Source organism: Argopecten irradians, chromosome 4 (assembly GCF_041381155.1).
Source record: "Argopecten irradians isolate NY chromosome 4, Ai_NY, whole genome shotgun sequence".
In the NCBI taxonomy this organism is placed as follows: domain Eukaryota; kingdom Metazoa; phylum Mollusca; class Bivalvia; order Pectinida; family Pectinidae; genus Argopecten; species Argopecten irradians.
In genome coordinates this window covers 50,250,647-50,313,523 of record NC_091137.1, presented here as the reverse complement: position 1 = coordinate 50,313,523, position 62,877 = coordinate 50,250,647, and the positions used below count along the sequence as shown (strand labels likewise).

General features: G+C 36.8%; 2 protein-coding genes across 2 annotated transcripts; one reads left to right on the top strand and one right to left on the bottom strand.

Annotated features, from left to right (window-relative positions):
• Window positions 1–2,803: 2,803 nt before the first annotated feature.
• LOC138321958 (small ribosomal subunit protein uS13) lies at window positions 2,804–9,898 on the bottom strand. The gene is made up of 5 exons (XM_069266006.1): window positions 9,794–9,898; window positions 8,887–8,985; window positions 6,231–6,317; window positions 3,238–3,431; window positions 2,804–2,929 (listed from the first exon to the last, which is right to left on the bottom strand). The coding sequence occupies exons 1-5, from the start codon at window positions 9,794–9,796 to the stop codon at window positions 2,854–2,856; spliced, it is 459 nt and encodes a 152-aa protein (XP_069122107.1). The 5' UTR covers window positions 9,797–9,898; the 3' UTR covers window positions 2,804–2,853.
• Window positions 9,829–47,129, top strand: LOC138321957 (vacuolar protein sorting-associated protein 52 homolog). The gene is made up of 19 exons (XM_069266005.1): window positions 9,829–9,939; window positions 12,583–12,661; window positions 13,090–13,142; window positions 15,080–15,155; window positions 15,550–15,617; window positions 16,246–16,359; window positions 16,805–16,866; window positions 17,184–17,334; window positions 17,928–18,028; window positions 18,607–18,739; window positions 26,318–26,375; window positions 26,955–27,088; window positions 35,110–35,265; window positions 35,885–36,003; window positions 36,827–36,950; window positions 39,697–39,900; window positions 40,657–40,834; window positions 43,227–43,345; window positions 44,451–47,129. The coding sequence occupies exons 1-19, from the start codon at window positions 9,829–9,831 to the stop codon at window positions 44,595–44,597; spliced, it is 2,187 nt and encodes a 728-aa protein (XP_069122106.1). The 3' UTR covers window positions 44,598–47,129.
• The last annotated feature ends 15,748 nt before the right edge of the window (window positions 47,130–62,877 follow it).

The following is a 62,877-nucleotide window of genomic DNA, read 5'->3' as shown; positions in this document are numbered from 1 at the left end:
TAAAGGTATAGTAGGCCGGGTACAAATATTCTTTCTACACCTCATTGTATATAATATACACTATATGTCCTTTGTTTTCTTGCCTCGTTATAGTAGTGTCTTGAATAGCGTTTGTGACAAACGTTGAGCGGTGACTCGTGGGTTTCCGACGATGATAAAGCTGTGACTCGTGGGTTTCCGACGATGATAAAGCTGTGACTCGTGGGTTTCCGACGATGATAAAGCTGTGACTCGTGGGTTTCCGACGATGATAAAGCTGTGACTCATGGGTTTCCGACGATGGTAGAGCTGTGACTCGTGGGTTTCCGACGATGATAAAGCTGTGACTCGTGGGTTTCCGACGATGGTAGAGCTGTGACTCGTGGGTTTCCGACGATGGTAGAGCTGTGACTCATGGGTTTCCGACGATGATAGAGCTGTGACTCGTGGGTTTCCGACGATGGTAGAGCGGCGACTTGTGGGTTTCCGACGATGGTAGAGCACAGCGACTCTTGGGTTTCCGACGATGCTTCAATAGCAGTCACTTAAACTTAATGTCACAGACTCACAGTTCTTCCAATATCTGTTTATGATGATTCTGAATTTGTTCACTGACTCGCGACCAGCATTCACAATTTCCGAAGGTAAGGAGTTCCAGTTGTTGACCTCTCTTATGTAATGAATGTTTCCAAATGTAATAAGTAAGTCTCGTGCGAGGTTTCAGTAATCTTTTAGTGTCCTCTTGTTCTGTAAAGATCATGTTCCATGTCCTTTCTCATCCGTCTATACTCATATACTGATACTGTAAGTTTTATTATTGTGTGTTTTGGGAGACTGCGGTATATTCGAATTGTCTTCTTGTATAGTGGAACTGTTGTCCTTTTTATAGTGTCATGTCACTGAAGCATGCCGCCGAAGAAAAGCAACGTACCCCATCCGGTCACATTATACTGACAACGGGCGAACCATAGGTGTTTAACACGCTGGTAAGTCAATGACCCACTATAGACTAATATAGAGAGATACATGTATTAGTATATAGGGATGGGGCCGCGGTGGCCGAGTGGTTAAGATGTCCCGACATATTACCACAAGCCCTCCACCTCTGGGAAGCGGGTTCGAATCCCATGTGGGGCAGTTGCCATGTACTGACCGTTGGTCGGTGGTTTTTCTCCGGGTACTCCAGCTTTCCTCCACCAACAAACCTGGCACGTCCTTACATGACCCTTCATGCCTTCTGTTGATTTTGATCAAACTGCACACAAATACAAAGGACTGAAAAAGTTTGAGTTTCAAGGTCAATGTTACCGTTACTATTTTTAGAAAATTCTTTTCAGTGCTCTAGCGGCTTCATTCCTCTAGTGATTTCGATCAAACTTCACACAAATTTAAAGGACCATAATATTTTCGACAAGATACAGTTTCAGGATTGCCAGGTCAAGGTCACTGTTACTATTTTTAGGTCACCTTACCATACGTCGTAGTGACCTACTGCAATAGCCTATTGTCCGTCGTGCGTTAACTTTACTTTGTGAACATGATGACTTGAGTAAATGTTAACCGAGTAATGTACAACTTAGTATGTAGCCTTATATCAACAAGATTTCATGCAAGTTCAAAAATAGGAATTATTCGACAGTAACGTAAAAGTTATTGCCCTTTGTTCTAATATTATCATTGTGCATGATACAAGATAACTTTGGTAAATGTGAACTGATTTTGATGAAACTCTGTATGTAGCCTTATATCAACAAGATCTAGAATGAGTTTGAAAAAGGGAATTTTTCGATGGTAACTTTATTATAGAGTTCATATCCTTTGTAATAATGCTATTATTGGACCTTGTGTCCTAAAGATATTGTGGTGCTTTATCAGAATTGTGAATTTTATAACCCTTGGCCTCTTTGTTTGCCCCTGGGGAGGAGGCTAAGTTTGCTATAGTTTATATTGAATACTTCTTGGGTATATTTTGTTTATTTTCTTCTGGAAATTGTTCGAACTTTTGATTCACATTATAACCACAAGAGGACATTTTGCTATTATGTCATTTTGACCCTGTCTCATCCCCAAAGGCTGAGGGGTGGAGCCCAGTGGGGTTCAAATGGCTTAAATTTTCAGGTGACCGTTAAGGCCCATGGGCCTCTTGTTATGTTCCAATATTTTGTTGGACACGCCGCCTTGTCTTAGTTATATCAACCATGTCTGGATGTAAGTAATGTAGGCATTAAGAGCCTAACAAACTTTGATGTAGGTCAATCATCAAAATCACTGGCACTTATGGCAGTGCCTTGCTTCTAGAAATTAGGTTAAAGTCAGGCTTAAGGTACAAGTCCCTGTTTAAACTGATGTTTTGGATGCCTATATAAACACATGTAAATTATATCATGAAAATATGGCATATAAGAAGGCTTTTCAATCATCAAAATGGAACACTGAACATGAAACAAAGACTAGTTTAGACAAAATATGCAGGTTTGTGGAAATGCTCTTAAAATCACAAATTTTACATATACCTCGCTCCCCCCCCAAAAAAAACAACCCAACACTCTCACTATGTTCAGATGACATCATAACATTGAAAAGGTACATTGGTATTAATTGAAAGCCTCCACATATACAATATTCAACTGTGCATGATAAATTTACACCCGCCATTTGCATGACAATGCCAAACTGATGTGTATGCTTTTGTTAGTGTCGAATCTGGTCAAACAAGCACTCCTTGTAACTGCTTGCTCCTAAAACTTACATCCATAGTGTATATTTTAGAAATCTATAATGAAATCTATAATGAACGTTGGTGTAAAAAATAAGGATGACGCAGTTATGTCCCCTGACAAGATTCTTTATTTAGTGTTTTAGTGATCACATAATTTACTTCTTCTTGGCCACACCAACAGTTCTTCCTCTCCTGCCAGTTGTCTTTGTGTGCTGTCCACGCACCCTCAAACTGTAACACAAACCAAACACAAACTCTAAATATCTACAACACAACAAAATTCATTTATGAAAGAAATCTTGTGACATTCTGGCCTATTGGAAACATTGTTGAAAAGGTATTTATTTCTTACACAAATGTATTTGCTCTGCATAAAACTGAACAGTGACATTTAATTAACATCAAAACATACATTTTCATTAACTACCTGTACCATTTTTTTTATTACGTATTTTGTGAAACATGAATATGCAGGAAATTCCCTGAAAACAAGTCAATAGTTACCTTAATCGTGAAAACATGTATATTTTGAGACTTACCCCCAGTAGTGTCGGAGACCTCTGTGTGCCCGGATTTTCTTTAGTCTTTCAAGGTCCTCACGGAGCTTGTTGTCGAGGGCGTTGGACATGACCTGGCTGTATTTACCGTCTTTGACATCTTTTTGTCTGTTGAGAAACCAGTTAGGAATCTTGTACTGTCGTGGGTTGGACATGATTGTGATCACCCTCTCAATCTGTAACAAACAAAAACCGACTTCAAACCAGTAACATTTTTATGGTCAGATTTCAATTATACTCAGAATTTTACAACCACCTTCAAACATATATAATATATTTATGGTCAGATTTCAATCATACTCAGATCTAGAATTTTACAGTTTATTCAATACATTTAACACATAGCAGAATTTCATTTAGAATATCTGTTCTAAATTAAATCAGTACTGTAACAACCATAATGATTTTTGTCTTGCCTATTTGCATATCGGTTACATATTTCACTAGGACCAGGTAAGACAAATACTTCATTCTTCCTTAGTTTTGTCCTGATGGATATAAAGAGTATCTTTAACAAGTTCCACCACAATGGGAATTGATAAAAACAAATCCTCAAAAATCCACTAAAATTCAATAGTTTTAGCTCTAATAATATCAATGACAACTCTGACAAGGCGAAATATTTTGTTGAAGCTTTGTCTATGTGATCTGAAATTCTGAGTGTTTATTCCAAAAATACCAGAACTGGTATATATGAAAAAATATTTTTCTTTCAATTTGATATCCTGTCATTTTGAAATAACTTCAAAGAAAACCGACTACAAGTCAATTTTCCTTACCTGAAAAATTAAGACATGTTTAATGTAATTTCATAAAACTAGTCTAGTAAAGTTTCTAAAAATAGGTTAAAATTTACAGATGAAAATAGTAATTAAGTTGCCGCAGTGACATCATGAGGGTGTATTGCAGCCAGCCTCAAATGTCATGAGTGTATTATTGCATGGGTAGTTATGTAATACTAGTCTCAGACGACACAAGTGTATTGCAGTGATGTCACGAGGGTGTATTGCATGGGTAGCCATGTAATACTACAGTCTCAGACGACACAAGTGTATTGCAGTGACGTCACGAGGGTGTATTGCATGGGTAGCCATGTAATACTACAGTCTCAGACGACACAAGTGTATTGCAGTGACGTCACGAGGGTGTATTGCATGGGTAGCCATGTAATACTAGTCTCAGACGACACAAGTGTATTGCAGTGATGTCACGAGGGTGTATTGCATGGGTAGCCATGTAATACTACAGTCTCAGACGACACAAATGTATTGCAGTGATGTCACGAGGGTGTATTGCATGGGTAGCCACTGTTCTTGTGTCCTGACTGATGCAAAGTGCTGTGTTCCCGGTCTTTTTTTCAAATGGGTGTTTTTGTACCCCCATAGCTTGCAAAATGGGGGTACAGTGCCATATTTAAGGGGTACACTATATTTGCATCTTTTCCCCATGTGTATTCTTTGATATAAAGACAAAGTAACGTAGATTTCGCCAAAGGAAAAAAAAAACAATTAAAAACAGTGTTAGATATATATCTCATTATTGATTTATTATGAACAATATTACCGCTTCTTAAATTTGTCTGCAAGTTATTCAATCAGATAGAAAAGAACAGACAACGTACGGTACATGTCTGCCGTGTTGTATCAATTTTTTTCACTTAAAGGCCCATTACCTTTCCGGAGCAAAATATAAAAGTTTCTTAAAAAACATTAATAACATCAGAAAAATGCGTACCGATGACCTAAAATAAGGTTACAACACCAAACATATGCAAGATTTCCTGCGTAATATATGAAAACAGTGGAGAGTCAATTCGCTGTTTTGCCGTCTGGCGCAGTGATAGTCAACTACCGCCCGGTATTTAGGACGACGGCGGGAAACATAATACAACCCGCGTTATGAAAATAAACATTTTATTTATTTTAATCAAACCGTTCAGAAGGTGATGATAAATGTAGTATTAACGGAAAGTTAATAATTTTTGTGACACTACAAAATTATCGATCTTGTTTAACATTCCAATTTTAAAAATTTAAAGCTGTTTTGGAAAGGTAGTGGGCCTTTAAAAATCATGTTCACAATATGCATAAAGTCAATCTTACATTGAAATTAATTTATAAATTCATTTTGAAAAGCAATTTTCAAAATATTTTGTATAGATCTACAGATTTTTCACCCTACCAGTCTGTGAATGTGCCGATCCTAAAAGGTATGACTTAGATAAAACATGTCGTTGGTAAAATGTATCGATGTCTTATAGCCGATTTCTGTCACAAACAATTTTCTTGTTCAAAGAACCACATGGATTTGAAGTTCGTTTTCATACTCTATGATAATGCTGGACAAACACAACTCTAGTTGTTATCACAAGATTAAAATTTGCATCGTAAATTGCTTCCCGTAACACATGTTCTTTGAGCTATATAACGATCAGTCCCGAGACTACTGATGGTCATGGGTATGGTCTCGGATTTTATCATAGGACAACACAGATAAGTAGTTAACACATCTGCCGCTTGGTGCGCTGCGGTTAATGTTTACTGAAAGGATTGCTTCCGGTATTGTAAAATGTTTTGACACACTTACAATTTCTTCAATTAAAATCGGAGATAATAGAAACAATTATCACCAAATAATGGAAAATATTTAAGCGTGCATGCAAGTACAGGTTGTCAAATTTACGCGTGCAAGAAAACAGATTGTAAGTGATTCACGCACGTTTCTGCATGATCGGGAACACTGAAAATGTATTTAAACCTGACCAAGTTTCAGTTAAATCAATTGTAATTACAGTAACTTTGTCAAAAGTGGACTTTGAAGCTGCTGTTCCCTTATAGTCTTGCCTTCGATTCCTTGACTATAATAAAAGAACCAACAGACACAACTATTCACTACATAAGACTTAGTGTTCATGAAAAGTAATATTTCCAATGCAGAACACTTTAATTTGATCTTTATTATAAACTGCCAATTACCTCATCCTCGCTCAGCTCTCCAGCACGTTTTGTGATGTCAACATCAGCCTTCTTGCAGACAACGTTGGCATACCGCCGTCCCATTCCCTGAAAGAATAAAATTGTATTGATAATTCTCAATGATGCAATCAGATGAATTTAAACAGGAAAACCTTAAACCTTACCAGGCTTGTGACACTAGAAGTATGAACAGTGAATGTAATTCCTATTGGTGTACTGTTAATACTCTTACTAATAGAGCTGAAACGAATAGCAGATTTTGGTATTCGAATATTCGTTTGATGCATTCGAATAGTATTCGAACCTTAATGTCAAAGATCTTTGAAACTCCTAGAACTCTCCGTATTCATTCAAATTGGCCGCTCGCTACTGTACCAAAATGGATTGCTGATTATATAGTTAAAGCACAGCAAAATTGTTTGACATAATCACAGGAAAGACCGACGTGTGACACGGGTGGAAGTTAGCAGTCAGTCAGAAGATCGTTTTTACACTTTCTACGACCATGTTTTTGCACATGCATAATATTTAGATAATATAATTAACTGATTGTTTGATATTTTATTGTTTTTGACAATTTAACTATTATTTTCTTGATAACCGTCCCGCAGAAAATCGTAGCAAAAATGAGTCCGCCTTTGTGTTGCAATTGTAAACAACCACGCTTCAGTCGGCTCATTTTCTGTGAATTGAATAATTTCATGATTGAACATGAGTCTGGTACGTCATTATTTTAATTTCTATCATATTTCCTATATAAATAATTTCTTTTATTAAACGCTTTTACCGATATTTATCTGATATATAACTTTGCTAAACTGACAAGTAAAACTTATGATTTTCACATGTGAATAACAATGTAATAATGCGTCATAAGGGATATCGGAAGGCAGGTCAATATTTATCGAATATTCAAATACTATTTTACTATTCGAATATTCGTTAATAGGTATTCATTCGCGAATATTGGAATATTCGTTTCAGCTTTTGTTTGTTTGTTTGTTTGAGTTTTACGGCCCATCGACAACTAAGGTCATTTAGGGCCAAACTACAAGTCATGCATTAATATCAGGATAAAAGTTCAGGGTAAGAAAAAGCAAGTAAGGACTAAAACACAGATTGTAAACGTTAATTTGATAAAAAAAGGTTTGTATAAGATAAAATAAATTTGGCTAAAACACATGAGAAAACTCATGCACAATGTTGAAACGATGAAATGTTGAGTTGATACGATGTATGATGAGAAAACGTTCATATTTTGCTTAAAATACCGATCTCTTTGAGATAATTAAAAATACGATTATGTCTCACGGCATGAAATAAAGTGTACATGTCGGAGACATCGTAGTATTTATCTCGAATGTGTTTAAAATCAATACAATGCAATAAAATATGCTCCACTGTGAGAGGAGAATCACATGCATGGCATGTAGGAGGATCCTCCCCTCTCAATAGATAGGAATGTGTAAAATATGTGTGTCCAGTTCGGAGCCGAGAGAGAACAACTTCCTCTCTGCGGTCTCTCCGACTGGACAGTTTAGGATTAAGTGTAGGTTGAATTTTAAACAGTTTATTGTTTGTTTCTGTAGACCACCTTTGTTGCCAATGGTGTTTGATGGCTGACTGAATTGAAGGTTTGATGTCGGTGTATGGTAGTTTCAAATCTGTTTGTGCTAGGCGAAGAGCAGTCTTAGCTGCTTTATCAGCCTGTTCATTCCCCTTTATACCCACATGACTGGGAATCCAGAGATAAGTAATTTGAGTTTTAGAAGATAATCGAAATGTTCGGATTAAAAGATTTAATTACTAATAGTCATACAATCCTGCTAGTATGGTCAGGCCAATATATAATTAAGATAGCAGGTGTGTTTGAAACAGTGTGTTAGCGTGGTGGGATGTGACCTCAGACCCCAAGGTCACGAGATTCATTTGAGATTTTTCAGTGGCACTCATTTTATAGGGTCAGTCAGGTTTAAAAATATTTTGTATGGTCTCAGAAAAGGTCACTTGAGAGAACTAGAATAAGTATAAAGAAAATATTTGCATCCAATTGTAGTCTAGATACATTTTTTTTGCAAGATACACATCATCTTGCCTATAGGTGGACCCACATACCAAGTTCCAAGGCGTTACAGTATAGAGAGCCAAACCAGTGGGGGACTATTCAGCATAACTTTGCTCATTCAAGTCCTAATGATACTTATGTAGCCGGATTGGACTGGGTCGATCATCGGTGACCAGGTAGCTCAGTGAGTAGAGCACTCTGCTAGTGTTCGGAGGGTCCCGAGTTCGAACCCTGGTCTGGCCGTTACATTTTCTCCTCTCCTGTTACAGAATTGGCGCCCAATTAAATAACCCACGGTGGTGGTGTTTGGAAGGGTCGCGTATGTCTTCGAGGGCGAAGATTTCAAGAAAGGAGGGAGGAGTGTAGCAGGATTGGACTGGGTCGACCATCGGTGACCAGGTAGCTCAGTCGGTAGAGCACTTTGCTAGTGTTAGGAGGGTCCCGGGTTTAAATCCCGGTCTGCCCTCTACATTTTCTCCTCTCCTGTTACACTTAGATTGTCATTTGTCAACAGCAATTATTCTTTTCAAGTTTGACCTGCTGGATCTTATTTCATAAAGTATGGGCATGAGTTTTCAGTACTTAACAAACCTTGATGGCAGTCATGGCAAACATAATCTTCCTCTTTCCATCGATGTTGGTGTTCATAACACGAAGAATGTGCTGAAACTTCTCGGGGATGATGAGAGCCTGCAATAAAAATTATTCTTAAAATGTCACATTTATATACATAGCATAACTTTTTTCTTTTTAATATTAAGCTATCTTGTCCCAATACCACACTTTAAATATTGACAGATGGATGCATATTGTTTCCAAACATTTGCACAACAAATCCACACTCCAATTTGGCTATAATAGGCTATTTTACGTGTATGCAGTTTACAGTGTTTGCAAGTTGGGTGGTTTCCCCTGTGGGGGAGACGTTTAAATGGCCGAACAACTCGTCTTCGCTAAACAGCCCACAGGACAGTGTTCGGTTTGCATGTACTACTACTAAGTAGAGGTCATCTTCGGTACTCCAGTACTATCACTCTGATTATATCCACTCTTGACTATGTCACATAAAGCAAAAGCCAAAACATGAAATGTCTGTGGATATAGCGAGTGATCATATAGCGAGTGTTCATCAAATCATGTGCTACATTTAGGATGGCAGTGAGCTATAATCTCAGAAAAATATTGTAAAATAACTCATCCAGAGGAAATATATAATGCGACCAAGAAGTTAAGTGTTTGTGGTAATATAATTAAATATCTTAACAACTCTGCCCCTATCTTATATTTGGAAATGTCCTATTAAATCTGTATCGTCATTAGAGGCACCAATTTGACGCTAAATAACACTAAAACTGTGAAGCCCTGTCCTTAAATTGCATGCGGTTAATGTTTCTCTTGATCATTTTCATATATTTGTTCACTCTTAAAGCTTCTATTTGTATAATTGACCGCGATGGAGAGGGATTGTTGTAAGGGAACCATTATAATAAACACCAACCATGATGGCGGAATACCGGAAAAGGAAGTCAACACATGAAAAAATCTGGATCTCAAATCCGTTTGGATCGCACTGGGATCATAGATTATCAAAATGACCCAGATGTAGTCGGTGACATGGCGTCAACTGCTGAAGAGGAAAATATTGTGAGATGCCAATTATTTCATTTGTTTATGATTTCAGCATACTTTTAACCTATCGAGATATTTATTTTAGTTCACACTTATACGCTTCTTACATGCATAACACAAAACAGACATGCAAGGCAATTATCATGAACAAGCAAATACGTATCCGACCGATAAAAATATTCGAAGTTGTAAAAAAAAACAGCTGAAAAACACCGAAGTTTAAATATATGCTCTAATCAGTTGTAAGACGATCTGAATATCATGAATCAAGTCTACAGTAGTATTCTATATCTATTTATATATGATACTTTGTAGAACCCGTTTCCGGTTTTAACACAACGTTTAAGGGCTATTGGACTTGACTATGTCAGTTGTATACGGGTACCAGGTATATGCAGAATATCTGAAAGACAACTTTTAACTTAAGAATTCAAATTATTAACACACCATATGTCTAAAATCAAGTAAAGAACACAATGGTGTTGTCAAAAAATAAATATATATTCCAATTTAATATTTAACTTAATTAAAATCAAATTCCAGAAGTGTACGAAATTCTAAGACACCACTATATGTTATGGTCTAAAATATCAATAATTATCCTATCATATCTTCAATCTATGCGTATTTACTTTTAGAATTTAATGATAACACCATATACTAAAATAACAGACCTAAACTTGAGCCGAATATCTGTCAAAAATGGCTTCACGAGGCAGACATGTTGTTTCCATAAGAATAGTTCGTATGAGGCCATTTAGGGTAAATTGCGTGAAGAAATTATAACAAATAACAATATTCCTACTTTCTGAACTACGATGATAGTATTGATATATTTATTGGGTTGATATATTGTAATACACGAAAATAGCGCTCCCTACATTTTTAACACACAGTCCTGTGGTACACCCTTGGAAATGTCAACAACGCACCTGTCACAATTCTGTCATTTTGACGACGAGCTTAACATTTTCTGCTGAATGTTGGGAAATCTGGCTTGCTATTGCAGAATTGTTTTCTTACTCTATGCATGACAAGCTTATACTTATAAGTCAATTGTCATGTTACATTATGTCTCGCCATTTAAATCCATTAGACCGAAAGATACAATTTGTAAACATTTTAAACCGAAAGTACGTAAACCGGAAATGGTTGCCCAATATGTCATCGCAAAAATAAGATTATGTTTTATCGGTAAACTCATATCGGGTTGACATTTGATGCTTAAATAATGTTAAGTATAAATAAATAAAACATGGCAAATAAACATATTGCTGTGATTAGTCGTTTTAATGGATATTTCCCTTCGAAGACTATGCCGTGGCTTAGTATTTTCAATGACATACACGGCAAAATGGCGAGAAGAAAGTGAAAGTAAAAAGCATGCCGACGACAGAAACGTAATTGTGGATGCCGGCATGTGTTGATTGCAAGGTATTTACGTTATTTGTCATCGGGAAAACGTCATCCTTTGATTTGGCAAAGGATTCGTTCGAGATTAGCATAGTTTCAGTTGTATTAGGTTTTTATTCCAGCCACGTGTTCCGTCCCACATTGCTTGTGTATACGGCAAATGTGTCCAAAAATCAAACTAATGTGTAGCTTGCACAGGCGAAAAAGTAAACAAAACTCGGTAAATACATGTAACCACAATAACACTGAACATGTATGGAAGGGTGTTTGTTTACAAATATGCATTATTATGATGAATTTCAAACAGTTCTTAACACCGACAAAAGTTAGAATTTTGTTGTTACAAAGTTATTTTTTTCATAAATGTCGAGTTTCAACGTTTATGTATGTATTTTAAACAAAATGAGGATAATGTTAGAACATTCCGTGCAGTTAATAGCTTGTTTGACAAAATACGTTTCACAATTCACAACCTCCAAAATGGCGATAGTGTTGTCCAATAGCCCTTAAAGTAAAAGCAGTTTCTAAAACCCTAATTCTAAAACATAAACCCTAAAACCCAAACCCTATCACTATATCCCTAACTCTGAATTAGTATGGCAGGTTTTAATTGAACATGTACATAGTGATACTGTCACATTCCTGTAAGTATATAATCCTCATATATAAAAGATTTAAGTCACAGTCAAATATTATTTGCGTTACATAGAAATATGGCAACCTTAATTTCAAAGGAAAAAAGTACAACAATTCTACAGATTATGAATTTGATGTCTTGTGAGTGGTAAGATAGATATTATTAATCATTTGATGTTGGTTTAACAACAAACTGATACACAATAATGTGATGTAAATGCATCGACAGTGTATTAACATGAAATAATTGGAACCCTCTATATAAAAATCATAGAAAATTTTGCCTGAGTGGTTCACTGTGGCAGCTGCTCCACTAGCACACATGCATATAGACCAGCTTATCGAGCCAGAAAGCATAGTAGACAGCTGAGTACAGATTTTCATTCGTTCATGAAGGCTTAAGACTTTTCTTCCGGAACATGATTCAAAGTTCAAGGGGTTAAAGGTCTAGATTAAATATAAAATTATATTGTTTATACACACATGTTATGGTTAGTAGTTCTAGAGCTTGACTGTAGTGAAGAGAAGCATGCGCACTCCTAATAAATAAAATAGAAACAGTTTTCAGTAAATAACTTTGCTTACTGACTTGTCTTACGATGTATACAGGAAGTTGCTGACACAATTCAGCTGAATCTGGGTGAATTGGACTTAACCTCAGAAGATTTTTGGTTGGAAGAAGCTGATGGTGAGTCATTTGTAATTTTGTATCATTGTTAATTATTACAATTAGTAAGTCTTTCACTTGTCTTCCTTTGGTTTGATTACGTTTAACAGCTTTAACCATTTGAGGACCTGTTAGATGATATGGTGGAGGAAAGCTGGAGTACCCAGAGAAAAACCACTGACCAGCAGTCAGTAACTGGCAGGTGCTCCACATGGGATTCAAATTTGCAACCTGGAGGTGGAGGGATTGTGGTAATATGTTGCGGCATATATCTTGCCACTCAGCCACTGTAGCCTATACTTCCTCGGGGGTGGGGGGGGATTTAAGAAACTTAGAAAAACCAAATAGTCCCCCATTACACTTATTTGAGCTTATTATATAAATATGGTTTCATGTAAACAACAAAACCACAAATCTACTACAGTTACTGTTATTTTACCTATTTACAGTGCATATCCAACAAAATTTAGAAGATGACATTGTCAAAGAAGCCCTCAATACAGTAAGTATTTACTATGTGTTAATTGTGCCCTGCTTATATTCCCCATCATGACTAACATCAACAGCATTCTAATGTGATCAAACCGACCTGGGCACCGGTCACATAAACAACAGGTTGGCCACAAGTAAATTTATTGCTATTATAGCGATATATAGCTATAATAGCTATTTATAGCTATACAAAACTAGCGAAAAACAACATTTCTGGAGATAAAAATGCTTGTGCTCAAAACCGACTCCTGAAACTTGCGGGGAATGTGTATAAGGATTATTTGAACACTATGCAACCACTTTTCGTTCGAAACAATAGAACAATAATTAACTTAATAAGCTTAATTGTACCTCATCAAAACTGCTTTCAATATGTTTAAATGATCGTTATAAATAACCACTGCAAGTTTCAGTTGTCGGTTTTGAGCGGAAGCATTTTTATCTTCAAAAATATTGTTTACCGTCAGTTTTATATAGCTAAAAATAGCTATTATAGATATATGTCGCTATAATAGCAATACATTTACATGTGCCCAACCTGAACAATGCAGGATTATATTGTGTTTGAAGGGAGTTGATGTAAACAATACAGTATTATATTGTGTTTGAAGGGAGTTGATGTGAAACCTCGGGTCATTGACGCAGCAAAATTTATTTTGATGCACGATCTTTGCATGCCGTGCGTCAATCTGACGGTTCACATTTTTACTACCACTGCCCATCAGACTTGTGTATGTGTGTATTATGTGATGCCCAGCCCCCAATAAAGTGTATATTAGCAAGGGTCAGTGACACTAATTGGTAGAATACCCCAAGCCAATGAAAAGATTCACTTAACTGTGACATAGTCCGACCGTAATTTGCTAATTGGAGCACAGGTAAAGAAGTCACACCTGTACTGAGTACCTACCCGCTTCCCATCCGCTAAAACTGCACATTCTTATCAGCAATCACATTTTAATCAAAGCTATATTAGATTCCAATTGCAATAAATTAATGATATATAAGTTGTAAGCAGGTATACAACAGAGATGAGATCGTAGATAGGCCTAGTTTGATGCATGCTGCAGTAGCCACTTTGTTGTTAACCTGAATAACCCTACATGTACATGTACATTACCCACAAACCATCAGTGTTGGAATGTGAGAAGCGTAAATCATTCCTGTTACAGTTTCTAATTTGTTTTTGACGGCAAATAAGAAAAGTGGTTTGACGTGGAAACGCAACACAAAATAAATAAAAACAATGTCTTTATTTTTAAAAGATCGCTAGAATTAATAACATTTTGATTTCAAACAAAAAATAGCAGTCGTAGCTATGATTTATAAAACACACTGGGTTTTTTTTGTAAAAAGATCATCATTTTTTTTTTTTAAAAATGTTGTTTTCTAATGTTGTTGATTAAATAATATATTTATGATTAGAAGCTCAAAAATGTCCTTTTAAATTTTCCAGAATTTAAATAATCAAATATAATTAAAATAATTAAAATCTTTACATGAATACTGAAGTTAATCAATATTTTATATACATAATATGTAATAATTATTATCATTTTTTTTACTTATTCTATAGAAACATAATAAGTCATATTAACTTTTTTAACCATTATCAATGTTATTGGTTATAAAATTTAATATTTAAATATAACTGAATTTTAACACGATTAATAATTGACCCTTAAGTTTAATATTTTGACCCTCAGGAATTTGATTTGACCCTCAGGATTTTACAGACAAGGGTCACTGACTCTTGAGATTTTGATCCTACTGGATGCCCTGAAAATAAAGTATAGATATTATATTGTGTTTGAAGGGAGTTGATGTAAACAATACAGTATATATTATATTGTGTTTGAAGGGAGTTGATGTAAACGATACAGTATATATTATATTGTGTTTGAAGGGAGTTGATGTAAACAATACAGTATTATTTTGTGTTTGAAGGGAGTTGATTTGCGGCAGTACTCGAAACAAGTGGAGAAGGAACTACTGGATGTGGAGAATGCTTCCATACAGGACTGTATCCTTTTATCATCATCCAACTCGGGTGCCACAGCTATTTAGTAATATGGGTTACACATCTCACTTAGTTTGCTTCAATTAACCTGGCTTACGTTGTCAGAGACGCACGGTTGTGTTTACTGTACAGGACAATACTTGATTTATGTAAATAGATTTCATTATTTTGTTCTAACGTAGATTTCTTAACTTACAAATACTTATTATATTTGATGTACATTAGCTTGAAATAATCCCATGGGTAAGATAATATACCTGTTGGTTGTGTTAGTTACTATAATGTCATTTGGTTTGGGATTTAACCAGTTCTATAGACTTTCATTTGGTCCTCATTTAGTCACTACTTTGTTAGATGGATTTGGCCTTGTGGCGATGGTTAACCTTAACAAACACAGACATCAAAGAGAGTCAGAATATCGCCAGTCTCCACAAACAGATTGCTGCCTGTGATACTATTCTAGAGGTGAGTCACTTCAACGTTGATTTTCATCATATCATAAAAAGAGTATTCTGTGGAATTTCATTGGCTAAAAACATCCCTAAATCTGCACAGGGTCACAGACTCCTGCATTACAACCTCATGACGTCTCAGCGTTAACAAAATTTCTATTTTCTACATACAATTTCAACATTTTATTTTCAGAAACTAGGCTGGGGTATCTTTAAAAGATACAAACAATGGGATTTGTGTTGAAAATAAAACATAGTTTTCATGTATGGGGAATTGACTTGCAGTTAAGGGTGTTTGCGAATTTATTTTTATTTCAAAATGGCAGATAATTATAGTAGTAAAATTGTCGTAAAACATCAAGGTATGAGAGAAAAATACTGTTTCATATATGGATATGAAGGATATGGATATTCTACCCTTAGGATCACAAAATGTAAAACCCTTGGCAATTGGGTTAGAATCTCCCTATCCTTCATATCCACATATGAAAGAGTCTTATAATAATACATCTGTGTAGATTACATCTTTGTATGTTTCCTCAAGAGTAGATAACTCTGTACATAACATACTAGGTGGTTTGTAACATGGTGTGGTTAAATGTATTTATAATCTTTAATTTGTACTTTTGTGGTAATGACAGAGAATGGAGCAGATGTTGAACGGCTTCCAAGGTGACCTCAGCAGCATCAGCAGTGAAATTCAGACTTTACAAGAACAGTCTGTCACAATGAACGTCAAGTTAAAAAACAGACAGGTATAGTCCACTTACAGGGCAAAAACAAAGGATTCTTAATGAATTGATAAGTAAAGTAAAGAGACAGGAACACAGAAAAAGAAATGAAAACATAATTTGCACATCTAAAATAAACTTAAATATAAGTTGTTAATTAGATACTGCTTTAAACATGATATATAGGTAAATTGTATTTGATTTGCTGTGTTGTAGATACTGTTTTTGTATCGCCCTCGACGATAGTTCGCGAACGTGATGCTATGGTGTTACTTTTCCGGCGGCAGCGTTGTCATCAACATTTCACTTAAAAGTTTTGCGTTTAGATCTGTTTCTCAAAAAGTTATTTGATTTGCTGCGTTGTAGATATTGTTTATTATTGTGATATATAGATATTTGATTTGTTGAGTTGTAGATACTGTTTATTTATCATGATATATAGGCCAGTATTTGATTTGCTGTGTTACAGGCTGTGAGGGGTGAACTCAGTCAGTTTGTGGATGAAATGGTCATACCAGAAACGATGATTAAGTAAGACATAATACAGCAGGGCATGTTCAAAGGCAGAAATAGGAAATATTAAAATCACCCTCTGTTTACTACCAGTAAGAGAGCTCAAACATTCTGGACATGCTGCTCTGCTTTCATTTCTTTTAATGAGACAGCTCTCCATTTTCATAAAATCCATAACTTCAATACATGACACTAGTGTATCAGATTCTTAAACAGATATATTATATATTATTTTTTCGTCACATATTTAATGAAATACATGTGAGTGATACAGGCTCTCTGGGCCTCTTGTAGCAAACTCATGATACTTATATCATAAAATCCTTTATTTATAGCCACATCTTGGACACACCTGTAACAGAGAGAGAATTCCTGGAACACCTACACGAACTCAACCACAAAATTAACTTCGTCAAGGAACAGTCATTCCGAGATGCCAAATCGTGTATTGATGTCCGTGATATTCTAGAAAAATTGAAACTTAAGGTGAAGTATTATTTTGTGTATGATTGTATGGTAAAGGTGAAGTATTATTTTGTGTATGATTGTATGGTAAAGGTGAAGTATTATTTTGTGTATGATTGTATCATAAAGGTGAAGTTTTTTGTATTATTTTGTGTATGATTGTATCATAAAGGTGGAGTATTATTTTGTGTATGATTGTATGGTAAAGGTGTTATTATTTTGTGTATGATTGTATGGTAAAGGTGGAGTATTATTTTGTGTATGATTGTATATAAAGGTGAAGTATTATTTTGTGTATGATTGTATCATAAAGGTGGAGTATTATTTTGTGTATGATTGTATCATGATGTATATGTGGTAGGGGGTCGTGTATGTTTGCCTTTATAAATAATTTTTGATAATTTTGATTATATAATCTATTGATTCAGAATTTGGAATGTTGTTGAAACAATATTTGGAAGAGAATTGAGTCATTTTATACTGTAGATTTTCCAGACCATATCAGTGAAGTGAACTACAGGTACCCTATCATTATGTCTGATTTCTCTAGTCTATTTCCACACAGGCCCATGATTACCCTATCAATCCCGCATTAAAGTCTACTTTCATTACAGGCTATTGCCAAAATCAGAGAGTTTCTGATGCAAAAGATATACTCATTCCGCAAGCCTATGAGTAATTACACCATTCCACAAAATGCAATGCTGAAGTTTAGGTACAGTACATGTAATTAAAATTTTGTGAAGAAAGCAGAGTCTGTTTGCTTTTAGTCTTTGTTGAGTGTAACTTGTCTTCATTACATTACTTGTTGTATTATGAAATTAACATCAAAACAAAGCTGATTTGTGTCTCGTTAGTCAATAATTCACTCCATGTAGATATCTCACTTCTCTCCATGTCCCACGTCAGTTCATTTCTACATAATACTACGAACCAACTTACATTTATGTGCTATTTAATTTTGTTGGCAAGTAGAAAACAAAAAAATACAGTAATAAAGTGTAAAGCATATAGTAGAAATATATGATTGTAAATTCACTATGGAATTCCATCTTTGCATATTACATTGTTACATCCCTTGTGAGTAGGTATCAATGGTGACCTCATTATTTTGTGAGTGAAACTCACGCCGTTTTCTCTTAAATGAATGATGTTACGCTCGCAAACAGATGATGTCACAATCAATACCTACCCGCAAGGGTGGATAACTCTGTGATATGCAAAAACAGAATAAGTGTGAGATGGTTGAGTGAATTTGTGGTGGCTGACGATAGTTTACTTTTAATGTTACAGGTTTTTTAATGAATTCCTGATGGCCAACGAGAGACATGTCGCCAAGGAAGTTAGGGACGAGTACATTGATACCATGGGGAAAATGTACTACTCTTACTTCAAAGGTTACCTCAGTAGGCTGATGAAATTACAGGTAAGAGAACTAGGAATTAGGGATACAGGTAAGGGAGCTAGGTATTAGGGATACAGGTAAGAGAACTAGGTATAAGGGATACAGGTAAGGGAGCTAGGTATTAGGGATACAGGTAAGGGAGCTAGGTATTAGGGATACAGGTAAGGGAGCTAGGTATTAGGGATACAGGTAAGAGAACTAGGTATTAGGGATACAGGTAAAGGAGCTAGGTATTAGGGATACAGGTAAGAGAACTAGGTATAAGGGATATGGGTAAGGGAGCTAGGTATTAGGGATAAAGGTTAGGGAGCTAGGTATTAGGGATACAGGTAAGGGAGCTAGGTATTAGGGATATAGGTAAGGGAGCTAGGTATTAGGGATACAGGTAAGGGAGCTAGGTATTAGGGATACAGGTAAGGGAGCTAGGTATTAGGGATACAGGTAAGGGAGCTAGGTATTAGGGATACAGGTAAGGGAGCTAGGTATTAGGGATACAGGTAAGGGAGCTAGGTATTAGGGATACAGGTAAGGGAGCTAGGTAGAAGGGATACAGGTAAGGGAGCTAGGTATTAGGGATACAGGTAAGGGAGCTAGGTATTAGGGATACAGGTAAGGGAGCTAGGTATTAGGGATACAGGTAAGGGAGCTAGGTATTAGGGATACAGGTAAGGAGCTAGGTATTAGGGATACAGGTAAGGGAGCTAGGTATTAGGGATACAGGTAAGGGAGCTAGGTATTAGGGATACAGGTAAGGGAGCTAGGTATTAGGGATATAGGTAAGGGAGCTAGGTATTAGGGATACAGGTAAGGGAGCTAGGTATTAGGGATACAGGTAAGGGAGCTAGGTATTAGGGATATAGGTAAGGGAGCTAGGTATTAGGGATACAGGTAAGGGAGCTAGGTATTAGGGTTACAGGTAAGGGAGCTAGGTATTAGGGATACAGGTAAAGGAGCTAGGTATTAGGGATACAGGTAAGGGAGCTAGGTATTAGGGATACAGGTAAGGGAGCTAGGTATTAGGGATACAGGTAAGGGAGCTAGGTATTAGGGATATAGGTAAGGGAGCTAGGTATTAGGGATACAGGTAAGGGAGCTAGGTATTAGGGATACAGGTAAGGGAGCTAGGTATTAGGGATACAGGTAAGGGAGCTAGGTATTAGGGATACAGGTAAGGGAGCTAGGTATTAGGGATACAGGTAAGGGAGCTAGGTATTAGGGATACAGGTAAGGGAGCTAGGTATTAGGGATACAGGTAAGGGAGCTAGGTATTAGGGATACAGGTAAGGGAGCTAGGTATTAGGGATACAGGTAAGGGAGCTAGGTATTAGGGATACAGGTAAGGGAGCTAGGTATTAGGGATACAGGTAAGGGAGCTAGGTATTAGGGATATAGGTAAGGGAGCTAGGTATTAGGGATACAGGTAGGGAGCTAGGTATTAGGGATACAGGTAAGGGAGCTAGGTATTAGGGATACAGGTAAGGGAGCTAGGTATTAGGGATACAGGTAAGGGAGCTAGGTATTAGGGATATAGGTAAGGGAGCTAGGTATTAGGGATACAGGTAAGGGAGCTAGGTATTAGGGATACAGGTAAGGGAGCTAGGTATTAGGGATACAGGTAAGGGAGCTAGGTATTAGGGATACAGGTAAGGGAGCTAGGTATTAGGGATATAGGTAAGGGAGCTAGGTATTAGGGATACAGGTAAGGGAGCTAGGTATTAGGGATATAGGTAAGGGAGCTAGGTATTAGGGATACAGGTAAGGGAGCTAGGTATTAGGGATATAGGTAAGGGAGCTAGGTATTAGGGATATAGGTAAGGGAGCTAGGTATTAGGGATAAGGTAAGGGAGCTAGGTATTAGGGATACAGGTAAGGGAGCTAGGTATTAGGGATACAGGTAAGGGAGCTAGGTATTAGGGATACAGGTAAGGGAGCTAGGTATTAGGGATAAGGTAAGGGAGCTAGGTATTAGGGATACAGGTAAGGGAGCTAGGTATTAGGGATACAGGTAAGGGAGCTAGGTATTAGGGATACAGGTAAGGGAGCTAGGTATTAGGGATACAGGTAAGGGAGCTAGGTATTAGGGATATAGGTAAGGGAGCTAGGTATTAGGGATATAGGTAAGGGAGCTAGGTATTAGGGATACAGGTAAGGGAGCTAGGTATTAGGGATATAGGTAAGGGAGCTAGGTATTAGGGATATAGGTAAGGGAGCTAGGTATTAGGGATATAGGTAAGGGAGCTAGGTATTAGGGATAAGGTAAGGGAGCTAGGTATTAGGGATACAGGTAAGGAGCTAGTATTAGGGATAAGGTAAGGAGCTAGGTATTAGGGATATAGGTAAGGGAGCTAGGTATTAGGGATACAGGTAAGGGAGCTAGGTATTAGGGATATAGGTAAGGGAGCTAGGTATTAGGGATACAGGTAAGGGAGCTAGGTATTAGGGATATAGGTAAGGGAGCTAGGTATTAGGGATACAGGTAAGGGAGCTAGGTATTAGGGATATAGGTAAGGGAGCTAGGTATTAGGGATATAGGTAAGGGAGCTAGGTATTAGGGATAAGGAGGGTAAGGGAGCTAAGGTATATTAGGGATATAGGTAAGGGAGCTAGGTATTAGGGATACAGGTAAGGGAGCTAGGTATTAGGGATACAGGTAAGGGAGCTAGGTATTAGGGATACAGGTAAGGGAGCTAGGTATTAGGGATATAGGTAAGGGAGCTAGGTATTAGGGATATAGGTAAGGGAGCTAGGTATTAGGGATATAGGTAAGGGAGCTAGGTATAAGGGATACAGGTAAGGGAGCTAGGTATTAGGGATATAGGTAAGGGAGCTAGGTATTAGGGATATAGGTAAGGGAGCTAGGTATTAGGGATACAGGTAAGGGAGCTAGGTATTAGGGATATAGGTAAGGGAGCTAGGTATTAGGGATATAGGTAAGGGAGCTAGGTATTAGGGATACAGGTAAGGGAGCTAGGTATTAGGGATACAGGTAAGGGAGCTAGGTATTAGGGATACAGGTAAGGGAGCTAGGTATTAGGGATACAGGTAAGGGAGCTAGGTATTAGGGATACAGGTAAGGGAGCTAGGTATTAGGGATATAGGTAAGGGAGCTAGGTATTAGGGATACAGGTAAGGGAGCTAGGTATTAGGGATACAGGTAAGGGAGCTAGGTATTAGGGATATAGGTAAGGGAGCTAGGTATTAGGGATACAGGTAAGGGAGCTAGGTATTAGGGATACAGGTAAGGGAGCTAGGTATTAGGGATACAGGTAAGGGAGCTAGGTATTAGGGATACAGGTAAGGGAGCTAGGTATTAGGGATACAGGTAAGGGAGCTAGGTATTAGGGATACAGGTAAGGGAGCTAGGTATTAGGGATACAGGTAAGGGAGCTAGGTATTAGGGATACAGGTAAGGGAGCTAGGTATTAGGGATACAGGTAAGGGAGCTAGGTATTAGGGATACAGGTAAGGGAGCTAGGTATTAGGGATACAGGTAAGGGAGCTAGGTATTAGGGATATAGGTAAGGGAGCTAAGGTATTAGGGATATAGGTAAGGGAGCTAGGTATTAGGGATACAGGTAAGGGAGCTAGGTATTAGGGATATAGGTAAGGGAGCTAGGTATTAGGGATACAGGTAAGGGAGCTAGGTATTAGGGATATAGGTAAGGGAGCTAGGTATTAGGGATACAGGTAAGGGAGCTAGGTATTAGGGATACAGGTAAGGGAGCTAGGTATTAGGGATACAGGTAAGGGAGCTAGGTATTAGGGATACAGGTAAGGGAGCTAGGTATTAGGGATACAGGTAAGGGAGCTAGGTATTAGGGATACAGGTAAGGGAGCTAGGTATTAGGGATACAGGTAATACAGGTAAGGGAGCTAGGTATTAGGGATACAGGTAAGGGAGTTAGGTATTAGGGATACAGGTAAGGGAGCTAGGTATTAGGGATACAGGTAATGGAGCTAGGTATTAGGGATACAGGTAAGGGAGCTAGGTATTAGGGATACAGGTAAGGGAGCTAGGTATTAGGGATACAGGTAAGGGAGCTAGGTATTAGGGATACAGGTAAGGGAGCTAGGTATTAGGGATACAGGTAAGGGAGCTAGGTATTAGGGATATAGGTAAGGGAGCTAGGTATAAGGGATACAGGTAAGGGAGCTAGGTATTAGGGATACAGGTAAGGGAGCTAGGTATTAGGGATACAGGTAAGGGAGCTAGGTATTAGGGATACAGGTAAGGGAGCTAGGTATTAGGGATAAGGTAAGGGAGCTAGGTATTAGGGATACAGGTAAGGGAGCTAGGTATTAGGGATATAGGTAAGGGAGCTAGGTATTAGGGATACAGGTAAGGGAGCTAGGTATTAGGGATATACAGGTAAGGGAGCTAGGGTATAGGGATATAGGTAAGGGAGCTAGGTATTAGGGATACAGGTAAGGGAGCTAGGTATTAGGGATACAGGTAAGGGAGCTAGGTATTAGGGATACAGGTAAGGGAGCTAGGTATTAGGGATACAGGTAAGGGAGCTAGGTATTAGGGATATAGGTAAGGGAGCTAGGTATTAGGGATACAGGTAAGGGAGCTAGGTATTAGGGATACAGGTAAGGGAGCTAGGTATTAGGGATACAGGTAAGGGAGCTAGGTATTAGGGATACAGGTAAGGGAGCTAGGTATTAGGGATACAGGTAAGGGAGCTAGGTATTAGGGATACAGGTAAGGGAGCTAGGTATTAGGGATACAGGTAAGGGAGCTAGGTATTAGGGATACAGGTAAGGGAGCTAGGTATTAGGGATACAGGTAAGGGAGCTAGGTATTAGGGATACAGGTAAGGGAGCTAGGTATTAGGGATATAGGTAAGGGAGCTAGGTATTAGGGATACAGGTAAGGGAGCTAGGTATTAGGGATACAGGTAAGGGAGCTAGGTATTAGGGATACAGGTAAGGGAGCTAGGTATTAGGGATACAGGTAAGGGAGCTAGGTATTAGGGATACAGGTAAGGGAGCTAGGTATTAGGGATACAGGTAAGGGAGCTAGGTATTAGGGATACAGGTAAGGGAGCTAGGTATTAGGGATACAGGTAAGGGAGCTAGGTATTAGGGATACAGGTAAGGGAGCTAGGTATTAGGGATATAGGTAAGGGAGCTAGGTATTAGGGATACAGGTAAGGGAGCTAGGTATTAGGGATATAGGTAAGGGAGCTAGGTATTAGGGATACAGGTAAGGGAGCTAGGTATTAGGGATACAGGTAAGGGAGCTAGGTATTAGGGATACAGGTAAGGGAGCTAGGTATTAGGGATACAGGTAAGGGAGCTAGGTATTAGGGATACAGGTAAGGAGCTAGGTATTAGGGATACAGGTAAGGGAGCTAGGTATTAGGGATACAGGTAAGGGAGCTAGGTATTAGGGATACAGGTAAGGGAGCTAGGTATTAGGGATACAGGTAAGGGAGCTAGGTATTAGGGATACAGGTAAGGGAGCTAGGTATTAGGGATACAGGTAATGGAGCTAGGTATTAGGGATATAGGTAAGGGAGCTAGGTATTAGGGATACAGGTAAGGGAGCTAGGTATTAGGGATACAGGTTAGGTATTAGGGATACAGGTAAGGGAGCTAGGTATTAGGGATAAGGTAAGGGAGCTAGGTATTAGGGATATAGGTAAGGGAGCTAGGTATAAGGGATATAGGTAAGGGAGCTAGGTATTAGGGATATAGGTAAGGGAGCTAGGTATTAGGGATACAGGTAAGGGAGCTAGGTATTAGGGATACAGGTAAGGGGAGCTAGGTATTAGGGATACAGGTAAGGGAGCTAGGTATTAGGGATACAGGTAAGGGAGCTAGGTATTAGGGATACAGGTAAGGGAGCTAGGTATTAGGGATATAGGTAAGGGAGCTAGGTATTAGGGATACAGGTAAGGGAGCTAGGTATTAGGGATACAGGTAAGGGAGCTAGGTATTAGGGATAAGGTAAGGGAGCTAGGGATTAAGGAAGGAGCTAGGTATTAGGGATACAGGTAAGGGAGCTAGGTATTAGGGATACAGGTAAGGGAGCTAGGTATTAGGGATACAGGTAAGGGAGTTAGGTATTAGGGATACAGGTAAGGGAGTTAGGTATTAGGGATACAGGTAAGGGAGCTAGGTATTAGGGATACAGGTAAGGGAGCTAGGTATTAGGGATATACAGGTAAGGGAGCTAGGTATTAGGGATACAGGTAAGGGAGCTAGGTATTAGGGATACAGGTAAGGGAGCTAGGTATTAGGGATACAGGTAAGGGAGCTAGGTATTAGGGATATAGGTAAGGGAGCTAGGTATTAGGGATACAGGTAAGGGAGCTAGGTATTAGGGATACAGGTAAGGGAGCTAGGTATTAGGGATACAGGTAAGGGAGCTAGGTATTAGGGATACAGGTAAGGGAGCTAGGTATTAGGGATACAGGTAAGGGAGCTAGGTATTAGGGATATAGGTAAGGGAGCTAGGTATTAGGGATACAGGTAAGGGAGCTAGGTATTAGGGATACAGGTAAGGGAGCTAGGTATTAGGGATATAGGTAAGGGAGCTAGGTATTAGGGATAAGGTAAGGAGTAGGTATTAGGATACAGGTAAGGGAGCTAGGTATTAGGGATACAGGTAAGGGAGCTAGGTATTAGGGATACAGGTAAGGGAGCTAGGTATTAGGGATACAGGTAAGGGAGCTAGGTATTAGGGTTACAGGTAAGGGAGCTAGGTATTAGGGATACAGGTAAGAGGCTAGGTATTAGGGATACAGGTAAGGGAGCTAGGTATTAGGGATACAGGTAAGGGAGCTAGGTATTAGGGATACAGGTAAGGGAGCTAGGTATTAGGGATACAGGTAAGGGAGCTAGGTATTAGGGATATAGGTAAGGGAGCTAGGTATTAGGGATACAGGTAAGGGAGCTAGGTATTAGGGATACAGGTAATGGAGCTAGGTATTAGGGATACAGGTAAGGGAGCTAGGTATTAGGGATACAGGTAAGGGAGCTAGGTATTAGGGATACAGGTAATGGGAGCTAGGTATTAGGGATACAGGTAAGGGAGCTAGGTATTAGGGATACAGGTAAGGGAGCTAGGTATTAGGGATACAGGTAAGGGAGCTAGGTATTAGGGATACAGGTAAGGGAGCTAGGTATTAGGGATACAGGTAAGGGAGCTAGGTATTAGGGATACAGGTAAGGGAGCTAGGTATTAGGGATACAGGTAAGGGAGCTAGGTAGAAGGGAAACAGGTAAGGGAGCTAGGTAGAAGGGAAACAGGTAAGGGAGCTAGGTAGAAGGGAAACAGGTAAGGGAGCTAGGTAAAAGGGAAACGGGTAAGGGAGCTAGGTAAAAGGGAAACGGGTAAGGGAGCTAGGTAAAAGGGAAACAGGTACTTTACTATTTAGTAGGCTGTTTGAGTTACAAGTAAGGGATCTAGGTGAACAGGTTCAGTTTGCTACCTTTTGCCACTTCAAAAGCTAGTTAGTGGTAAAATATCTGGTACCTGGTATAGGTAGGTTTACTCTAAATAAAGGTAATAATAGATAGAACATATAAATGTACATCCATCATTGTTATTATACAGATACTGAGTTACTGAATACTTCTCCATTACAGTTTGAAGAGGTAGCCGAGCGGGAGGACTTGATGGGAGTGGAAGATACCGCCAGGAGAAATATCCTTTTGTGTTTCATTTGTCCATGTAATATGGACAATTAGGATTACAGGTTGGACAACAAAGCTTTCTCACCTGATATTGCTTGTGTGCTAGTAACTCTTGTCGCAAGTCCACCCACATTCCTACAGGGTAAAATATCTTTTTTAATACAAATTCAAGATGGCTGCAATTTCTGTGTATTGAAACTACCAGATGGTTAAGGCCCTCGGACCTCTTTATTTTGTAAGGCTATCATATTTATTTGACAGATTTAGCTAAATTTGCATCCACTACACACATGTTTCTAGGTGGTGTCCCATTACTGGTATACTCAATGGTATTATACCACAGTGAAGTGAATTGTGTTATCTGTAAAAGTCTCGTTGACCAAGTATTCACTTCTGGCTCAGAATTTTGAGATATAAGACTTTTAAGTGAGGAAGTTATTGTCAAAGAAAACAACTACATTGTAATGTTGGATGTGAATTAGTTGTTATTATTTATTTATATAATGGTACTTTTTTATATTGACTAGTTGTGTGTTAAATGCAATTCAAATAATTTGGAATTACATGTATTCTTCTTAACATTTTGCAAGCTTTTTCTCTACTAAACCAACATTAAAAAACAGGTCAACAGTGTTTACTGTGGGTAACCGTGGCAACATCCTCGGAACAGATCTGGAGGGACCAATCATTGTACCTCATGCAGCTCAAAAGTCTGATACCAAGGTAACACTCATATTTACAGAAATACAACCAAGGTAACATTACACTCTTATTTATAGAAATTCAACCAAGGTAACATTACACTCATATTTATAGAAATACAACCAAGGTAACATTACACTCATATTTACAGAAATACAACCAAGGTAACATTACACTCATATTTATAGAAATACATCCAAGGTAACATTACACTCTCATTTATAGAAATACAACCAAGGTAACATTACACTTTTATTTATAGAAATACAACCAAGGACGGTAACATTACACTCGTATTTACAGAAATACAACCAAGGTAACATTACACTCATATTTATAGAAACACAACCAAGGTAACATTACACTCTTATTTATAGAAATACAACCAAGGTAACATTACACTCATATTTACAGAAATACATCCAAGGTAACATTACACTCATATTTATAGAAATACAACCAAGGTAACATTACACTCTTATTTATAGAAACACAACCACGGTAACATTACACTCATATTTACAGAAATACATCCAAGGTAACATTACACTCATATTTATAGAAATACAACCAAGGTAACATTACACTTATATTTATAGAAATACATCCAAGGTAACATTACACTCTTATTTATAGAAATACAACCAAGGTAACATTACACTCATATTTATAGAAATACAACCAAGGTAACATTACACTCATATTTATAGAAATACAACCAAGGTAACATATACACTCTTATTTATAGAAATACAACCAAGGACGGTAACATTACACTCGTATTTACAGAAATACAACCAAGGTAACATTACACTCATATTTATAGAAACACAACCAAGGTAACATTACACTCATATTTACAGAAATACATCCAAGGTAACATTACACTCATATTTATAGAAATACATCCAAGGTAACATTACACTCATATTTATAGAAATACAACCAAGGTAACATTACACTCATATTTATAGAAATACATCCAAGGTAACATTACACTCGTATTTACAGAAATACAACCAAGGTAACATTACACTCATATTTATAGAAATACAACCAAGGACGGTAACATTACACTCGTATTTTTAGAAATACAACCAAGGTAACATTACACTCATATTTATAGAAATACAACCAAGGTAACATTACACTCATATTTATAGAAATACAACCAAGGTAACATTACACTCATATTTATAGAAATACAACCAAGGTAACATTACACTCATATTTATAGAAATACAACCAAGGTAACATTACACTCATATTTATAGAAATACAACCAAGGTAACATTACACTCATATTTATAGAAATACAACCAAGGTAACATTACACTCATATTTATAGAAATACAACCAGTAACATTACACTCATATTTATAGAAACACAACCAAGGTAACATTACACTCATATTTATAGAAATACAACCAAGGTAACATTACACTCTTATTTATAGAAACACAACCAAGATAACATTACACTTATATTTATAGAAATACAACCAAGGTAACATTACACTCATATTTATAGAAACACAACCAAGGTAACATTACACTCATATTTATAGAAATACAACCAAGGTAACATTACACTCTTATTTATAGAAATACAACCAAGGTAACATTACACTCATATTTATAGAAATACAACCAAGGTAACATTACACTCAAATTTATAGAAATACAACCAAGGTAACATTACACTCATATTTATAGAAATACAACCAAGGTAACATTACACTCATATTTATAGAAATACAACCAAGGTAACATTACACTCATATTTATAGAAATACAACCAAGGTAACATTACACTCATATTTATAGAAATACAACCAAGGTAACATTACACTCAAGGTATTTATAGAAATACAACCAAGGTAACATTACACTCATATTTACAGAAATACAACCAAGGTAACATTACACTCTTATTTATAGAAATACATCCAAGGTAACATTACACTCAAATATATAGAAATACAACCAAGGTAACATTACACTCATATTTATAGAAATACAACCAAGGTAACATTACACTCATATTTATAGAAATACAACCAAGGTAACATTACACTCATATTTACAGAAATACAACCAAGGTAACATTACACTCTTATTTATAGAAATACAACCAAGGTAACATTACACTCATATTTATAGAAATACACAACCAAGGTAACATTACACTCTTATTTATAGAAATACAACCAAGGTAACATTACACTCATATTTATAGAAATACAACCAAGGTAACATTACACTCATATTTATAGAAATACAACCAAGGTAACATTACACTCATATTTATAGAAAATACAACCAAGGTAACATTACACTGTATTATACGAAATACAACCAAGGTAACATTACACTCATATTTTAGAAATACAACCAAGGTTAACATTACACTCGTATTTATAGAAATACAACCAAGGTAACATTACACTCGTATTTATAGAAATACAACCAAGGTAACATTACACTTGTTTGATGTTACAGTAAGTACAACTTTGAATGTTTAACATTACACTCAATTGTTTATATTGCAGTACCACTTTGTGTGTTTTATACATTGTTTGTAGTACAACTTTGAGTTTTTAATAACATTGTATTTGCAGTACAACTTTGAGTGTTTTATATTGCAGTACAACTTTGTGTGTTTATATTGCAGTACAACTTTGTGTGTTTTATATGCAGTACAACTTTGAGTGTTTATATTGCAGTACAACTTTGTGTGTTTATATTGCAGTACAACTTTGTGTGTTTTATATTGCAGTACAACTTTGAGTGTTTTATATTGCAGTACAACTTTGTGTGTTTATATTGCAGTACAACTTTGAGTGTTGTGTTTTATATTGCAGTACAACTTTGAGTGTTTATATTGCAGTACAACTTTGTGTGTTTATATTGCAGTACAACTTTGTGTGTTTTATACTTCAGTACAACTTTGTGTGTTTATATTGCAGTACAACTTTGTGTGTTTATATTGCAGTACAACTTTGAGTGTTTTATATTGCAGTACAACTTTGTGTGTTTATATTGCAGTACAACTTTGTGTGTTTTATATTGCAGTACAACTTTGAGTGTTTTATATTGCAGTACAACTTTGAGTGTTTTATATTGCAGTACAACTTTGAGTGTTTATATTGCAGTACAACTTTGAGTGTTTTATATTGCAGTACAACTTTGTGTGTTTATATTGCAGTACAACTTTGAGTGTTTTATATTGCAGTACAACTTTGTGTGTTTATATTGCAGTACAACTTTGTGTGTTTTATATTGCAGTACAACTTTGAGTGTTTTATATTGCAGTACAACTTTGAGTGTTTTATATTGCAGTACAACTTTGAGTGTTTTATATTGCAGTACAACTTTGTGTGTTTATATTGCAGTACAACTTTGTGTGTTTTATACTTCAGTACAACTTTGAGTGTTTTATATTGCAGTACAACTTTGAGTGTTTTATATTGCAGTACAACTTTGTGTGTTTTATATTGCAGTACAACTTTGTGTGATTATATTGCAGTACAACTTTGTGTGTTTTATATTGCAGTACAACTTTGTGTGATTATATTGCAGTACAACTTTGTGTGTTTTATATTGCAGTACAACTTTGTGTGTTTTATATTGCAGTACAACTTTGTGTGTTTATATTGCAGTACAACTTTGAGTGTTTTATATTGCAGTACAACTTTGAGTGTTTATATTGCAGTACAACTTTGTGTGTTTTATATTGCAGTACAACTTTGAGTGTTTTATATTGCAGTACAACTTTGTGTGTTTTATATTGCAGTACAACTTTGTGTGTTTTATATTGCAGTACAACTTTGTGTGTTTTATATTGCAGTACAACTTTGTGTGTTTATATTGCAGTACAACTTTGTGTGTTTATATTGCAGTACAACTTTGTGTGTTTATATTGCAGTACAACTTTGTGTGTTTATATTGCAGTACAACTTTGAGTGTTTTATACTTCAGTACAACTTTGTGTGTTTTATATTGCAGTACAACTTTGTGTGATTATATTGCAGTACAACTTTGTGTGTTTTATATTGCAGTACAACTTTGTGTGTTTTATATTGCAGTACAACTTTGTGTGTTTTATATTGCAGTACAACTTTGTGTGTTTTATATTGCAGTACAACTTTGTGTGTTTTATATTGCAGTACAACTTTGTGTGTTTTATATTGCAGTACAACTTTGTGTGTTTTATATTGCAGTACAACTTTGTGTGTTTATATTTGCAGTACAACTTTGTGTGATTTTATATTGCAGTACAACTTTGTGTGATTATATTGCAGTACAACTTTGTGTGTTTTATATTGCAGTACAACTTTGTGTGTTTTATATTGCAGTACAACTTTGTGTGTTTTATATTGCAGTACAACTTTGTGTGTTTATATTGCAGTACAACTTTGTGTGTTTATATTGCAGTACAACTTTGTGTGTTTTATATTGCAGTACAACTTTGTGTGTTTTGTGTGATTATATTGCAGTACAACTTTGTGTGATTTATATTGCAGTACAACTTTGTGTGATTATATTGCAGTACAACTTTGTGTGTTTTATATTGCAGTACAACTTTGTGTGTTTATATATTGCAGTACAACTTTGTGTGATTATATTGCAGTACAACTTTGTGTGTTTTATATTGCAGTACAACTTTGTGTGATTATATTGCAGTACAACTTTGTGTGTTTATATTGCAGTACAACTTTGTGTGTTTATATTGCAGTACAACTTTGTGTGTTTATATTGCAGTACAACTTTGTGTGTTTATATTGCAGTACAACTTTGTGTGTTTTATATTGCAGTACAACTTTGAGTGTTTTATATTGCAGTACAACTTTGTGTGTTTATATTGCAGTACAACTTTGTGTGTTTATATTGCAGTACAACTTTGTGTGTTTATATTGCAGTACAACTTTGAGTGTTTTATATTGCAGTACAACTTTGAGTGTTTTATATTGCAGTACAACTTTGAGTGTTTTATATTGCAGTACAACTTTGTGTGTTTTATATTGCAGTACAACTTTGTGTGTTTATATTGTGTGTTTATATGCAGTACAACTTTGTGTGTTTTATATTGCAGTACAACTTTGTGTGTTTTTATATATTGCAGTACAACTTTGTGTGTTTTATATTGCAGTACAACTTTGTGTGTTTATATTGCAGTACAACTTTGTGTGTTTTATATTGCAGTACAACTTTGTGTGTTTTATATTGCAGTACAACTTTGTGTGTTTTATATTGCAGTACAACTTTGTGTGTTTATATTGCAGTACAACTTTGTGTGTTTATATTGCAGTACAACTTTGTGTGTTTATATTGCAGTACAACTTTGTGTGTTTTATATTGCAGTACAACTTTGTGTGTGTTATATATGCAGTACAACTTTGTGTGTTTATATTGCAGTACAACTTTGTGTGTTATATTGCAGTACAACTTTGAGTGTTTTATATTGCAGTACAACTTTGAGTGTTTTATATTGCAGTACAACTTTGAGTGTTTTATATTGCAGTACAACTTTGAGTGTTTTATATTGCAGTACAACTTTGTGTGTTTATATTGCAGTACAACTTTGTGTGTTTTTATATTGCAGTACAACTTTGTGTGTTTATATTGCAGTACAACTTTGTGTGTTTTATATTGCAGTACAACTTTGTGTGTTTATATTGCAGTACAACTTTGTGTGTTTTATATTGCAGTACAACTTTGAGTGTTTTATATTGCAGTACAACTTTGTGTGATTATATTGCAGTACAACTTTGTGTGTTTTATACTTCAGTACAACTTTGTGTGATTATATTGCAGTACAACTTTGTGTGTTTATATTTCAGTACAACTTTGTGTGTTTATATTGCAGTACAACTTTGAGTGTTTTATATTGCAGTACAACTTTGAGTGTTTATATTGCAGTACAACTTTGTGTGTTTATATTGCAGTACAACTTTGTGTGTTTATATTGCAGTACAACTTTGTGTGATTATATTGCAGTACAACTTTGAGTGTTTTATATTGCAGTACAACTTTGAGTGTTTTATATTGCAGTACAACTTTGTGTTTTTATATTGCAGTACAACTTTGTGTGTTTATATTGCAGTACAACTTTGTGTGTTTATATTGCAGTACAACTTTGTGTGTTTTATATTGCAGTACAACTTTGAGTGTTTTATATTGCAGTACAACTTTGAGTGTTTTATATTGCAGTACAACTTTGTGTGTTTATATTGCAGTACAACTTTGTGTGTTTTATATTGCAGTACAACTTTGTGTGATTATATTGCAGTACAACTTTGTGTGTTTTATATTGCAGTACAACTTTGAGTGTTTTATATTGCAGTACAACTTTGTGTGTTTTATATTGCAGTACAACTTTGTGTGTTTATATTGCAGTACAACTTTGTGTGTTTATATTGCAGTACAACTTTGTGTGTTTATATGTTAGTACAACTTTGTGTGTTTTATATTGCAGTACAACTTTGTGTGTTTTATATTGCAGTACAACTTTGTGTGTTTATATTGCAGTACAACTTGTGTGTGTTTATATTGCAGTACAACTTTGTGTGTTTTATATTGCAGTACAACTTTGAGTGTTTTATATTGCAGTACAACTTTGTGTGTTTTATATTGCAGTACAACTTTGAGTGTTTTATATTGCAGTACAACTTTGAGTGTTTTATATTGCAGTACAACTTTGAGTGTTTTATATTGCAGTACAACTTTGTGTGTTTTATATTGCAGTACAACTTTGAGTGTTTTATATTGCAGTACAACTTTGTGTGTTTTATATTGCAGTACAACTTTGTGTGTTTTATATTGCAGTACAACTTTGAGTGTTTTATATTGCAGTACAACTTTGTGTGTTTATATTGCAGTACAACTTTGAGTGTTTTATACTGTATTACAACTTTGTGTGTTTTATATTGCAGTACAACTTTGTGTGTTTATATTGCAGTACAACTTTGTGTGTTTTATTGCATTGCAGTACAACTTTGTGTGTTTATATTGCAGTACAACTTTGTGTGTTTTATATTGCAGTACAACTTTGTGTGTTTTATATTGCAGTACAACTTTGTGTGTTTTATATTGCAGTACAACTTTGAGTGTTTTATATTGCAGTACAACTTTGTGTGTTTATATTGCAGTACAACTTTGTGTGTTTTATACTGTAGCATTATATTGCAGTACAACTTTGTGTGTTTATATTGCAGTACAACTTTGTGTGTTTTATATTGCAGTACAACTTTGAGTGTTTTATATTGCAGTACAACTTTGAGTGTTTTATATTGCAGTACAACTTTGTGTGTTTATATTGCAGTACAACTTTGTGTGTTTTATATTGCAGTACAACTTTGTGTGTTTTATATTGCAGTACAACTTTGTGTGATTATATTGCAGTACAACTTTGTGTGTTTTATATTGCAGTACAACTTTGTGTGATTATATTGCAGTACAACTTTGTGTGTTTATATTGCAGTACAACTTTGTGTGATTATATTGCAGTACAACTTTGTGTGTTTTATATTGCAGTACAACTTTGTGTGTTTTATATTGCAGTACAACTTTGTGTGTTTTATATTGCAGTACAACTTTGTGTGTTTATATTGCAGTACAACTTTGTGTGTTTTATATTGCAGTACAACTTTGTGTGATTATATTGCAGTACAACTTTGTGTGTTTATATTGCAGTACAACTTTGTGTGTTTTATATTGCAGTACAACTTTGTGTGTTTTATATTGCAGTACAACTTTGTGTGATTATATTGCAGTACAACTTTGTGTGTTTATATTGCAGTACAACTTTGTGTGATTATATTGCAGTACAACTTTGTGTGTTTTATATTGCAGTACAACTTTGTGTGATTATATTGCAGTACAACTTTGAGTGTTTTTATATTGCAGTACAACTTTGTGTGATTATATTGCAGTACAACTTTGTGTGTTTTATATTGCAGTACAACTTTGTGTGATTATATTGCAGTACAACTTTGTGTGTTTTTATACTTCAGTACAACTTTGAGTGTTTTATATTTCAGTACAACTTTGAGTGTCTGTTCCGTAGTATCCACTTTGCTCTGATGGACAACTGTTGTAGAGAGTATCTCTTCCTCGTTGATTTTTACATGGCCTCTGGACCTGCCTCTATAGATCTCTTTAATGCGATCATTGGCAAAACTCTCACACTCTACCTGGTAAGTAACTGTTATTGGGCCCGTCTATGTGTCCACAACTTAAACCCATCAGACTTTCTATTATTTTATAAGATTTAAACCTGTCAGATACCTTTGTATCATATGACTTCTGTTCTTTCCTGTGTAATAAAGCCATTTCATAAATTTTAGGGAAACTCATGACAGATCCTTTATATGTAAGAGTAAGGGTATTTATATGTCTTGCTTTGAGTTAGGGGCCACAGTGGCCTAGTGGTTAAGATGTCCCGACATATTACCACAAGTCTCCACCTCACAAGCTTGAATCCCATGTGGGGCAGTTGCCAGGTACTGATCGCTAGTCGATGGTTTTTCTGGGAACTCCGGCTTTCCTCAACCGATAAACCTGGCACGTCCTTAAATGACCCTGTCTATTAATAGGATGCTTAACTAATAAAACCAAATGCTTTGAGTTGAGGACAGTCACAGTTGTAATTTTGTACTGGATGATTCAGTTCTGATTAGCATTACTTCAAGGAAGAGGACAGAGTAAAATTTAGTCAAGGTTAAGACATAGAAAAACTCTATCTGTGGTTCAGTTTTGTGTTGTTTATATGTGTACTGGACAACTGTTAGTAAAGCTGATTTTATCTCTGTACAGAAACAAATGGAGGAGTACATCAATGATTGCTATGATTCCATCGCCATTTTCCTCTCCATCCACATTGTTTATAGATTCCATTCCATCATGCAGAAGCGGTCTGTGCCAGCACTGGACAGGTACCATTGTTTGTAATGTTGAAATTGATCTATTAACAGGTTAGCTAAAACTTCTGGAAAGTGCCAGCTTTACACAAGGGGACACCACTCTCCACATTATAAAGTCTTATCAGATGTGTTGGTGCCAACACATTTAATAAAGGGACGCAAATCTCTAGTTATTTAGTCTTCTAAGATGTATTGGTGCCAACACATTTCACCAGGGGACGCAACTCTCTTATTAAGTTCTCAGATATCAAAAGCTAACATTCAAAAGCTTCTAAACATTTTGGCACCCTGTTTATTGAAACACCCTATTTGACAGTGATATGAAGGTGATCGGTTGGTGTAATGCTGACTTGCCTTTTACCTAGCCGGCTGGGGTGTGATCCTGCTGACTTGCCTTTTACCTAGCCGGCTGGGGTGTGATCCTGCTGACTTGCCTTTTACCTAGCCGGCTGGGGTGTGATCCTGCTGACTTGCCTTTTACCTAGCCGGCTGGGGTGTGATCCTGCTGACTTGCCTTTTACCTAGCCGGCTGGGGTGTGATCCTGCTGACTTGCCTTTTACCTAGCCGGCTGGGGTGTGATCCTTGGCACAGATGTGACTGGGGTCACTTGCCAGATCACATAGGTTTTTTTCTCTAGGCACTCCAATTTCCTTCCACACTAAAACCCTTTGTGTAGTTACATCAGGGCCATCAGAAGTGATAACAAGTTAAATGTTATTGATATAAAATAAATAAAGCATAAGATTATAGTTAATTGTGATATACAGGCCTGTAGTAAGTCTTGATAGATTGTTTCAGAAAAATGTTTTGATTGTTCTATTCTGTCTTAAACAGGTACTGGGAGGCCCTACAGCAAATGATGTGGCCTAGATTTGAATACATCCTTGACCTCAACATACAGAGTGTGCGAGACTGTGATCCACAGAAATTTGGTCACATTGACAATCGACCACATTATGTAAGTTTCCCTCACCACAATGTGCATGTATGAAATTATATGGTATAAGGTCATTACAGAATGTTCTCCATGGCTTTATCAGGATCAAACATCTACACCATCCTAGGACAATGGGGGTATCCCCACAAACATTCCCCCACCCCAGGGCCTCATGAGTACCCCAACGAACAACATCCCCACCCCAGGGCCTCAGGAGTACCCCAACAAACAACTTCCCCACCCCAGGACATCAGCAGTACCCCAACAAACATCTACCCCATCCAAGGACATCAAGGGTACCCCCCCCCCAAATATTTCCTCCACCCCAGGGTCTCAGGGGTACCCCAAAAAACATCTACCCCATCCTAGGACATCAGGAGTACCCCCGCAAATATTTCCCCCACCCCGGGGTCTCAGGGGTACCCCCCCACACAACTCCCCCACCCCTGGACATCAGGAGTACCCCAACAAACATCTACCCCCATCTTAGGACATCAGGAGTATCCCCACAAAAATTCTAGCCCACCTCAGGTCATCAGGGGTACTCCCACAAACATCTACCTCACCCTAGGACATCAGGGGTACCCCCACAAACATCCCCCCACCCCAGGACCTCAGGGGTACCCTAACAAACAACTCCCCCATCCTAGGGCCTCAGGTACCTGATGATACGAAGTGATTTTGTGGTCCTGTCAAGCAAATATTTGCTCTATAACATTTTTAGGTCACCTGACCATAGTTCATGCTGACCTATTGCGATAGCCTTTTGTCTGTCGTCGTCCGTCGTACTTTAGCATTTTGTTGTGAAGACGATAACTTGAGTAAATGGGGATTGATGAAACTTCGTATGTAGCTTAATATGAACAAGATCTCCGACGAGTTCGAGTTTCAGGGTTGCTAGGTCAAGTTCAAGGTCACTGCTACTATTTTTAGAAAATCCCTATCAGCACTCTAGCGGCTTCATTCCTTGAGTGATTTTGATCACACTTCACACATAGACAAAGGATCATAATATCTCGGACAAGTTTGAGTGTGAAGATTGCCAGACTAAGGTCAAGGTCACTGTTACTATTTTTAGATAATTTCTTTGTCAGCGCTCTAGCGGCTTCATTCCTTGAGTGATTTTGATCAAACTGCACACAAATACAAAGGACTGAAAAAGTTTGAGTTTCAAGGTTGCAGGGTCAAGGTCAATGTCACAGTTACTATTTTTAGAAAATCCTTTTCAGTGCTCTAGCGGCTTCATTCCTTGAGTGATTTTGATCAAACTTCACACAAATTTAAAGGACCATAATATTTTAGACAAGATACAGTTTCAGGATTGCCAGGTCAAGGTCAAGGTCACTGTTACTATTTTTAGGTCACCTTACCATACGTCATAGTGACCTACTGCAATAGCCTATTGTCCATCGTGCGTGAACATAATGACTTGAGTAAATGTTAATCGAGGTTGATGAAACTTTGTATGTAACCTTATATCAACAAGATTTCGTACGAGTTCAAAAATGGGAATTATTCGACAGTAACGTACAAGTTATTGCCCTTTGTTCTAATTTTATCATTGTGCTTGTGAACAAGATAACTGGTAAATGTGAACTGATTTTGATGAAACTCTGTATGTAGCCTTATATCAACAAGATCTAGGATGAGTTTGAAAAAGGGAATTTTTCGACGGTAACTTTATTATAGAGTTCATGTCCTTTGTAATAATGCTATTATTGGACCTTGTGTTCTAAAGATATTGTGGTGCTTTATCAGAATTGTGAATTTTATAACCCTTGGCCTCTTTGTTTGCCCCTGGGGAGGAGGCTAAGTTTGCTATAGTTTATATTGAATACTTCTTGGGTATATTTTGTTTATTTTCTACTGGAAATTGTTCAAACTTTTGATTCACATTATAACCACAAGAGGACATTTTGCTGTTATGTCATTTTGACCCTGTCTCATCCCCAAAGGCTGAGGGTTGATCCCAGTGGGGTCCAAATGGCTTAAATTTTTAGGTCACCTGATATAAGAATATTCTGAATATGATGATTTTGTTTCGGGATCCCAAACACTCATTTATTTCATATACTGTTCACAGGGTCCATGGATGATAAAATTAGAAAGAAAAATAACAACCATATGTCAGTTATGATAAGTTGTTCCAGTATACAAATTCATCCAAGACCTCACTGCGTACAGTTTTATCAACATCAGTTCATATTTACTTCAGCTTCTGTGTTGAATACAGGAGGGAAAAAATTAACACACCATGTGTTAAAGTCCCTCATAGCTATTATGTTGGCCCTTAAATGAAAATTACTATTGGGTGTCAGGTGACCGTTAAGGCCCATGGGCCTCTTGTTTCCAGAAAGTGTTGGATGTAGCCTTGTTTCAAAGTAAAACTTGGGTCTAAAAACGAAATTGATTGATAGAAAATCAAATATGATCAACAAACAAGTGTACAATTAAATATTGATAATGAAAACTCTTCCAAAGAAGACATTGTTAAATTCCAACATTGGAATTAGTGAGTTAGCTTGCTAACTATGTTGATTTGGGGTGCAATCGGTCTATGACTTCAATTAACTAAAAGGTTTAGAAACTATAGCGAATTTCTGTTGTAACGAAATACTTCTTCTTGTTGCATCGGATTCGTTCTAGCAAAGTTTCATTATATATAATTCAATTATGCAGCGCTGCTATATTTAGTTAGAAAATGAATGCAGCATCAAATATCCTGAAAATGATATACTAAACTTCTAACTATGTATGTATTTTGTAGATTACACGACGTTACGCTGAATTCTCCGCTGCAATTGTTGGCATCAACCAATCGTTTCCAAACGATCGAGTCCATCGAGTTTTGGAACAGCTCCAGACTGAAGTGGAAAACTTCATCCTAAAAATGGCTGCAGAATTTCCCCATCGCAAAGAGCAGCTGATCTTTCTCATCAATAATTACGATATGATGTTGGGTGTTATTATGGTAGGTAGTATGTTGTAATATCTTAAAGTTATAGGGTCTCTTTTTAGGTCGTCTGACCTGAAGGGTAAGGATGACCTATAGTCACTATGCACCGTCCATCGTCGTCTGCCTTGTGCTGTTCATAAACTGTCATTCAAGCACCGTTTTCTCAATAACAGAAAGGTCTAGGGTAATGATATATGGCCTGGAGTATGCTGGGATGAAGGGCTACCAAGTTTGTTCAAGTGAATGACCTTTATCTTAACATTTAATTTCAAAGTCATCAAATATTTCAGAAACTTACAACTTAGACTGAGACGTTCCTTGTATTGCCTTAATTGTTAGCCAATACTGTATACTGTGACTATGTTGTTTTGTGCCAATAATCAGATGACCGTTAAGGTCCTTGGGTCTCGTCTTAATCATTATATTTTTGCATCCGTATTCACACATTGTATGTTTTACAACTGTTTGTTAGAGTGAAAATTACATTACATATAACTTTAAATGCTGTGTTGTAATTACGTCTGGATAGGGCTTGAGTGACAAATTCGTCTTCCTACGTCACTTGTGAGTCTGAGAATAGTCTATTTTATACACAACGGTATTGTGAAAGCTTGGGAGATTTTATATTTAAAATTTTTTGTCAGTTAATTAAAGAAGAGTAGAGAGAATGTCCATCTTTAAACTGAGTTACGACTGACATCTTTTGTTGTTTAAGCACAAAACATAAGATATTTTTTATATATAAATCGCTTTTGTTGGTGATAATTTCAGGAGAGAACAACAGAGGATTCCAAAGAATCTGAGAGTTTTAAAGAATTATTGACAGCACGTACAACAGAGTTTATCGAAGAGGTGCTATCCCCACACTTTGGGGGTCTCATTAGCTTTGTGAAGGATTGTGAGGTGGTTCTGGAGCGTGGTCACACTGACAGCCTTAAACATGAGGAGAGTAAGTGATCAATGATTGTAACAGCCTTAAATATGGGGAGAGTAAGTGATCAATGATTGTAACAGCCTTAAACACGAGGAGAGTAAGTGGTCAATGATTGTAACAGCCTTAAACACAAGGAGAGTAAGTGGTCAATGATTGTAACAGCCTTAAACACAAGGAGAGTAAGTGGTCAATGATTGTAACAGCCTTAAACACAAGGAGAGTAAGTGGTCAATGATTGTAACAGCCTTAAACACGAGGAGAGTAAGTGGTCAATGATTGTAACAGCCTTAAACACAAGGAGAGTAAGTGGTCAATGATTGTAACAGCCTTAAACACGAGGAGAGTAAGTGGTCAATGATTGTAACAGCCTTAAACATGAGGAGAGTAAGTGGTCAATGATTGTAACAGCCTTAAACACGAGGAGAGTAAGTGGTCAATGATTGTAACAGCCTTAAACACAAGGAGAGTAAGTGGTCAATGATTGTAACAGCCTTAAACACAAGGAGAGTAAGTGGTCAATGATTGTAACAGCCTTAAACATGAGGAGAGTAAGTGGTCAATGATTGTAACAGCCTTAAACACAAGGAGGGTAAGTGGTCAATGATTGTAACAGCCTTACAATTATGAGGACAGTAAGTGGTCAATGATTGTAACAGCCTTAAACACGAGGAGAGTAAGTGGTCAATGATTGTAACAGCCTTAAACACGAGGAGGGTAAGTGGTCAATGATTGTAACAGCCTTAAACATGAGGAGAGTAAGTGGTCAATGATTGTAACAGCCTTAAACATGAGGAGAGTAAGTGGTCAATGATTGTAACAGCCTTAAACATGAGAAGAGTAAGTGGTCAATGATTGTAACAGCCTTAAACATGAGGAGAGTAAGTGGTCAATGATTGTAACAGCCTTAAACATGGGGAGAGTAAGTGGTCACTGATTGTAACAGCCTTAAATATGAGGAGAGTAAGTGGTCAATGATTGTAACAGCCTTAAACATGAGGAGAGTAAGTGGTCAATGATTGTAACAGCCTTAAACATGAGGAGAGTAAGTGGTCAATGATTGTAACAGCCTTAAACACGAGGAGAGTAAGTGGTCAATGATTGTAACAGCCTTAAACATGGGGAGAGTAAGTGGTCAATGATTGTAACAGCCTTAAACATGAGGAGAGTAAGTGGTCAATGATTGTAACAGCCTTAAACACGAGGAGAGTAAATGGTCAATGATTGTAACAGCCTTAAACATGGGGAGAGTAAGTGGTCAATGATTGTAACAGCCTTAAATATGAGGAGAGTAAGTGGTCAATGATTGTAACAGCCTTAAACATGAGGAGAGTAAGTGGTCAATGATTGTAACAGCCTTAAACATGGGGAGAGTAAGTGGTCAATGATTGTAACAGCCTTAAACATGAGGAGAGTAAGTGGTCAATGATTGTAACAGCCTTAAACATGGGGAGAGTAAGTGGTCAATGATTGTAACAGCCTTAAACATGGGGAGAGTAAGTGGTCAATGATTGTAACAGCCTTAAACATGGGGAGAGTAAGTGGTCAATGATTGTAACAACCTTAAACACGAGGAGAGTAAGTGGTCAATGATTGTAACAGCCTTAAACATGGGGAGAGTAAGTGGTCAATGATTGTAACAGCCTTAAACACGAGGAGAGTAAGTGGTCAATGATTGTAACAGCCTTAAACACGAGGAGAGTAAGTGATCAGTGATTGTAACAGCCTTAAACACAAGGAGAGTAAGTGGTCAATGATTGTAACAGCCTTAAATACAAGGAGAGCCTTAAACATGAGGAGAGTAAGTGGTCAATGATTGTAACAGCCTTAAACACGAGGAGAGTAAGTGGTCAATGATTGTAACAGCCTTAAACACCAGGAGAGTAAGTGGTCAATGATTGTAACAGCCTTAAACACGAGGAGAGTAAGTGGTCAATGATTGTAACAGCCTTAAACACCAGGAGAGTAAGTGGTCAATGATTGTAACAGCCTTAAACACAAGGAGAGTAAGTGGTCAATGATTGTAACAGCCTTAAACACGAGGAGGGTAAGTGGTCTATGTTGTAAGTATGGTACAATTCTGAAACAAGCATATAAGTCAATACAAGTAAATTATTTGAGGTAAGCTTGGTAGTTTGAGCTGTACTTTTTGAAATTATTCGAGGTAAGCTTGGCAGTTTGAGCTGTACATTTTAAAATTATTTGAGGTAAGCTTTTTAGTTTGAGCTGTACGTTTTGAAATTTTGGGAAGGTAAGCTTGGTAGTTTGAGCTGTACGTTTTCAAATTATTTAACGTAAGCTTGGTAGTTTGAGCTAAAAGTTTTTTAAATTCTATAGTGTATGTGGGCTAATAGAGTGTTGTAATTGAAATATATATACTCCAGTACATTTAAATGTTCATACATTGCAGGACGGGTACAACAGATTGTGAGAGGGTTCAACAATGACTGGAAACGAGCACTAGAAGTCATCAATGGTGACGTGATGAGAGCATTTACAAACTTCAAAAATGGAACACAGATTTTACAGGTAAGAGATGTCGATACTGTATTATTTTACTGCCGGAGCAATAATACCTTGAACGGTTACGACTGATCACTACATCAGCATGCTGTCGCTACAGCCTCGATAACTTAGTCACATTGTGAGCGATGTTATCACTGCAGTGCTGGCAGGTGGCACTGTTAAGTCATACGCATATGTGTTGCTGGAAACATGCCTGTCTGTAGTCTAGCTGGTCAAGAACTACTGTCAAAATGCCACCTTTTTTAGCGTATTATCTCAGGACTGTCTGTTACATACAATGAGAAAATCAGTTAAATATGTGATTCGTCGTTGTGTCCAACTTGATTCAATTGGTTTTGTCATATTTATTTGTTAAATCAAGGGATTGAGGCATTAAATTAGCTAGGCCTGTGCAACTAGAACCAACATGTCTCAGCAAGGTGGCTTTACATAATACGTCCTATTGTGAAATACTTAATAATTATTTGATAACAGTATAAACAACCGACATAGGGTAAATATTGTGAAATACTTAATAATCATTTGATAACAGTATAAACAACCGACATCTTCAAAACACATTTTGAAATACTTAATAATTAATAACAGTATAAACAACCGACATAGGTAAATATTGTGAAATACTAATATTATTTGATAACATAAACAACCGACATAGGGTAAATATTGTGAAATACTTGATAATTATTTGATAACAGTATAAACAACCGACATAGGGTAAATATTGTGAAATACTTAATAATTATTTGATAACAGTATAAACAACCGACATAGGGTAAATATTGTGAAATACTTAATAATTATTTGATAACAGTATAAACAACCGACATAGGGTAAATATTGTGAAATACTTAATAATCATTTGATAACAGTATAAACAACCGACATCTTCAAAACACATTTTGAACTTCTTCTCAAGTTCTACCAGTGCAATTTTTGCTTAAGTAAATTAGCATTGCAAGCAGTATGTACTTACCTTAATGTCAATACATTTTGATGCATCCACAAAAATGGAAAACATTCCTGAATTGGATTATTCGAAAAGTACTGATAAAAAGCACTGGTCTTAAATAATAATCCTAATGTTATTCTCTTTTTAATGTTACAGGGGGCCCTAACACAGCTTATTCAGTACTACCACCGCTTCCAGAAGGTATTATCACAAGGACCATTCCGTAATATGACAATTAGGAACGAACTCATTAATATTCACCATGTTATGGTGGAAGTGAAGAAATACAAACCAACATTTTAGATCATCGCTCTCATCTCAGATCATCGCTCTCATCTCCAAATTAAAGTGAAGAAATACAAACCAACGTTTTAGATCATCACTCTCATCTCCGATCATCGCTCTCATCTCCAAATTAAAGTGAAGAAATACAAACCAACGTTTTAGATCATCGCTTTCATCTCCGATCATCGCTCTCATCTCCAAATTAAAGTGAAGAAATACAAACCAACGTTTTAGATCATCGCTCTCATCTCCGATCATCGCTCTCATCTCCAAATTAAAGTGAAGAAATACAAACCAACGTTTTTGATCATCGCTCTCATCTCCGATCATCGCTCTCATCTCCAAATTAAAGTGAAGAAATACAAACCAACGTTTTAGATCATCACTCTCATCTCCGATCATCGCTCTCATCTCCAAATTAAAGTGAAGAAATACAAACCAACGTTTTTGATCATCGCTCTCATCTCCGATCATCGCTCTCATCTCCAAATTAAAGTGAAGAAATACAAACCAACGTTTTACATCATCGCTCTCATCTCCCATCATCGCTCTCATCTTCAAATTAAAGTGAAGAAATACAAACCAACGTTTTAGATCATCGCTCTCATCTCCGATCATCGCTCTCATCTCCAAATTAAAGTGAAGAAATACAAACCAACGTTTTTAGATCATCGCTCTCATCTCCGATCATCGCTCGCTCTCATCTCCAAATTAAAGTGAAGAAATACAAACCAACGTTTTTAGATCATCGCTCTCATCTCCGATCATCGCTCTCATCTCCAAATTAAAATGAAGAAATACAAACCAACGTTTTAGATCATCGCTCTCATCTCCCATCATCGCTCTCATCTTCAAATTAAAGTGAAGAAATACAAACCAACGTTTTAGATCATCGCTCTCATCTCCGATCATCGCTCTCATCTCCAAATTAAAGTGAAGAAATACAAACCAACGTTTTAGATCATCGCTCTCATCTCCGATCATCGCTCTCATCTCCAAATTAAAGTGAAGAAATACAAACCAACGTTTGAGATCATCTCTTTTTATCTCCAAAATAAAGTGAAGAAATACAAACAAATGTTGTAGATCATCGCTCTCATCTCCGATCATCGCTCTCATTTCCAAAATAAAGTGACGAAATACAAACCAACGTTTAATGTCATTTTCCTAGATTGACTGAATTAATACAAATCACCTTACTATATACAGTGGAACTTGGTTGATACGAACTCGGATAATTCGAAAACCCGGCTTAATACAAAGTACATTGCTGGTCCTGGCCGAATTCCCTCTTTGTCTTTGTTTAAAGAGCTTGGATAAATCGAATTCGGAAAACTCGAAGAACTCGGATAATACGAAGAAATTTTGGGTCTGAATGACAAAAATCATATATAAAATGTTCTTATAACTCGAAATGAGATTTTTTTGGACAACGAGATCGCCGAAAATACTGTTTTCTTTTTCATAAATCTGCCGTAGAACGGCATTTCAAAATATATATCTAGGTTTGATTGTTATAATTGTTCAACTACTATCTGCGATTTTGACATCTCTCTTTTTCACATCGTTTTACGACATGGAACTAGTCTATATATACCAAGTAAAGATATCGTCAGTAGACATGAGAACTCGCTTAATTCGAACACTGGGATATCTCGAAGTTTTATCTCGGTCCCTTCGAGTTCATATTAACCGAGTTCCATTGTAATCATTAAAATATCCACTCATAGTGACGAAATACAAAGCAGCGTCATAAGATGTATAATCAGTATCATCTCTGTGTTTTATTCTTGTGACACAGTATCAAACTGATCATTCCAATGAATAAAAGATATTTTGGTTAGAGAGTCTCTACACATAGTGTATCTTGTATTATTTGTTTACTATAAACTCCTATGGACCAGAAGTGATCATGTAATATAGATAGGGGGTACCAGAGATCAATGGAATCTATTTGGAATTCTATTAAACTTATTGTAAATATACTTAAATTATGTAGCTCTACAGCTGGTACAAGCAAAACTTGTTGACTCAAAATCACTTCAGTCAAAATAATTCTAAGCCCTGGTTTTTTCTTCTTCTTTTTTATCTATGTATTTTTATTTTGGGTTGTTCGTTTGTATGTGTGAACTTATCCTATCAATGAATACATAATGGGGGAAAATGGAATAGCTGATTGATTGTTTAAATATTTGTATAAGGAGAACATTTTATCATCAGAGTTAACTCCCTTTGTCCATTAATTATGTTGATTATGATTATCATTTATTATATCAGGTAAGATAACAGACTATATTTTTAGAGCTTTTGGAAGAAATACTAAAATTGCTCAACTGCATCTTACAAACCTTGCTTAAAATGTCGTACGAAGAGGGAACTATCAATACATCTAACCCAATAAAGATTGAAAGTATGATGCTACCCACACAAGTACATGACAAATGACAGAAAACATCATGTTAGGTACTACACTGAAGTGTAGAAATGTAAATTATTTATACATATGTGTATATTATATTGTGTATAATGAATAAATTAAATTCTTATGGTTGCTATGGTTGTTAATTTTTTTATACCCCCCCCCCCCCTCCCCCGCAACAAAGTTAAAGGGGATATACGGGAATTGGGTTGGCCCCTAGAAATAACCGTGAGAAAGCAGCTAGCCAATTCTTTCCCTGGCAAAACTTTCTGCTAGCTGATTCTTTTTCCTGGGATATTTTACCCAAGGGGAAAAGAATTTACTATTTGGTAACAGCCAGGGTCATTTCAGGACATGCTATAGTATTTAGGGAGGAAAATCGAAGTTCCCAGGGAAAAATCATTTGGCAATTTAACTGTACAATGAGGGATTCTAACTCAAAAAAAACAAGAGGCCCATGGGCCTTAACGGTCATCTGACTCATGGCACAAAACAACAAAGTCACAGTATAAAGTATTGGTTAACGATTAATATAAACAATACAAGGAACTCCTTAGTTGAATATGTAAGTTTCTGAAAAAGGTAAATGTCATCTGTTGAACAAACTTGGTAGCCCTTCATCCAAATATGGTCGAAACCCATTCAAGGATTAATATAAGGAGGAGTCAGATTTAAAAGCCAAATTTCAGCAAAGCTCCCATTTTGGACCTCGGCCATACTATCCCCATGGGTCTTACCTTGGTCCTTTATAAAATATGATTGTCCTTACCTAAAGTTCCCCCTTCTGAATCAATTAAAACCCCTATAGACCAATTTTCATTGAGGTCGGAGACTGAAACTTTAAAACAGGAAGTGGACCAGCGGCCATCTTGGAATACCAAAATCTTTACAAATTATGTTTGCATGTTGTTCGGGCATCAATTAAAACCCCTATAGACCAATTTTCATTGAGATCGGAGACTGAAACCTTAAAATAGGAAGTGGGCCAGTGGCCATCTTGGAATACCAAAATCTTTACGAAAATGTTTGCATGGTATTCGGCATCAATTAAAACCCCTATAGACCAATTTTCATTGAGTTCGGAGACTGAAACCTTAAAACAGGAAGTGGGCCAGCGGCCATCTTGGAATACCAAAATCTTTACGAAAATGTTTGCATGTTGTTCGGCATCAATTAAAACCCCTATAGACCAATTTTCATTGAGATCGGAGACTGAAACCTTAAAACAGGAAGTGGGCCAGCTAAAATTAAGAAAATTTGCCCTTTTGGGGCCCCACCCCTCAGTTCCCAGGGTTCAGACCAGACTCATTTATATAAAATATAATTGTGTTTCCCCAATGATGTTTCACACCAAATATAGATAAAATTCATCCAAGGATGGAGGAGGAGTAGGATTTTAAAGCTAAAATTAAGAAAATTTGCCCATTTGGGGCCCCACCCCTCAGCCCCTAGGGGTTGGACCATGCTCATGCATTTACATCAAATATGATTATCCTTCCGCAATAATGTTTTACACTAAATATAGATGAAATCCATCCAAGGATGAAGGAGGAGTAGGATTTTAAAGCTAACTTAAGAAAATATGCCCTTTGGGGGGCCCCACCCCTCAGCCCCTAGGGGTTGGACCACGCTCATTTATATAAAATATGATTGTCCGTCCCCAATGATGTTTCACACCAAATATGGATGAAATCAATCCAAGCATGAAGGAGGAGTAGGATTTCAAAGCTAAAATTAAGAAAATTTGCCTTTTTGGGGCCCCACCCCTCAGCCCCTAGGTGTCGGACCAGGCTCATTTATATAAAATATGATTACCCTTCCCAAATAATGTTTCACACTAAATATAGGTGAAATCCATCCAAGGATGAAGAAGGAGTAGGATTTAAGAGCTAAAATTAAGAAAATTTGCCCTTTTGGGGCCCCGCCCCTCTGACCCTAGGGGTCGGACCAAGCTCATTTATATAAAATATAATTGTCCTTCCCTAATGAAGCTTCACACCAAATATGGATGAAATCAACCCAAGGATGAAGGAGGAGTAGGATTTTAAAGCTTAAATTAAGAAAATTTGCCTTTTGGGGCCCCACCTCTCAGCCACTAGGGGTCGGACCAGGCTCATTTATATAAAATATGATTGTCCTTCCCAAATGATGTTTCAAACCAAATATGGATGAAATCCATCCAAGGATGAAGGAGGAGTAGGATTTTAAAGCTAAAATTAAGAAAATTTGCCCTTTTGGGGGCTCCACCCCTCAGCCCCTAGGGGTCGGACCAGGCTCATTTATATAAAATATGATTGCCTTTCCCAAATAATGTTTCACACTAAATATAGATGAAATCCATCCAAGGATGAAGAAGGAGTAGGATTTTAGAGCTAAAATTAAGAAAATTTGCCCTTTTTGGGCCCCGCCCCTCTGACCCTAGGGGTCGGACCAAGCTCATTTATATAAAATATAATTGTCCTTCCCTAATGAAGCTTCACACCAAATATGGATGAAATCAACCCAAGGATGAAGGAGGAGTAGGATTTTAAAGCTTAAAATAAGAAAATTTGCCCTATTGGGGCCCCACCCCTCAGCCCCTAGGGGTCGGACCAGGCTCATTTATATAAAATATGATTTGTCCTTCCCCAATGATGTTTCAAACCAAATATGGATGAAATCCATCCAAGGATGAAGGAGGAGTAGGCTTTTGTATAAATAGTCTTACGCACGACGCACGGCGGACGGCGCACGGCGGACGGCGCACGACGACGGACAAAACACGATGACAATAGGTCATCCTGACCTTCGGTCAGATGACCTAAAAAGGTGGAAGGCTTAATTTGACACAGTAACATCTTATCCGCTCTATCAGGCAACCGCGACCTATACATAGGGTTATGAAGGCAATTATCAAATTTAATCATGCAAAGTTGATCCATCGTATGTGACTATAAAATATCTTTTATATAGGACAGTTTCTTTTCACTATGGATTTTTAGGTCATCTGACCCGAAGGGTTGATCGGAATTCCAAGATGGCCGCCACACCCGCCATTTTGAAAACACATTTTGAACTTCTTCCCAAGTTCTACCGATGTGATTTAACTGAAACTTGCCTAAAATAATCCTGACATGGTCCCGACAAAGTGTAGTTACTTCTCTGGTGGATCCAAAATCCAAGATGGCCACCTTGACATCATATCTAATTAATTTCCTATATAACTATTGCCAAGGAAGTCAGATGACCGTTAAGGCCCTTGGGCCTCTTGTTTGGAAAACAAAATTATATTGGAAACTGGTGAGGGAAATTCACTAGAAATAATGAATATATCTTTTAACTAGAAACATGATAGCAGAAATGTGCATTGAAATTCCTCACTTAGACTACAATTAATGGTCAGCAGAAACGCTCACCTGATCAGTTTACAAAGTTCAGTATCGCTTTTTTATCCCAGTTTTTTTTTAGTTTTTTTATTTTTGTGAGCTTTTCCTTAAAAGTAAGTCACAGTGAGCTCATTATGAAAGATTCAAGAGAAGCAAGCATTGTGGATCACAAATGTCAATTCATTCCTCCATGGTTATTATGAAAGATTCAAGAGAAGCAAGCATTGTGGATCACAAATGTCAATTCATTCCTCCATGGTTATTATGAAAGATTCAAGAGAAGCAAGCATTGTGGATCACAAATGTCAATTCATTCCTCCATGGTTATTTTTAGCTCACCTGGCCCAAAGGGCCGGTGAGCTTATGTCATGGCGCGGCGTCCGTCGTCCGTCCGCGTCAACATTTCCTTTAAATCGCTACTAGTCGTAGAGTTCCGCATGGATTGTAACCAAATTTGGCCACAAACATCCTTGGGGGAAGGGGAACAGAACTTGTATAAATTTTGGCTCTGACCTCCTGGGGGCAGCAGGGGCAGGGCCCAATAGAGGAAATAGAGGTAAATCCTATAAATCGCTACTTGTCATAGAGTTCTGCATGGATTTTGACCAAATTTAGCCACAAACATCCTTGGGGAAAGGGGAACAGAACTTGTGTATATTTTGGCTCTAACCCTCCGGGGGCAGGAGGGGAGGGGCCCAATAAGGGAAATAGAGGTAAATCCTATAAATCGCTACTTGTCCTAGAGTTCTGCATGGATTGTAACCAAATTTAGCCACAAACATCCTTGGGGGAAGGGAAACAGAACTAGTATAAATTTTGGCTCTGACCCCCTGGGGGCAGCAGGGGCGGGGCCCAATAGAGGAAATAGAGGTAAATCCTATAAATCACTACTTGTCCTAGAGTTATACATGGGTTTTGACCAAATTTAGCCACAAACATCCTTGGGGAAAGGGGAACAGAACTTGTGAATATTTTGGCTCTGACCCTCCGGGGGCAGGAGGGGCGAGGCCCAATACAGGAAATAGAGGTAAATTCTTTAAATCGCTACTTGTCCTAGAGTTCTACATGGATTGTAACCAAATTTTGCCACAAACATTTTTGGGGGAAGGGGAACAGAACTTGTATAAAGTTTGGCGCAGGAGGGGCGGGGCCCAATAGGGGAAATAGAGGTAAATCATATAAATCACTACTTGTCCTAGAGTTCTTCGTGGATTGTAACCAAATTTGGCAACAAACATTGTTGGGGAAAGGGGAACTGAACTTGTGTATATTTTGGCTCTGACCCCCTGGGGGTAGGAGGGGCAGGGCCCAATAGGGAAAATAGAGGTAAATCCTATAAATCGCTACTTGTCCTAGAGTTCTGCATGGATTTTGACCAAATTTAGCCACAAACATCCATGGGGGAAGGGGAACAGAACTTGTATAAATTTTGGCTCTGACCCCCCAGGGGCAGGAGGGGCGGGGCCCAATAGTGGAAATTGAGGTCAATCCTATAAATCGCTACTTGTCCTAGAATTCTGCATTGATTGTTACCAAATTTGGCCACAAATATCCACGGGGGAAGGGGAACAGCACTTGTATAAATTTTGGCTCTGACCCCTTGGGGGCATGAGGGGCGGACCCCAATAGGGGAAATTGAGGTAAATCCTATAAATCGCTACTTGTCCTAGAGTTCTGCATGGAATGTGACTAAATTTGGCCACAAACATCCATGGGGGAAGGGGAACAGAACTTGTATAAAGTTTGGCTCTGATGCCCCAGGGGCAGGAGGGGTTGGGCCCAAAAGGGGAAATAGAGGTAAATATTTGAATTCCTTCAGAAAAGAAACAATGAACCTGTAATTAGAACATCACTTGGCATTACAAACCAGGTGAGCGATACCAGCCCTCTGGGCCTTTTGTTTTTAGCTCATCTGGCCTGAAGGGTCGGTGAGCTAATGTCATGGCGCGGCGTCCGTCGTCCGTCCGTCCATCCGTCAACATTTCCTTTAAATCGCTACTAGTCATAGAGTTCTGCATGGATTGTAACTAAATTTGGCAACAAACATCCTTGGGGAAAGGGGAACAGAACTTGAATAAATTTTGGCTCTGACCCCCCAGGGGCAGGAGGGGCGGGGCACAATAGGAGAAATAGAGGTAAATCCTATAAATCGCTACTTGTCCTAGAGTTCTGCATGTATTGTAACCAATTTTGGCCACAAACATCCTTGGGGGAAGGGGAACAGAACTTGTATAAATTTTGGCTCTGACCCCTCGGGGACAGGAGGGGCGGGGTCCAATAGGGGTATTAGAGGTAAATATTCAAATTCCTTCAGAAAAGAAACAATGAACCTGTATTCACAACAGTACTTGCCATTACAAACCAGGTGAGCGATACAGGTCCTCTAGGCCTCTTGTTTTTAATTAGGATATGGTGACCTTATTTCCCGAATATAAAGTTCAGCATTAATTGTTCGTAATTTCCATTATCCTGTTCCTTAAAAAGTGGACTATTCCATAATAAAACTGAAGGCAGCTCAGGAGAAAAAATCTGAACCAATCACAGGCCTGCAAAGATTTCCCTAGAAGACTACAGAGAGCAACGGCCAACTTCAAAGCCACACAGTCAAACCACAGTGTACCCGTATACGGCTCTTTTGATGTACATCAAACGACTAAATTACCTGTACTGTTGCCTCCAGTTTTACAATGAGATAGTCAAAGGGTAGATATAACGTCAATCATAGTAACCCATACCTTAAAAGGTCAATAAAAGTCGTGTTGTGATACTAAAATCGCTCTTACAGTAGTCAGCCGAACGTATTGTATGCTGAACCCTGGCCCTTGCCAGTGTAGTATAGAAAATTTTGTCTAGAACTACTCAAATCGCTCTTACAGTAGTATGTTTACGTTATTAGGTGTATGTTCCTGCCTAAATATAATTTCACCAACTCCTCAGTGGTTATGTATTGCATTTGATTAACGTACGTGACTTTTGCTCGGGTATAGGTACAGCATACATGTTTTGTTATTTTACCTGCTTAATCGTATTGATCAACGATTTGGAATTTCAACGGTATTAATCAAAATACTTAACAATGTCATGGAATTTGTCAAGACTTCTTGCTATATGCTTCATAAGGAATGTAGAACAATACATTTATGCCATATTTTACGTTGTGATTACCGGTATGTAACAGAATTAGCCTCATTGAATTGTCCCTTTAAAGAAATGGTCTTGTTTGGATTAAAAAGAATTGATTACTATTAGACAGTCTATGAAGAAATTGAAGATAGATCATCATTCCAAGTCTCTGCAAGGGTTATAAGTTCATCATCATTAGCAATAGTATATATAGTTGGGGAGCTAAAGCCCCTTTTTCAGATTTATGGACACCACAAGCTGGCAAAGGTTCGTGTTGTTAGCTCACCTGGCCCGAAGGGCCGGTGAGCTTATGTCATGGCGCGGCGTCCGTCGTCCGTCGTCCGTCCGTCGTCCGTCGTCCGTCGTCCGTCCGTCGTCCGTCCGTCAACATTTCCTTTAAATCGCTACTAGTCATAAAGTTCTGCATGGATTGTAACCAAATTTGGCCACAAACATCCTTGGGGGAAGGGGAACAGAACTTGTATAAAGTTTGGCTCTGACCCCCCGGGGGCAGGAGGGGCGGGCCCAATAGGGGAAATAGAGGTAAATCCTATAAATCGCTACTTGTCCTAGAGTTCTGCATGGATTGTAACCAAATTTGGCCACAAACATCCTTGGGGGAAGGGGAACAGAATTTGTATAAGTTTTGGCTCTGATCCCCAAGGTGCAGGAGGGGCGGGGTCCAATAGGGGAAATAGAGGTAAATCCTTTAAATCGCTACTAGTCATAGAGTTCTGCATGGAATGTAACCAAATTTGGCTGCAAACATCCTTGGGGGAAGGGGAACAGAACTTGTATAAATTTTGGCTCTGAACCCCTGGGGCAGGAGGGGTGGGGCCCAATAGGGGATTTAGAGGTAAATATTCAAATTCCTTCAGAAAAGAAACAATGAACCTGTATTCAGAACATTACTTGGCATTACAAACCAGGTGAGCGATACAGGCCCTCTGGGCCTCTTGTTTTTTGGTTACAATGGACCTTCTCGGATAATTTAAAGGATTTGTGCAGCCAAAATTTTTTTTTGATAATACGTCAGGATATTGCTTGAAATATAAGATTAAAAATAAGATGAATGAAAAATCAAGTCCCATCCAACGAATCGTCTAGCTTTTAGCGCTATCGGTTGGTTTTGGTCGTGATTTACGGGTAGTGTCGACTGCATTTCAGAGATAATGAGCTAGGCGGTCACGTGGTCTTGTGATGTCAGAGTAGTCCGTGGGTACACCTAGGTAAGCCTAGTACTTTACATGTATACAGCATATATACGTATACGTTAGATCTACAATATGAATTTTTCGAATAAATGATTATTCTAGCTTTATGATGTAGATATTTTCAGTTTCAAAACATTCCATTTACACCATTTCAAACATTCAAACAAGCATTTATCGAACTTAGATGAGACAATCAGTTCAATTTTGATAGATATATCAAAATGATGTTCGGATCAGTCTGGACTGAGATTTAGATAGCATATTATGTAAATTTCTGTGTAATAAAAACACTATAATATTTTTACGAGTAAAATCACAAAAATAAGCATGAATATATCTAGAATGCGTGTGTTTTTATTTCAAACTTCTGTCATAACGATGCAAACACGGCACAGTTTTTTAATTAAAATAAAATGTGGACGGTTGTCAGTTAAGTTATATTGGATTAACGGTACCGAACTTAAACCGAAAAATAATATATATATCTATATTGTTGCCTTTGAAACTTTATCCATTACGTTAAATAAAAAGCAGAAATACATCAATGATATTTCTGATATATGTTTTTAAAGTACAGTATAAGTGTAGATTTTTTTTAAAAAATATCATTATTTCAAAATTATACTAAATCCTTGAAATAACCTATTTATTGTCGATCCTTTTGTATATCATACCGAGATTTAAATAGTGTGATATATGAACATACTTAGTGATATTTAAATAAGTATATTTAGTGTAGTAATGCTGTAACCCTTCTTGTATGGCTATACATGTAGATTCGAAACGGTGAATACCTAGGAACTTACGGAAGATTGCTATATGCCACGATTCCGTTATTACAGTACTTGACTTGAATATTTTTTAAGGTTAAACCTTTAGTTGAAATAGTTCTTAGAACCATTTTTGTTTCTGAATAAGTCAACTTCCATTATTGTTTTACCTGTGTACGACCAAGGACGTATATCTCACGTATAAATCCTTGGTACGACATACATATATATTTATATATGTGTGTGTGTGTGTGTGTGTAATACATATTCCTAGGTATGATCAGGGATATTGTATTTCCATTTGCTTTTACATCTTCATTTTGATAATGGGTGTGACAATAAGAAACCTAGAGCATAGATGTACGGGGTTTCCCTAATTCAAATCACAATCCAATTAACGGATGTCCTAACCTGATTGACAGTAAGACAATTCCAAATACCCGATATATCATATAGTCCACCGAATAGTAAATTGCCCGCGGCTAGGTAATTACAGGTGAGTTCGGTGAATGGCGTTGTGTACAGGTAAACAACATCCTGGTCCAGGTATTACATAACCATCAAACCAAAGGCATGGCTAATTGTATATCTATATCGTTTTATCTATTCGTATATCGATTAAAAAAATGAAAGCGACCGCACTGTCTAAAAAATAATTTGTTTTGCTTAATATTTCAATACTATGATCTTTTAAAATATCAAAAATAAATTCTTTCTACCACATGTTGAAACGTATTACGGTATTGTAATAAAATGTAACTCAATTTATTCGGTTAGCAACACACAACAAAATGTTTGTAATGATCAATCATCAGTGTGTACGTACGTCAAACATCATATCCTCGATGCTTTAATTAATCAAGGATTTCTTTACTTTTTACGTAAAATTTCATTTTACAGTCACAAACTTTGAAATTCACAATGTATCAAAGATAAAGACTACAGGAAAATATCTAATTAAAGCTTATTCGTTGCTGAATTCCTCGACAAAAAAAATCCGAAACTTTAATTTCTGTTCGGATTTTCTTTCATAATTACACGAAGATACCTGCTTTAAGAGCATAAATTAGAGTATTTGTAACATCGAATTTTACTCTTTTAGTTATTTACATTCCAGCCAAAGTAATTATACGATTAACTTCACTTCAAAAGTAATCATAAAAAAAATCGTTAAATCGGCTTTTCATGTGGACAGTCGATATAAGTGATAGCACATCAGTTATTAGTACAGCTATAAGCCACGGACTATTATGACGTAGCACGACGGTTTAGAGCTAGAAAATATGCATAATCGGTGGTCAGAAAACTTGACCCCGATATCGACGGCTTACATGTTATTCAGGTCGTGCGCGGCACGGAGAGGTTTCTACACGTGCATTATAAAGCCATTTCCAGCATAAACTGAAATTATCATTTTTGACTGCAACAAATCCTTTAAATTAAAATTAAAAAACTATTTTTTCCATCTATAATCCTCCAACATATTTTATGGAATTGTAAACTCAAAGGAAATTTAAATATTCTTTTATGCCAAATTGCGCAATAATGCCAGTGACGTTATAATTAATGACTTAATGCTCAGTGCTCATTTGACTAGATGATGGTTCATGCTGAAGTGTGCTTGCTCCAATTTCTGAAAATTTCTGAACATTAATTTATTTTTTTGAATATGTACCTCATTTTTCTGATTTTAGCACATAACAACATATTCTTTCTTCTATTTCTAAATAATTTTGGGATTTTTGTTTTTTTAATATTGAAGCAGTTCTGTTTTGTCTGGTGTACTATTTGATTGTACATCTAAATGGATACTAATGAAATTATATTTAATTTCATTAACAACGTAAATTATATGTAAAAAAAAACTAATGAGATTTCAATTAGTACACAATAGTTTTAAATGTATTATATTTAGGAAATATTTTCAGCGTTAATTGAATATATTTGCATAGGGCCAGTATGAGAGGGTTGTGTATGTGATGTGTGGATTGTGATATGTATAACCTAATTAATTTATTTTCTATAAAAAGAGATTGCCTATTTATTACACCTATTCATTTAAACATATATTTACTTATTTGGTCTGTCTGTTGTAAATAGTTATTTTCTTTTCTATGGCCCGCTTGGGAGTATGCTCCTAATATTATACACTTTTCTTTTTCATTTCTATTATATTTATATACTGAGAACAAACACTATCTGTATTTATTTATTAAAGATGCTCTCACCGCTGACAAATGGTACTTTTTCACTATTAAAAACAGGAGCAGACGATTTAGTATATTTCTTCAGTAACAAAAAGTTTCTTACTTTACACCATTAACCACTAATGAAAAATTTTGAGCTTCTAATTTTACTTCATAAGTTAAAAACATGAAAAATGATTTATTGCATCCCGAAAAGATTCCGTGACACTATATCCTATCTGGAATGAAGTAATGATTGCGCATGCACCAAAGGCGAAATAAATTATCTTATATTATTTTTTGTGTTAATTAGGCATATATATACACGATTAAACACCAATTATTGTTCAAATGATTAATATCATTTATGTTCTGTCGGCGGTGGAGCATCTTTAATAATTAATTAGTTTAGTAAAACCGGATTTCTGGAGAGGACCTATATAGGCTTTGCCTGTTGTCTAATCCATTTACCAATACAATAATATAATATCTTTCTCTGTAATTTCTGTATAACTTGTATTGTTTAATAAAATATTTTGAAATGAAAAAAAAACAAACAAAAAAAACACAAAAAAAAAAACCAAAACAGAAAAGGACCAACTACTGAACCCTGTGGTACACCAGCATACATAGTTTTTCCCCCATTAGATTAATTGATATTACTCATTGCTTTCTGTCAGGCTTTAAATCAATTAAACAATTCACCTTTAATTCCATATTTTTTTTCAACTTGCACAATCAGCCTAAATGCCATACTTGATAAAAATTAGCCTTCTTATACGTATCACAGAAATCATAGCTGAAATCATTTCCTTTATTCAAGTTTGAACTAATTACTAACTCCAATGATTGAATTGATTGTGGAATCTTTAGGTTGAAATTCAGATCGATTTTCACCGATTATGTTGTTTTTGAGAAATACATGTATAATAAAATAGTCTCTATAAAAAATCCCAACATTTTGATAAATCATAGAAGTTATTGCTACATTCGGATAGTTTTATACATGTGCTCCCTTAAATTCCCTTTGTAAGGAGCATTGATATTAGCCATCTTTAAAAGCTTGTTTGGAAATCTACCTAAAGATAATGTTTTATTTAACATAGTAGTCCCTAGATACAAGACCACTCTGACAAGACACACACCCTCCCCTCCTAAAACCAGTGTCTTAGTTTTGTGCAAATAATATATTAGTTATATTAGTTTTACCTCTCTAGAGAGACCACTTCTGTTATCAGACCACTTTTTCATTCCCCAAGGGTGGTCTTCAGTTGAAGGAGGGACCATTTTAGTGTGTATGTTAGTGCTGAAGAATGTTTTGTTTTTTATTATTCAAGGAAACATTCCATCAGGACCATCAATTGAATTAATGAATATTGAATAAGTTTAAGATATCCTAATCAGTGATACCTATATCTGATAGTTGATCTCACTATTTTTTTAACTTCATTGGGGTATGCAAGAATTTTGTCTGCAAATTTATTGGTACTGGACAAGGATTTATAAGTTAGAAGGATTCGTGACTGTCTCTTTACACTACTAAACACCACACAAGATGCCTATGAACCGGGAATAAAAACCGTTTTTCTCAACAAATACTTGTCTTATCAAGTCAAACGAAACACCATTGTAAAGTGTATTAAATTTTACAACGTTTATTACTTGCTGTGAGGACGGAGGATTTAGAAGATATGTCTTATATTTTCTTTTAAAAAAATACGACAGCTCATGAAATGACGCTTCAGAAAGTAAGACGGTAACCCTCGCACCCGCAAGCTACATCAAAGGCTGCGCCGGCAGATATCAAAGGAAAACGGTCGTTGCCCAACGTCGCGGTCAGTGCACAAACACAAAAGCTCCTGCCTTGTACTCCCCCAAAACCCAGTGTGTGACTTATCCTTCTCATATACGTCTTTGGTACTGGATTTAGGTGGGTTTTTTTTCTTGCCATTTATTTTATGATGCTATCTTTTCTATATTACATCTTTATCAAATGATTTATAAGTGATCTATTCATTACATGTATCTAAATCTCCAGTAATAACATTAATTAGGCCTATATATTATTCACTTTTTAAATTGCATTTTGTTCAACACGAAATCAAATGCTAATTGATCAGAATCATATAAATTTATGTTTCTGTTCCTTGCTTTCAATTCAACAAAAACGTGAATCATTTCCTAAGAATGTCAACAGGGATCTGAGAATTAGTCAATGGACCCACCCTAGTGCCCTTAGGCCATTTTTAGACGTTTTTAGTGTCTAGACAAAAAATATGAAATGTTCAAAGTGTATCTAATTCATTAAATCATCTAAAATGGTCAGTAGGCACTCTGGTGGGTCCATATCGATATAAACTGTACTGTAACTATTCTCAAATCACTGTGACTAAGCGCACCTGGCGGCATACTTCAAAGGTGTCGCTCTTGTCAATATGTGACGTCACAAACCACTCGCTTCATTTCCCTGTTCAACATGGCGGCTTTTTCACTACAACTATGCTATCGTCTGTCGTATTCCGGACCGTTTCCAGGATATCCAGTTACAACAAGAAGATGCGGGCCCTATTGATATCGAAAAAGCACGCGAGGAACATGCAGAATTTATCAAAACGATGAAAAAAATTGCGATGTACGCGTGATTGAGTTGGCATCAGATGAAGCGTACCCCGAATGTTCGTTTTTGGAGGATTGTGCATTGACTATTGGAGGTGTGGCCCTGATCCTGAGACCTTTCTCTAAAACCAGACACGGGGAGGTTTGTTGTTTTCTCTTTTAGGGTACTATTTGATAGTGTATAATAAAGCTATAGACTCTATATAGTGCCTATATAAATGTACACCCTGCAATGAGTAAATGGATATGACTCATACCGTATAATGATCATGCTGGGCTGGCTACTGTTTGTGGCGCTATCTGTCATCATGTGTACACATATCACAGTGTATGTTTTATAATTTAGTACATAGACCACATAACTTTACTAAAAAGTGTCTGAAAATGAATGGATATCCCATTGTGCTGATCATCAGAGCTACCTGGTCACTGATGATCGACCCAGTCCAATAATCCCATAGGAAATTAATTAAACGTAACAAAGAATGATTAATTCAGTAAAAAAAAAAAAAAATGGGATTAGGCCTAATTGAATGTAATATAAATTGAATAGTTTGTGTTGTATGTTTATAGGTTGCTGGCATCCGGAAGCTTTACAGGAGCTGAACCTGCATGTTTACGAAATAAAGGATCCTGACGCCTATGTGAATGGAGGGGATGTCTTTTTCACTGGTGAGTTCATCAAAACTAGCTGTATTGTAGATTTGACCCGTAGTGTACGAGTCAGTGGATCACGAGATAATTCCTCATTCTATGATGAGAGTTTTACAATGCATACATTGTTGGTTTGATCAATGACAGCCTTTGGGAAATCTTGTAATGAGCTGTATCAGTTGGTTCCTGATCATGATCAGTAGTGGTCAAGCTACAGTTGCTCTGTGATGCTTGTTGACGGCTCATGGTGGTGATTTATGTAAAGATCCTGATCAGGTGCTGGTTATATATACATATCATAATCCTAGTTTGAACAATCATGAATGCTCATTAAAACTGGTGCTGAATTATTTCATGTTGTATGTAAACATATTGTTTGATGTTGACTTCATATTACTTTTTTTCGGTTGGTATAAAGATATGTGTATAGATGTACATGTAGCTCAATAGGTAAATGACACTGTCTTTTGCTTAGCACATGGTGTATCCGAATCTTGCCGAAAACACAGCAAATATTTTGATATTTTCATTTTTTCTTTTCATTTAATCTGACATTGTATTCTTCCTCATAGATTGTTTGTTTATTGTCTCTTAATTAGCTAATGACGTCATAATATGTCTTCAATTCAATAAACAGTCTGAATTAAGAGCTCCCTTGAATGGGGCGGAAAGTGCGCTCTCATAGACTAGTCAAGCACTGTTAGTTTTATATCTCAATCATCAGGTGATATACAGTGTATCTGTATCTTAGTAACGTAATGTATGAGTAGATGTAAATGATATCATACACACTTAAAACTGAAATGATGTAACGTTACATAAGTTTTGCACTTTTTAAACCAAAATATACAGCACAGACTTATATAGACTAAGATCATGACATAGCCTATTAATCAACTATACTTTTAATGTAATTTACTTATAAGTTAGTACCGATGTATTCCCCAGCTGGTACTTATTTCTGGCTCTAATTAGTGCGAAAGCATACTGGTATCTCTACACTTTTGTTTGTTGGTTGTCCGCCGTGGAAGTCTGTATACTTCCAAGTAAACGTAATTGCGCATTACATGTCTATGACATTGATTGTTACGCTGTGATTTAATGACACCAATCCTTTTAAAAACAAATATTAAAATTAAATGGTTCGTGCACCAGGTATAAATGTTAGGAGAGAGGTGACCATGGGTAATTATTGCACACTTTTGAAAAAGGTAGTACATGTATATTGAGACTTACATGTATCAACTATTGTATTTTCACAAGAGATCTTTGTTGGTTGTTGACAGTGATATATATATTTAACTCTTCTGTACCGATGTTGACTATATAGTCAAACAGAATTTAATTTTTCCCTCGTCCCCGAGTTGACAGAATTTTACCCTCCCTCTTGATTTCCAATGTCAACAATCAATATTCACGTTCACAATGAATTTCCTATTATATTCAAATTTTCAGTACAGCGATATAATGAAATAGCATTTTAATTTCAAAATAAACTTTTTGATGCTTGATAAATAAGTATTTCGAATCATGCTTATCTTAGTTTTGTTTTTGGAGCCATGGAAATCAAGATAATTCAGATGCAACTTCGCACACCACATTGCGTCGAATCAAAAAAAGGATCTTGACGTAAGAGCCTTAGATCGAAAAGAAGAGTCGTTAGTCTATGTTTTGCTAAGTAAGACAGTTATTGCACTAAAACCCTTAGGCATTGCTTTTATGATGTAGAATATACATTAACCGGCACACACAACCAGCGCCTTAAGCTTGACAATTTTAGTCTGACAATTTATCTCCCAAAAAAATTCCAGGGGAAAGAACATTAAATGAAAGCTACACCGTCCCATACAACGGACATCTACATAAATAATACAAAGTTAACAGGAGAAATAGTTAATGAAGATATTTAAAGTACTTGTATGGTTGTTGGTATTTTTTCGACAGGTAAAGA

Bases quoted from the DNA above. Each gene is read 5' to 3' on its own strand.
- LOC138321958 (XM_069266006.1), bottom strand. The intron at 6,318-8,886 runs GTTTGTTAAGTA...TTATTCTTTCAG, and splicing joins TTGCCATGACTGCCATCAAG to GGAATGGGACGGCGGTATGC. The intron at 2,930-3,237 runs GTAAGTCTCAAA...TTTGTGTTACAG, and splicing joins GGTCTCCGACACTACTGGGG to TTTGAGGGTGCGTGGACAGC.
- LOC138321957 (XM_069266005.1), top strand. From the start codon at position 9,829: ATGAAAAAATCTGGATCTCAAATCCGTTTGGATCGCACTGGGATCATA. The intron at 15,156-15,549 runs GTATCCTTTTAT...TAACAAACACAG, and splicing joins GAATGCTTCCATACAGGACT to ACATCAAAGAGAGTCAGAAT. The intron at 18,740-26,317 runs GTAAGAGAACTA...TCTCCATTACAG, and splicing joins GTAGGCTGATGAAATTACAG to TTTGAAGAGGTAGCCGAGCG.